The 72,089-nt window shown below is 39.2% G+C and overlaps 7 protein-coding genes and 1 non-coding gene across 9 annotated transcripts in view; 3 read left to right on the top strand and 5 right to left on the bottom strand.

Moving 5' to 3' along the window:
- LOC133640608 (gastrula zinc finger protein XlCGF57.1-like) overlaps positions 1-3,727 on the bottom strand; it is an 11,221-nt gene extending 7,494 nt beyond the window's left edge. Inside the window, exons 1-2 of one of the 2 annotated variants that reach the window (XM_062034124.1) lie at positions 3,327-3,727; positions 673-855 (exon numbers count right to left, since the gene is read on the bottom strand). In XM_062034124.1, coding sequence (XP_061890108.1) covers positions 673-855; positions 3,327-3,450 — 307 coding nt within the window. In that variant the 5' untranslated portion in view covers positions 3,451-3,727. Of the gene's footprint in view, positions 1-672; positions 856-3,326 lie in introns of those variants that run through there. The other variant, XM_062034125.1, reaches the window with a different exon arrangement.
- A 1,661-nt stretch (positions 3,728-5,388) lies between these two features.
- On the bottom strand, positions 5,389-5,461 carry trnak-uuu (transfer RNA lysine (anticodon UUU)). The gene has a single exon. It is a non-coding gene; the product is annotated as a tRNA-Lys (tRNA).
- Positions 5,462-11,605: 6,144 nt separating this feature from the next.
- Positions 11,606-23,191, bottom strand: LOC133640586 (piggyBac transposable element-derived protein 4-like). The gene is made up of 4 exons (XM_062034087.1): positions 22,756-23,191; positions 20,386-20,568; positions 12,090-13,837; positions 11,606-11,970 (listed from the first exon to the last, which is right to left on the bottom strand). The coding sequence occupies exons 1-4, from the start codon at positions 22,874-22,876 to the stop codon at positions 11,827-11,829; spliced, it is 2,196 nt and encodes a 731-aa protein (XP_061890071.1). The 5' UTR covers positions 22,877-23,191; the 3' UTR covers positions 11,606-11,826.
- A 2,910-nt stretch (positions 23,192-26,101) lies between these two features.
- Positions 26,102-29,814, top strand: LOC133640664 (zinc finger protein OZF-like). The gene is made up of 2 exons (XM_062034213.1): positions 26,102-26,522; positions 28,195-29,814. Exons 1-2 carry the CDS (start codon positions 26,399-26,401, stop codon positions 29,559-29,561), a joined length of 1,491 nt encoding a protein of 496 aa, XP_061890197.1. The 5' UTR covers positions 26,102-26,398; the 3' UTR covers positions 29,562-29,814.
- A 4,842-nt stretch (positions 29,815-34,656) lies between these two features.
- Positions 34,657-41,803, bottom strand: LOC133640690 (oocyte zinc finger protein XlCOF6.1-like). Its single transcript, XM_062034252.1, has 2 exons — positions 41,385-41,803; positions 34,657-36,342 (listed from the first exon to the last, which is right to left on the bottom strand). The coding sequence occupies exon 2, from the start codon at positions 36,284-36,286 to the stop codon at positions 34,982-34,984; it is 1,305 nt and encodes a 434-aa protein (XP_061890236.1). The 5' UTR covers positions 36,287-36,342; positions 41,385-41,803; the 3' UTR covers positions 34,657-34,981.
- A 450-nt stretch (positions 41,804-42,253) lies between these two features.
- Positions 42,254-49,498, top strand: LOC133640691 (oocyte zinc finger protein XlCOF6.1-like). The gene is made up of 2 exons (XM_062034254.1): positions 42,254-42,501; positions 48,122-49,498. Exon 2 carries the CDS (start codon positions 48,175-48,177, stop codon positions 49,459-49,461), a length of 1,287 nt encoding a protein of 428 aa, XP_061890238.1. The 5' UTR covers positions 42,254-42,501; positions 48,122-48,174; the 3' UTR covers positions 49,462-49,498.
- Positions 49,499-58,148: 8,650 nt separating this feature from the next.
- Positions 58,149-64,019, top strand: LOC133640700 (oocyte zinc finger protein XlCOF6.1-like). The gene is made up of 2 exons (XM_062034262.1): positions 58,149-58,596; positions 62,456-64,019. Exon 2 carries the CDS (start codon positions 62,506-62,508, stop codon positions 63,757-63,759), a length of 1,254 nt encoding a protein of 417 aa, XP_061890246.1. The 5' UTR covers positions 58,149-58,596; positions 62,456-62,505; the 3' UTR covers positions 63,760-64,019.
- Positions 64,020-70,699: 6,680 nt separating this feature from the next.
- Positions 70,700-72,089, bottom strand: part of LOC133641171 (protein YIPF6-like) — a 7,967-nt gene continuing 6,577 nt past the window's right edge. Inside the window, exon 2 of the mRNA XM_062035100.1 lies at positions 70,700-71,873. Within this exon, the coding sequence (XP_061891084.1) occupies positions 71,526-71,873 (348 nt within the window). The 3' untranslated portion in view covers positions 70,700-71,525. The remainder of the gene's footprint in view (positions 71,874-72,089) is intronic.

Here is a 72,089-nt window from a genome sequence, read left to right as displayed (position 1 = left end):
GTGGCATATTAAATATAAGCCTGGTTGTGTTGTGGCTAATAGAGTATATATATGTCTTGTGTTTATTTACTGTTGTAGTCATTCCCAGCTGAATATCAGGTCACCCCCGGCTCTCACAGCATCTTCCCTATCTGAATAGCTTCAACTCCCCACTAGTCCTTCACTTGCACTTTACTCATCCACAAATCTTTCATCCTCGCTCAAATTAATGGGGAAATTGTCGCTTTCTCGGTCCGAATCTCTCTCACTTCATGCGGCCATCATTGTAAACAATAGGGAACTTTGCGTATATGTTCAACTGACTACGTCACGCTACTTCCGGTAGGTGCAAGCCTTTTTTTTATCAGATACCAAAAGTTGCAATCTTTATCGTCGTTGTTCTATACTAAATCCTTTCAGCAAAAATATGGCAATATCGCGAAATGATCAAGTAGGACACATAGAATAGATCTGCTATCCCCGTTTAAATAAAAAAATTCATTTCAGTAGGCCTTTAAGACATTCTAAGGCCTTAAATTCAAATGATCAGATTTAAGACTTGAAGTCTATGAGCATGAACGGATTAAGTCTACTTGGATGAGAGGCCAAACGTCTTCTAAGACAAAGTGAACAGTCCAGTTGTGATGGACTGAATGCCCTGAGAATAAAATTATATGTGGATGTTGTGCTTACTTGGACTGTGAAGAAGCTGTGAGGACTCAGGTGGTTTGTCTTCATGCTCTTCAGTCTTCACAGAGACAACAGTCAGTGGAAACTTGGTGAGATCAGCCTCCTCCTGCCCTAGAAGACGCTCTTCCTCCTGAGTGAGCCACACTTCCTCCTCTTCCTCTTTAATGTGGGAGGGCTGCTGGATGTCTGTTGGGTAAATAAGTAAATCAAGATTAAGGAAGAAGAGAAATAGTTTTTGACTGACGCTGTTAACACAATGAGATTATTTGTGTTCTTTTGTGTGCTGTGTTAAAAGTGTCTAGCTAAACAATCAATAACACAGGAAAAAGTTCCTTTTGTCAAAATGGGGAGCAACTTGAAAAGCCTTCATACTTCTAACATTAACCTTGTAATGGCATAGTCCGACACCCAACCATAAATTACATATACTTTTCAAATGTTCTTGTAATCAGACAATATTTTCGGTATGTTCGATGGAATTTTTTATTTATTTACTTTTTTAGGTGCAAATTCCATCTGATATATGGTTTGATTGATTGATTGAGAAGTTTATTGACATCTTAAAGAATTGAATCCATGTGATGCTTTAAAAAGGCAAATGGATGGCACAAAAAGCCAAAAGGCTTGTTTCCATTGTGGTCCATTAAATATTCATCACATTTGATACATTCACTAATAAAATATACATAACCTGTAACATGTATATAAAAAATTACCTAATTTTTTTTAAATAAATGTTGTACATATACACAGTATACATGTCAGGTGATTTGAAAAACTATATACAGTGTTTCCCACACATTAATTTATTTGTGGCGGCCCGCCACGAAAGAATTACGTCCGCCACAAATAAAAAATAAAAAAAATAAAAAAAAATTTAAAAAGTATTTTTTTTAATAATTGTTTTTTTTTTTGTCCTGTCCAGCTTTTCAGGCAAATCATATAGTTGATGTAGATGCCCATATAGGCTGTTCAGATTTACTTTACAAAAGAGAAGTGTAGGATACTTCTCTTGTTGCCTTATTTGTATTTGACCACTACTGTTTTCTGTTTATTTGTTACTGACTGTCGCAGGACACCTCTGCCTCTGTTTCACTTTATGTTGCTGGTAAATAATATGGTTGCAGTAGTAGGCTAAAGTTAAATTATTTAGTATGCCCTAATTAAAGGGGCAGAGCTTTAAGAGACATTTTAGCTTTTATATTTTATAAGATATATTTTTTGTAAGAACCACAATTAATAAATATACTTCAGTGAATAACTTATTGTTCAAATCTGTATATAAATATGTACATAAAGTGTTGTAATTATCTTGTAAAATGGATGGATGGATGGACGTTTAAAACAAAACTGTTATTATTTATTAGTAAGTATACATTTTTTGAGCCTTTTTAGAGAAAATCATATCATTGTAGTAAATTATGCAAATTACTCGATGATGTCATGGTGACCACGCCCATAGCCACGCCCCCAACGCCACAGGTATCTTGGCAGTTTATGGGAAACACTGATATATACAAAAAATGGGGGGGGTGGGGGGGGGGGGTGTATACACTATGTACATGAGATCCCAAGAAGTATATGAATAAGAAGACATTCTTATTCATATACAGAACACTTTCAGTAAGTCGGCCTGGTCAGTAAGGAGCGCAAATGTGTGGAACTCAGTACCTGAGGAGGTTAAACTGGTCACCACTTACAATACCTTCACACAAAAATTTAAAATGTGGCTTATCAACGCCTGCAGCTGCCAGCACTAAAAGATGAGCCTGCTTTGATGCTAAGTAATGTTATGTTGTGATGTTGTATTTTATTTTTTATCATATCGTATATGTATTTTTCTCTCTCTTTCTTTTCTTTTAACTTGTAATTGTACCGCCTTTTTTACATCATGGCCAGGGGACTACAGATGAAAACTAGCCTTCTGGCTAATTCTGGCTTTTTTAACCATGTGTAGTCATGTGTTTTATGAAATTGCATTGTCCCCTTTGAAATAAACTCATCCATTTTCTAACGCTTGTCCCTTTCGGGGTCGCGGGGGGTCACTGGAGCCTATCTCAGCTGCATTCGGGCGGAAGGCGGGGTACACCCTGAACAAGTCTCCACCTCATCACAGGGCCAACACAGATAGACAGACAACATTCACACACTAGGGACCATTTAGTGTTGCCAATCAACCTATCCCCAGGTGCATGTCTTTGGAGGTGGGAGGAAGCCGGAGTACCCGGAGGGAACCCACGCAGTCACGGGGAGAACATGCAAACTCCACACAGAAAGATCCCGAGCGCAAGATCGAACCCAGACCTTTCGTATTGTGAGGCAGATGCTCTAACCACTCTTTCACCGTGCTGCCCGAAATAAACTCATCTTGATCTTAACATAATGAACCTTTTTGAGCAACATTTTTTTTTACATATGATGTCAATTAAAAAAAACTAATTCCAAAACTACTTCAAACTGTCATACTATGTTTTTTCAACATATTACATTTTTATCTTCACTTTTTTGTGATTTTGGTGGCTGGGTCAAAATAAAACCAAAACACTGCATCATTCTCACAAGACAATTCGCCTTCCAATCGACAATCTATATAGAAAAAATAAGTGAATAAATAAATATGACGTAAGTAAACATGTGAGAGTAAGAAGTAAACAAACCTGTTCTGTGTAACACAACTCGATGTTTCTTGAAAACAACGTCCAGTAGTTGATGTTGTCGCTCCTTCTCCTCTTTTGTTGGACAAAGTTCCTCTTCGTACTCTGCTATCGTTCTTTCGCACATTTTCACACAATCACAACACTTTACACTCACACTTGATCTCTGCTTAGCGATGTGTTTTGATCACTTCCGCCTCTCTTTGTTAGCAGCTAACAAGCTAAGCTAACTAGTAAGCTATGCTAGCACGGATATCTTCAAGTTAACGTGCACTCAGACTAATGTATCTGGATACAAACAATTAATAACGATATTTACTCTATTACACGAGACAAATGTGTACATGTACGTGCTGAATAACAACACAGTACTGTAATAACCACAATAACGTCTTCCCCGTCGAACGCCATTTTGCTTGTTCTTCGTCCTGTTTAGTTCACGCGCAGTGTTGTCAGATCTCGCGAGAGAAACAAGTACAAACGATATAGTAAAGTAAACATGTCTATTGTACATTTTCAAAATAAATACACTATTTCCGTTCTAGTTCTCAAACATTAAACGAGATATTAAAAAAACACTCTCGTTAAGAAAGAACAAACAAAAGAAACGGGGAAAAATATTGCTCATTACTTATTAATGTGTCTTTGATGGTAGTCTTTTTTATGTCTTGTAGAATGTGGTAGGTTTTCATGACCATTTTGTTTTCTTTTGTCGTTACAGGTTGCATTCACCTGACGTCACGTCCGGCTCATTACCAATACGAGGCTCGAAGCCAGCGATTTTTATTTATTTATTTTTTTTAAATTATTGAACAACAAACATACATTTATAAATCACACAAAAGTCAAGGCCCTTTCAATATCAAATAAAGAAAACATAAGCAATTACAGATAATAAAAAATAGGGGGAAAAAATAGGGAAAAAAAGGGCTACCTAAATCCCTTTAAATGTTTTTAACAAAGATACCAATTCAAGGGCTTTTGTACTCTTAATCATTCTCCAAGATTTGATTGATAATTTTTTAATTTTTTTATTTCTTATTTTATAAACCTTTATTTATAAACTGCAACATTTACAAACAATTGAGAAATAATAATAATCAAAATAAGTACAAAAACCGTACAAAAACAGCGCCAGGGGGTTGTAAACTCAATAAAAGAATGCAAAAAAAATACAAAAAATAAAATAAATTAAAATAAAATAAAATAAAAAAAAAAAAAAAAATATATATATATATATATATATATATATATATATATATATATATATATATATATATATATATATATATATATATATATATATATATATATATATATATATATATATATAACAAAGTGCAAAGCCATAGGCTCACACAAATTCAGTAAATAATTAAAATTTGTAACACAGCATCATAGTTTTCACAGCTTTTTGGTTGTTAGAGGTAGTGAGTGTTTTAATGTACAGTTCTAATTCTTTTTTAAAGGCACAAAAAACAGGTCGGGTATTGAGAAACTTACATTTATGAATATAGAACTTAGCCAATTGTATAATGAGGTTGCAAAGGTAAAATTTGTCATACAGTGTAAATCCAAATAGCACATGTTTAAAACAAAGCACAAATGTGTCATGAATATTGTCCAGGATGAAGCGACAGATGCCTGCCATAGTGATGGAGTGCTTTCACGATTTGATTGATAATTGTAAGGTAGGCCAGCGAGTGTCTGTTGTCATAACGTTCTTACTTATGTTCTTCTTCTTTTTAATTTCCGGCAGACTGGACACGTCTTAGCCATACAGCTGCTCTCCAGTGGTCTTTATTTGCTTGATGTTCCCAGCTTAATATGCTTTTCAGTGAAATGTCCTTGTTTCCAGTTTCTGACAGTTTTGCGTGAATTTTAACCCTCTCCTCATTGTACTTCATTGCAGTCTTTGAGGATATGGGTTTTGATCGATTGAGACTTTTATTAGTAGATTGCACAGTACAATATTCCGTACAATTGACCACTAAATGGTAAGTTTTTCAACACGTTAATCAATTCATGGTAAAATTAGCTTTTGCTGGAAGATAATGAGATTTACCGCCTGAACAGGGACTTGAACCCTGGACCCTCAGATTAAAAGTCTGATGCTCTACCGACTGAGCTATCCAGGCTCTTTAAGGTCATGCTTTCTTCCTCTCCAATCACCAATCCTTAGCACACAGTGCCCCGGCCTCAGTCTTGTATACACCACACTGCCTTTCCTTCCCATTTTAAAACTTTGTACGTGTTTTTTGTTGGATTTTAATGAAAAATAATACCTTCCCTCACTCTTACTGAGTGCATGAAATGTTTCCTCCTCCCTGTACCGCTGGTCCCTATATTGTAGTTCCCAGTGTTCTCCCATCACCCTCTCAGTGTGGATTAAAGACCCCCAGCCCTGCCATTTGGCCCAGTAGTTCAGCGCCAGTTCGCTCCTTCTCACTTCTGAGGAAGTTTGATCCGTTTCTACCAAATGAGTTTGACTAGGAGTCGTTCTGAACGCCTCTGTGCATGCCCCAATTGCTTCAGTCTGTATGATATCTAGCTGTTTAAGGACGGACGGGGCAGCAACCCCATATATAATGCAACCGTAATCAATATTTGATCTAATTCCTGCTTTATAAGCGCTCATTAATGTTTCATTGCTAGCGCCCCAGTCTGTTCCCACAAGACACCTTGGCCATTTTTCACACTTGGCCATTATTTTCTTTATATGCTCCCTCCTGGTCATTTTCTCCTCAAACACTACACCAAGACATTTACAAGTTTTTACCCTTTCATACAGCACCCACCCTTCTGTGGCCAGGTGTGGGTTGGAGAATGGTGGTGGACCTTGGCAGGCAGCTTTGTTCCCCAGGAGAGATTTGCAGCACCACACTATTGGGTGTGGTGCTGCACCAAGAGATGTTCTGGGATAAGGGCCAAAACATTATTCCTCCATCAAAATAGCTCAGCTTCACAATGTTTGAATATTGACTGCTGATATTAATATTCTTCTATTGTTTTGCATATTTCACTTTCCTCAAATAAAATGAACTGGATGAAAATGTCATTAATTGTCGCTACTCAGTGTAATTATATATAATTATGTATATAATAACCTTCCATTCTTCATCTTCATTACTGTTTGATTTAGCTCTGACCTTATTTTATCCAGAAAGAACTTGACCATAAAAAGATGGCTGGACATCAATAAACTGTGATTAAACTTCAATAAAACTAAATATATCATATTTGGACATTGTAAAAGTGTAAAACACAAACTATGACGTGGATAATATTGAAATAAAAAGAGTAAAAGTAGTCACGTTTTTAGGAGTTTTCATAGATGATAAAGTAAGTTGGAAACTACATACATATCTTAGAAAGAACAACATAAAAATAACAGCAATATTAAATAGAACAAAAATACACACTCAGCAGATATTATCTACATTTATTGTACCCAACTTTTGTTGATGCATACATTCCTTGTTGTATAAAGGTCTGGGGACATACACTACCGTTCAAAAGTTTGGGGTCACCCAAACAATTTTGTGGAACAGCCTTCATTTCTAAGAACAAGAATAGACTGTCGAGTTTCAGATGAAAGTTCTCTTTTTCTGGCCATTTTGAGCGTTTAATTGACCCCACAAATGTGATGCTCCAGAAACTCAATCTGCTCAAAGGAAGGTCAGTTTTGTAGCTTCTGTAACGAGCTAAACTGTTTTCAGATGTGTGAACATGATTGCACAAGGGTTTTCTAATCATCAATTAGCCTTCTGAGCCAATGAGCAAACACATTGTACCATTAGAACACTGGAGTGATAGTTGCTGGAAATGGGCCTCTATACACCTATGTAGATATTGCACCAAAAAGCAGACATTTGCAGCTAGAATAGTCATTTACCACATTAGCAATGTATAGAGTGTATTTCTTTAAAGTTAAGACTAGTTTAAAGTTATCTTCATTGAAAAGTACAGTGCTTTTCCTTCAAAAATAAGGACATTTCAATGTGACCCCAAACTTTTGAACGGTAGTGTACATATACAACTATAATCACAAAATAACATTTTTATTACAAAAAGGACTAATAAAGATAATTAACAACATGGATTATCCAGACCCAACAAATCATTCATAAAGTAAACGGTCTTGTATAAAACACAACTGTTAAAATAATGTATAAAGTAAATAATAATATGCTTCCAGAAGTGGTCCAGAAGATGTTTCCGATGTGAACCAGTAAATATGAACTAAGAGGGATTTATGTGTACTCAAAAGCAAAGGTATGAACAAATGTAAAACAAGTATGTATATCATATAAAGGAGGTCATCTACGGAATAATTTACAATTAGAAATAAAAATATGTAACACTTCATTTAAAAAAAACAACTTTATAAAACACATTAATAAGTCTAAAAGTTAATTATAAATATCTATATACCCATGGTGTTTTTGTATGTAACATGTTTTGTACTGTTTACGCTCACCTTTTCAGTCAAATTATTCAGTTCATTTTTAAACAAAAGTACACAATGTTGTATATTAATGCATGTACTTGACTGAACAAAACCATTATAAATAAAAAAATAAATCCAACCTATTAATGGCAGAAGCACATTAACAAGATGATGTAGCACATATTCTGTGTGCTGATGTTTTTGTTTATTTCAAATCCTGCATCTTCATTTGCTGCTGCTGTTCTCACCAGCACACTTGTGTTTCTTACACTGGTACTTATAGGAGAATCTTTCATCACACACATTGCAACTAAACACCTTCTCTCCAGTGTGTCTTCTCATGTGCCGGACAAGGTTCGATCGTTCACAAAAGCTTTTGTCACAGCTTGTACATGAATATGTTTTTTCACCAGTGTGTATCCTCATGTGTACTTTCAAATATTGACTGCGTACAAAACCTTTACTGCAGATTGAACAGATGAAAGGTTTTTCTCCGGTGTGTATTCTCATATGGACTTTCAAATATTGACTTTGTACAAAACCTTTACCACAGATTGAACAGGTAAAAGGTTTTTCTCCAGTGTGTATTCTCATGTGTACTTTTAAATTGGTACTTTCTATAAAACCTTTACCGCAGATTGAACAAGAAAAAGGTTTATCTCTGGTGTGTGTTCTCATGTGTACTTTCAAATAATGTCTTCGTACAAAATCCTTACCACAGACTGAGCAGGAAAAAGGTTTTTCTCCAGTGTGTATTTTCATGTGTTCTTTCAACACATTTTTTTGTGCAAAACCTTTACCACATTCTGAGCAGGAAAAAGGTTTTTCCCCAGTATGTATTCTCATGTGTTCTTTCAAATTACAATGGTGAGCAAACGTTTTGTCACAGTAAAAACATTTAAAACGTGTGTTGTCAGTGTGATATGACATTTCAGCTTTAGAGTCTTCATCATCATCAGTGTCAGGAGAGTGTGACGTTATGTCATCACTATCTGATAGTGGAGCTAAGAGCTTGTCTGCCTGTGATCCTCCACAGTGGTCTCCATCAGCTTCTGTTGTCATGTGTTGAGTTGAGCTGCTGCTTGGAGACTCCACTTCTACCTTCTCCTCATCGACTTCATTCTTCACAGGGACATCAGTCAATGGGAACTCCTCCAACCATTCAAGATGCTCTCCCTCCTGACTGATGCTGTGTTCCTCCGCTTCCTCTTTAAGGTGAGGGGTCAGTGGGTCTTCCTCTTCCTTTTTAAAGTGCAGGATTTGTGGCACCTCCTCTTCCTCTGTAATGTGGGCGGGCTGTGGCTCCTCTTGCTCTATCCCGAAGCTCCACTGCTGTTGCTCCGGGAGAAGACGTTCTTCACAGATGTCTGCAGAACACAAGATGACAAAGACATGTTTTAGATACGTCCAGCATTGCTCAGTCATATTAGGCATTCAGAATGTTTAAAAGTACAGAAGACGTATTTCCTGAGTTTGTAAACAAAAAGGACAAAAGATTTTTGATAATAAAAAAATCTGAATTAAAACATTGTAGTATTGACCATTCGGTGACCACAGATGACGCGCTAGCTGTCCAAAGTCGGGACCCAGGGTGGACCACTGATCTGTGCATCAGTTGGGGATGTCTCTGCGCTGCTGACCTGTCTCCGCTCAAGATGATCTCCTGCTGGCCCCATATGGACTGGACTCTCACTATTATGTTAGATCCACTATGGACTAGATCCACTTGACGTCCATTGCACCGGTCGCCTAGGGGGGCGGGGTCCCCACATCTGCGGTCCCCTCCAAGGTTTCTCATTGTCATCCCATTGGGTTGAGTTTTTTCTTGCCCTGATGTGGGATCTGAGGATGTCGTTGTGGCTTGTGCAGCCCTTTGAGACACTTGTGATTTAGGGCTAAATAAGTAAACATTGATTGATCTACTGATACTATACTTATATTACTGTCCATATTCATATTAATCCTCAGTTTTGTTTACATTCAAGAGCTATATCTTATCTATATCGCGATGGTCTCCTGCTGGCCCCACTATGGACTGGACTCTCAGTTATGTTGGATCCACTAAGGACTGTACTTAGAGGGGGGGTTACCCACATATGCGATTCTCCCCAAGGTTTCTCATAGTCATTCACATCGACGTCCCTTGTGTGGGCTCTGTGCCGAGGATGTCGTTGTGGCTTGTGCAGCCCTTTGAGACTTTTGTGATTTAGGGCTATATAAATAAACATTGATTGATTGATCTTCCGGTTGGCATATCCTCCTTGTAAGAAACTTACAGTGGAACCTCAATTTACAAACTTTTAGATCAAGCCGAATATGGCTCTGTGTGCGAACCATGTCTCTGGAGACAAACGCTTCATTCAGGTGCCTGCCGGCAAAAAAACAGGGCGAAATATTGTCGGGACGTCAGAGCCTTCCACTTCACTTGCTGCACAGGAAGAGTCATGTATCAATACTACAGCATTTCTACGTTTTTTCGCCTTTTGACAAGTTTTGTCCACTGCTAGCTCAACAAGAGTCCCAAAACTCGGACCAGCGTGGAAAGAAGAAGCGGACCGCATCGAAAAGGACGCAGTCAACTTCCTCAGCAGACAGGATCACCTGTACACAGTATCACTACATGCTAGTTTGGCCGCTACCAAAACAACTAGCCCAGGGTAGGATTGCACAATTCAGACAATATCAATTACATAAATATCGCCTTCAGTAGAGCATTTAATGCTGATCCACATGGTGATGTTGGAGAAGAGCAGAACTTGTTTATTAGACTTCATCTTCATTGCTGATCTGGGTTTTAAATTGATATTAACCCTTGTGTAATGTTCATATTGTTGTTACTCAGCCAGTGTTGCATTTTGTGGCTTTTAATGCCTCACAATCAAACACTTTTATGTTAAAATACTGAACAGATGTTTATCTTATCCCAATTACAAGCAGTATAAACAATATATATGGTTAATATTTGCTCTTTACATTTGTTGGGTCACATCATACTTGCCAACCCTCCCGTTTTTAGCGGAAGAATCCCGATATTCAGCGACTCTCCCGACAACCTCCCGACAGAGATTTTCTCCCGACAAACTCCCGGTATCCAGCCGGAGGTGGAGGCCACACCCTCAAAAAAAAAAGTTTGCCGCAGCTGCGATTGGACCTGACCAGCCTCCGGGTACAAGTACTGGAGTACCAATTGCTTGCCAGGGAAGATCTTCCCCAGGAAGCAAGGATTGACCGGTTTTGGGCCATGCTAGGGAGAGATGGAAGATTCCACACTCTCGTGCATTTGATGAAAGCACTTTTGTGCGTGCCACACAGCAATGCATCATCAGAGAGGGTGTTCAGCATGGTTAGAAAAATAGTGACAGAGAATAGAAAGAGGATGGACAATTCAACCCTTAACAAAGCATTGTACTTTCAAGTACAACAATGAGTAGATGAGTGTTGTGTGTGTATATGTGTAAATAAATTAACACTAAAATTGAAGTATTTATTTTATTTATATATATAATAAATATATATATATATATATATATATATATATATATATATATATATATATATAGCTAAAATTCACTGAAAGTCAAGTATTTATATATATATATATATGTATATGAAATACTTGAGTTGGTGAATTCTAGCTATAAATATACTCTCCTCTTAACCACGCCCCTAACCACGCCCCCCGACCAAGGCGCCCCCCCCCCCCCACCTCCCGATATTGGAGGTCTCAAGGTTGGCAAGTATGGGTCACATTTATAACTTATTTAAAACATGATAAAGAAAATCTATTAAAATCAAGATATGAGTGGAAACAAATTTACAAGTGAAGCAAGGATTTTCAAAACAACGGACTTTTATTTCTTTGAACTTGAAATTTAACCCATTCAGGTGCACAACACAAGCTGAAGACATGAACACAGAGTAAACGTATCAGTCAAGACAACACATCAGCCCCATTCAGGTGCACAACACAAGCTGAAGACATGAACACAGAGTAAACATATCAGTCAAGGTAACACATCAGCCCCATTGAACACATGGCCCTGAGCCACTAGCCTATACAACACATGAGGGGCAGAGCTTTACTGTGTGTGTGTTGCAGATATACTTTTTGCACTTGATGCATGTATATTGTGTTTTCCTGTCCAACTTGGGTCTGCACACTTCGCACCGCTTCTTCTTGTTGCTGGTGTTCACAACCTAGAATAATGAAAAGATCAGGAATTTTACTAACACCTCTCTCTCTCTCACACTCACTCACTCACTCACTCAAAAGACATGAGTGCCAGACACGTACTGCAACAGCATCACACACTTACTTCAGGCCCTGCAGATTGTGGTTCTGTAGGTTGGGTGGACAGGGCACCAGCATTCTCCCCCTGAATCCTCCTCACCATGGCTGCAGAGGCTGGGGTTCCGGGGATATGTTTCCTTCTCTCGATTTGTGGTCTCACCAATGCCTTTCCCAGATCCTCAAGAAAGAGCCGTCTTTTCTGGAGCTTCGTTCGTTTCCACTCTGGGTTCAGTGCCATCCAAATGACAAAGGCATTGTACGCTGAGATGTCCAACATGTCAAAGAATATCACCAGTGGCCAGCGTAGAGTCCTCTGTTTGCAGCTGTAGGCCATCACCAGCTTGTCCATGTTGTCTACCCCTCCTGTTGTGGCATTATAATCCATGATGATCTCTGGTTTGTGAGGTTCCTGGTCACAGAGTCTTCCATCCCCGTGCAGTGTACTCATGAGTACCACATTCTTGCCTTTCTTTGGCACATAGGATACCAGGGAGGTGTCAGCCGTGTATACAAACTTAGAAGACTTGACAGGCCTGTTCTTTGAAGTCAGCAGTTGAGGTGGGAGCTCTGAGCTGTTTTTCCTTATTGTTCCCACCATGGTCAGCTTCCTCTTCAGGAGCTCCTGTCCCAGTTTGTGCGAGGTAAAAAAATTGTCGCATGTGATGTTGTGTCCACTGAGTCCCTGAGACATGTCGAGGACAACTCTCATTCCTTGGTTTTTCTCAGGGGCTTCTCCATCAGGTTTTCCTGTGTAGACTTGTAAGTTCCAAGCATATGAGGAAGTGGCATCACAGGCAGCCCAGATCTTTATACCATACTTTGCAGGTTTAGATGGTATATACTGCCGAAAGGGGCAGCGGCCCCTAAATGGCACCAGCTGTTCATCAATGGTGACATTTGGCCCAGGGTTGTACAGCAGGGGGAGGCGGCGCACCCACTTCTCCCACACTGTCCTGATGGCAGCTAGTTTGTCTCTCTGCCGTCGAGCTGGTCTGTCATCTCGGTGGTCAAAGCGGATAATCCTGGAAATGATGTGAAAGTTTTCCAGAGACATTGTTGCACGGAAAATTTCTCTGCCAGTTTGTGCATCCCACAGGGATTCTGCGGATTCCCCTTTGGACCTGAAAACTCCAGCAAGGATGAGAACTCCGAAGTAAGCATGTAATTGGGTTTGGTCCATATCCTTCCACCTCTCTCCAAAAACACGTCTTCCATCTAAATTAGTGCAGTCAAGAATAATTTCCTGGATGGAATCTGGGATGAAAAGCTCAAAAGAAGACTTGATGTCCTGTGTGTGAGTAACTGCCATCAGAGTTGGCCCTGGTTGCATACTTATCACATTGGCAGCCTTGCAGGGTGGCTCTTTTCTTGGGCGAGAAGACCATTCAATTTCAGAATTTTTTGACATCCATATTTCCTCACTTGCTCCATGCTGACTGGCTCGTTCTGGGCCTGGGGCTGGCTGCTGACTGCTTGGTCCTGGGGCTGGCTGCTGACTGCTTGGTCCTGTGGCTGGCTGCTGACTGCTTGGTCCTGGGGCTGGCTGCTGACTGCTTGGTCCTGGGGCTGGCTGTTGACGGCTTGGTCCTGGGGCTGGCTGTTGACGGCTTGGTCCTGGGGATGGCTGCTGACGGCCTGGTCCTGTGGCTCGTCTTTGTTTTGGAACTGGCTGATGCTCAATCTCATCATCTTCTTCAGAGTCACTGTCAGACTCTGAATTTTCAGAAATGTGATCCTCAAATTCCGAAACCTCTTCTTCTGAATCCTCTCCCTCTACATCAGTCAGAGATTAAGAGCCAATTTGTTTTACTGTGTTACTTCAAAGAGCCACATCCTACACATGGACACAGATGAACATCTCACGCACATGCACGTTTGACGTCACTCAAACCGGCTTCGGCTTCTTCTTCTTATGTTAGACTGACCATACGTCCTCTTTCCCCCGGACATGTCCTCTTTTGCGGGGCTGTCCGGGCGGGGTTTCTTAAATGCCTCAAATGTCCGGCATTTTGAGTTAGGGTTGCGTGTATTTTCAGTGTACGTCCAGGGTTAAGAACGGGTTAAAAACAAAACAAATTGTGGAGGCGAGCGCACGCAGCAGAATTCGCGAGGGAGGGGCAGAGCACTACAAAGCACAAAACAGCTGTGCAGGGCGAGAGCTCGTCTGCTGTGTTTTGTTGAAATATAATTCACTCGTTTTGAGGCATTATTTATGTTTACATTGTATACAAGAGGTTATTTGGAATATTTCTACCTCTGCACTTTTTCTAAAACTGTGAATGTTACAGAATATAAGTGTGATTTATTTTGTTATACTGTCAAGCAGTGTTGGCGTTACCGCACTTTGTGTGTCTTTTTACGCATTGAAATCAGAAAGGACGCGCAATTCCTGAAGCCCGCGTGTCACCCGGACGCAGATTTTTTTTTTAAACTACCGCCCGGTTTGCTTGTTTTTTTATTGTCTCGATTATCGCTTTCTGTCAGTGTTTTCTATTGTTTATATTTGCCGGGTCAAATTTCTGTCCCCGTTTATTGCGTTTTTATTTGTCATAAATTTTGATTTGCCGAAAGTTTTATCAATGACAAATACTGCCTCAGTTTGCACTCAGACAAGGGCTGTCAAAATAAAGACTTCATGGTAAACACTAAGGCACTAATAGAGTTGTTACACCTTTCCTGCTTCTGGCTCCCAGACCGTAGTCGAGGAGCGCAGGGGAGACGTTCCTCCTGGGCCGATGTACTTCGGGGGTAACACTCTTCACCTTATAGCTCCGGACTCGAGGGTGAATGACGAGGCCGGCAGTTTGTTGCAACTTTGTGACTTTATTGGTGTCTTGCACACAGCCCTCCACCAAGCTACTAGCACCTGCAGGAACTCACTGTTACCGCTCCCTCCCCTCTCTCGCCCACCCACTGACTGACGTTACTCACCTCACACGCTGGCATATCTTAAAGGGCCACACACACACATACGCTACTCTCATAACAGAGTTAAGAGCCGCATGAAACCAGCCAAAGAGCCGCATGAGGCTCGCGAGCCGCGGGTTGGCCAGGTCTGCTCTACATCATCATCAAAAACTTCTCTCTCTTCCAAAATGAATTCCAGGGCCCTCTGCAAAGAGTACCTTTTGGCCATCTTGATCGGTTGTGATAAGAAACCACACTGGCAAAGCTATATAGTGTCCCGCCTCCAATTTATAGCAGATAAGAGTGTGAGAAAATAAAGATTCCCGCAAGACAGAGGGTCAAATGTGCGAGAAAATGAGAGCAGACAGTGTTGACAAACAATTTTGCAACCTTGTGTGGGAACTGCTTCTTTTGTGCTTCTGCACCTTCGGTGCCCACACAAGGTTGCAACATTGTTTGTTGTGGATCGATGTTGCAAAACAGTTGCAATAGCAGAGTCAATGACAGCACACGACTCCTTGCTGCGTGCCGCCATTGTTGTTCGAAACAAAAAGTCGCTTCGGCGCTACGTCACATCTATGAAATCCCGCCCGGCGATCCGGATTGGTTCATTATTTTTTGCCATCTTGAAGGAGTTCGCAATGCCCTCGAGCCCAGATCCTCGTGTGGAGCTCAACGACCTACAAGGATCTGGCGAGAGTCGGGTTAGGGAAAACCTGCTCCACATTGAATTTAAAGGCCTACTGAAATGAATTTTTTTTATTTAAACGGGGATAGCAAATCTATTCTATGTGTCATACTTGATCATTTCGCGATATTGCCATATTTTTGGTGAAAGGATTTAGTAGAGAACAACGACGATAAAGATCGCAACTTTTGGTATCTGACAAAAAAAGCCTTGCCCCTACCGGAAGTAGCGTGACGTAGTCAGTTGAACCTTTCCGCAAAGTTCCCTATTGTTTACAGTGATGGCGGCCAGAAGTGAGAGCGATTCGGACCGAGAAAGCGACAATTTCCCCATTAATTTGAGCGAGGATGAAAGATTTGTGGATGAGGAAAGTGCAAGTGAAGGACTAGTGAGCAGTGGAAGCGATTCAGATAGGGAAGATGCTGTGAGAGGCAGGTGGGACCTGATATTCAGCTGGGAATGACTACAACAGTAAATAAACACAAGACATATATATACTCTATTAGCCACAACACAACCAGCCCAAGGGACCGTTCACCTAACCCAAGGTTCATAAAGCTTATATATATACCCAAAGTTACGTACATGACACGCACGTACGGGCAAGCGATCAAATGTTTGGAAACGCGCGGGTGGGACCTGATATTCAGCTGGGAATGACTACAACAGTAAATAAACACAAGACATATATATACTCTATTAGCCACAACACAACCAGGCTTATATTTAATATGCCACAAATTAATCCCGCATAAAAACAACTAGGTGTTTCTTATGCTAGCTCCTAGCGCCCGTCCATACAACCCGCCAATACAATTCAAACACCTGCACAACACACACAATCACTCAGCCCAAAGGACCGTTCACCTAACCCAAGGTTCATAAAGCTTATATATTTACCCAAAGTTACGTACGTGACACGCACGTACAGGCAAGCGATCAAATGTTTGGAAGCGCAGCTGCATACTCACGGTACCGCGTCTGCGTCTGTGTATCCAAATCAAAGTAATCCTGGTAAGAGTCTGTGTTGTCCCAGTTCTCTACAGGCGTCTGTGTATCGAAGTCAAAGTCCTCCTGGTAAGAGTTTCTGTTGTCCGAGTTCTTCGATCTTGACTGCATCTTTCGGGAATGTAAACAATGAAACACCGGCTGTGTTGTGTTGCTGACTTCCCTCGCAAAATATCCGCTTCGCACCGACAACTTTCTTCTTTGCTTGCTCAGCTTCTTTCTCCATAATACAATGAACAAACTGCAACAGATTCACCAACACAGATGTCCAGAATACTGTGGAATAATGAGATGAAAACAGAGCTATTTTGTATTGGCTTCAATGGGGGAGCCATACTTCTGTTTCACTGGCTGCGTCACGCGCATACGTCATCATCCAAAGGAGTTTTCAACCGGAAGTTTAGCGAGAAATTTAAAATTGCACTTTATAAGTTAACCCGGCCGTATTGGCATGTGTTGCAATGTTAAGATTCCATCATTGATATATAAACTATCAGACTGCGTGGTCGGTAGTAGTGGCTTTCAGTAGGCCTTTAAAAAGAGTTACAAAAAGAGACAACTGGAATTATATCAAACTGATTTTTGATTTTGATTGGAACGTGTCATTTTGAAAATGCTTAAACGAAAATTAAAAGTATGTTGGAGTTCGGGTGTTGGTGGAGGGAACAGTGATAAAGTCATCTAAATAATTTGTGTTAAAAAGGGGGCAGATAAATATAAGAATAGTATTCTTCCATCTGCTCCTTTCTGATCATGGAAATGTATAAGAAACAAAAAAACAATGAAAAAGTGTCAACTGTATATGGCTTGTTTATATGCATTTTCATGAGAGGAATAAAATGCACCCCCTGCATTCGCGCATGTATGAATCCAGGGAATGCGGAAGTGTAATTGGTCATTGAATGACTACATTTTTGTATTTTGTCACTTATTATACACTGCAAACATCAAATGTATGATTAGGTCAAGCGAGGGTGCCCAATTGATGACACAAGAGCTACCCATGAAACATTAAAAAAGCATGAAAAATGGTTAAACAGAAATACAGATATCATGTAATCACGTTGATACAAATAATGAACAGAGATACAAATAATTGTTCTCATAAAACATCCATCCATCCATCTTCTTCTGCTTATCTGAGGTGTGGTCGCGGGGGCAGCAGCCTAAGCAGGGAAGCCCAGAATTCCCTCTCCTCAGCCACTTCGTCCAGCTCCTCTCAGGGGATCCCGAGGCATTCCCAGGCCAGCCGGGAGAGATAGTCTTCCCAACGTGTCCTGGGTCTTCCCCGTGGCCTCCTACCGGTCTGACGTGCCCGAAACACCTCCCTAGGGAGGCGTTCGGGTGGTATCCTGACCAGATGTCCGAACAACCTCATCTGGCTCCTCTCATTGTGGAGGAGCAGCGGCTTTACTTTGAGATCCTCTCGGATGACAGAGCTTCTCACCCTAACTCTAAGGGAGACCCCCGCCACCCGGCGGAGGATGCTCATTTCAGCCGCTTGTACCCGTGATCTTGTCCTTTCGGTCATAACCCAAAGCTCATGACTATAGGTGAGGATGGGAACGTAGATCTACCGGTAAATTGAGAGCTTTGCCTTCCGGCTCAGCTCCTTCTTCACCACAACGGATCGATACAGCGTCCGCATTACTGAAGACGCCGCACCGATCCGCTCACGATCCACTCTTCCCTCACTCGTGAACAAGACTCCGAGGTACTTGAACTCCTCCGCTTGGGGCAAGATCTCCTCCCCAACCCGGAGATGGCACTCCACCCTTTTCCGGGCGAGAACCATGGACTCTGACTTGGAGGTGCAGATTCCCATCCCAGTTGCTTCACACTCGGCTGCGATCCAGTGAGAGCTGAAGATCTTGGCCAGATGAAGCCATCAGGACCACATCATCTGCAAAAAGCAGAGACCTAATCCTACAGCCACCAAGCCAGATACCCTCAACGCCTTGACTGCGCCTAAATTCTGTCCATAAAAGTTATGAACAGAATCGGTGACAAAGGGCAGCCTTGGTGGAGTCCAACCCTCACTTGAAACGGGTCCGACTTACTGCCGGCAATGCGGACCAAGCTCTGACACTGATCATACAGGGAGCGGACTGCCACAATCACAGTCCGTAACCCCATACTCTCTGAGCACTCCCCACAGGACTTCCCGGGGTACACGGTCGAATGCCTTCTCCAAGTCCACAAAGCACATGTAGACTGGTTGGGCAAACTCCCATGTACCCTCAAGGACCCTGCCGAGAGTATAGAGCTGGTCCACAGTTCCACGACCAGGACGAAAACCACACTGTTCCTCCTGAATCCGAGGTTCGACTATCCGGCGTAGCCTCCTCTCCAGTACACCTGAATAGACCTTACCGGGAAGGCTGAAGAGTGTGATCCCACAATAGTTGGAACACACCCTACGGGGTGTTCATAAAACATAAAACATGTCAAGTTTATTTAGCCTTGTTTTTAGACTAATTAAAAATGTACCTGCTCAGTGGCCTAGTGGTTAGAGTGTCCGCCTTGACATCGGTAGGTTGTGAGTTCAAACCCCTGCCAAGTCATACCAAAGACTATAAAAAAATGGGAGCCATTACCTCCCTGCTTGGCACTCAGCATCAAGGGTTGGAATTGGGGGTTAAATCACCAAAAATGGTTCCCGGGCTGCTGCTCACTGCTCCCCTCACCTTCCAGGGGGTGATCAAGGGTGATGGGTCGAGTGCAGAGAATAATTTCGCCACACCTAGTGTGTGTGTGACAATCATTGGTACTTTAACTTTAAATGACCTGACGGCAAAGTGACGTCATTCCCATCCACTGGCATCGTTAAAGGAATCATTTGATTCAGAGGAATTGATTAGAGGTGGGAATCTTTGGGCAACTCACGATTCGAGTACGATTGAAGTGAAGTGAATTATATTTATATAGCGCTTTTCTCCAGAGACTCAAAGCGCATTACATAGTGAAACCCAGTGTCTACATCTTTATGCTACTTTTATCAATTGCAGGTGGCACTGGGAGCAGGTGGGCAAAGTGTCTTGCCCAAGGACACAACGGCAGAGACTTGGATGGCGGAAGCGGGGATCGAACCTGGAACCCTCAAGTTGCTGGCACGCCACCCCAATTACGTCCGCGATTACGATTCAGGATCTACGATCCGATTAAAAATCGATTTTTGATGCTTCTTTTATTATATTTATATTAATGAAGTTTTACATTTCTTTTCGTTTATCAACTTGCAACATTTAAAAACAGCGCATTTGTAATCAGAGACAGTTGAATTAATTCCCATGAATGGAAATGTGTGCAAAACTGGAACTTGAGTGTCCTAAAATAAAGGAGCTGGTCGGATCTCTCTCGCTGCGGGTCAGCCAAATTTTACAACGGTCTGTGTTACTTTATTTACAATAAATATATCATTGATTATTGACGCTTACTCGTCGATTTTTCAATTGCCCATGTTCGAATTGCGATGCGTCTAAAAATCGATTATTTCCCCCACCTCTTATGTGTACATGAACCGGTTTTCGATTCCCATCCCTAGAGAAAATGCATGTTGATGACACATTCTTCTGATTTAAGACTTGAAGTCTATGAGCATGAACTGATGAAGACTACTTGGATGAGAGGCCAAACGTCTTCTAAGACAAACTGAACAGTCCAGTTGTGATGGACTGAATGCCCTGAGAATAAAATGATATGTGGATGTTGTGCTTACTTGCACTGTGATGAAGCTGTGAGGACTCAGGTGGTTTGTCTTCATGCTCTTCAGTCTTCACAGAGACAATGGTTAGTGGAAACTCTGTTAGATCAGCCTCCTCCTGCTTTCTAAGACACTCTTTCTCCTGAGTGATCCACATTTCCTCCTCTTCCTCTTTAATGTGGGGGGGCTGCTGGGCGTCTGTTGGGTAAATAGGGAAATAATATCGAAATAATAAAAGTAGTTTTTGACTGACATAGTTAACACAACAAAATATTGTTTTGTTCTTCTTTGTGTTGAAAGAGTGTAGCTAAACAACCAATAAAAACACGGGGAAAGACTTCCTTTTGTGCCAGCCCCTAAGATTACTTTAAAAGTGGTACAGTGAGTAAAAAAAACTGACATGAAAATGTGTGTGTTAGTAGCAGACATGGCGCCCTGTTGTCACGTGAGGGGCTTTTTTGACTAATCATTTAGGAGATCCTCTTGCCGTCCTCTGTCTAATTGGCAACAATAACCTTGGAATGGCATATTTCTAACCATACTTTTATTATAATGGAAGTAAAAAAAACAATCATTATTCCAAAACTACTTAAAAACAGTCATACTATGTTTTTGATATAACGTAAAACACTTGTCTTCATGATCATTTTGTTGGCTGGGTCAAAAGGAACTCTTACCAAAACATGTTTTACTATGTGGTAGGGGTGTAACGGTACGTGTATTTGTATTGAACCGTTTCGGTACGGGGGTTTCGGTTCGGTTCGGAGGTGTACCGAACGAGTTTCCACACGGACATATTAAGTAGCGTAACGCACGTTGTGTAAACAATGCACACCGAGGCACAACACGCGGCATGCTAACAACGACCGGGCTACGATAGACTGACCATACGTCCTCTTTTCACCGGACATGTCCTCATGTCCCGGCGGAGTTTCTTAAATGCCCCAAATGTCCGGCATTTTGAGTTAGGGTTGCGTGTATTTTCAATGTACGTTCAGGGTTAAGAAGGGGTTAAAAACAAAACAAATTGTGGAGGTGTGCGCGCAGCGGCATTGGTGAGGGAGGGGCAGAGACAGAGAGAGCGAAAGAGTTATAATAAACGCGCATGTGTCGCCAGGCTCTGCTTTTTATCCATAGATTTATCAGATTTGATTTTTTATTATCTATAGCAGTGGTGTCAAAAGTGTACCCCGGAGGCCATTTGCGGCCCACAGCTAATGTTTTAAAGGCCCACAGCACATTCTAAAAATACTATTAAAATAAACAAAAACATAACAAAAGTGATATAAAAAAGCTTAAAGGTTAAATGTAATTTAGAAAAAGTTGCAATGTTGACTAATAAAACAAAGCTGTTTTTTTTTCTTTCAAACTGCCATTGGTCAAAACATAATATGGAATCAAAATCAATGTTATTATGAATTATTGACCTATCCAAGGTTCCGATTATTTCACATCAAATATTCCACTAAGAAAAATATTTTTGGTGGGAGATTTTGCAAATTTGGTAAATAAATAACCCAAAAATGTATATTTTGTTGTTTTCTTACAGTACCGAAAATGAACCGAACCGTGACCTCTAAACCGAGGTACGTACCGAACCGAAATGTTCATGTACCGTTACACCCCTACTATGTGGTGTTTTTATGGAGTGTCTCCATCAACAATTCCTCTTTAGAGCACAGCTCCCACATTCACTTGGAGACCATCTACGACACGCTGAAGGAAAGTCAGTCACCTTTATGTTCTTTTCATAAATCAACTGTTGTTGTTTGTTTATTGAAAGATGATTGACAATACATGTTTACTTTCACTTATTGATGCATGTAGGTCAGAATCAGGAAGTGAAATTAGCCATGAAACTACGAATTGTATTGATTACAATGCAAAATATATTTGGTGACCGTGTGAGTTACAGTTGGGATCTGAGCCGAGGATGTCGTGGCTTGAGGCACCTGTGGTTAAGGCCTATATAAATAAACGTTGATTGATGAGGTGGTTCGTGCATCTGGTCAGGATGCTACCCGAACGCCTCCCTAGGGAGATGTTTCGGGCACATCCGACCGGTGGGAGGCCACGGGGACATGTTGGGAAGACTATCTCTCCCGGCTGGCCTGGGAACGCCTCGGGATCCCCCGGGAGGAGCTGGACGAAGTGGCTGGGGAGAGGGAAGTCTGGCCTTCCCTGCTTAGGCTGCTGCCCCCGCGACCCGACCTCGGATAAGCGGAAGAAGATGGATGATTGATGTTGATACAAATTGTTACAGAGGAACACCAACCTCTCATAATTATGGTGCGTATGAAACTGTCTTGTTTCTAACAATAAAAAAACAAAAAAGCGTGTTAATGATAAAATACAAAGTTAGCGTAAGAGTAAAATGAAACAAACCTGTATGTAACCCAATTTGATGGTGTTTCCTGTAATAGGTGTCCAGTAGTTGTTGTCGCGCCTTCTCCTCTTTTGTTGGAGAAAGATCCATCTCGTACTCTGCTATCGTTCTTTCGCACATTTCCCTCACAATCACAACACTTTACACTCACACTTGATCTCTGCTTAGCGATGTGTTTTGATCACTTCCGCCTCTCTTTGTTAGCAGCTAACAAGCTAAGCTAACTAGCCAGCTAAGCTAGTAAGAGACGCGCCAGGGCGCTCAGACTAATGTATCCGAATACAAACAAGTATTACTATTAAATGTTCTATTAAACGACATATACTGTACGTGTACATGTACGTAGTGATTAAAAACACTGAACAATAACGTATTTTCCGTTCAACGCTGTTACGACCATTTAACTACCCGACCAGTACCGAGAGATCCAATCGGTCCACGCATGCGCGAAGACTACGTCACTTCCGTTCTACAAATATTTTACGATGGGGGCGTGGTCTATGTTGGCAACGCTAATTCTATTAGTTGTTGTAGTCAAACACGGACTTTGTTTTGGCTTTCTAACTAGTGAGTAGCTTTGTTGTCACTTTATTGTCATTTACGTACGGTTTAAAGTTGTTTCTTCACCGTGTTTGTTGCTTATTTGTGCTGGTTTAGTGAAACTTTATTAGTGAAATGCACAGTACAGTACATATTCCGTACAATTGACCACTAAATGGTAACACCCGAATAAGTTTTTCAACTGGGGTCACGTTAATCAATTCATGGTAAAAAAAAAAATTAATAAATTACCGTTTAACATCCGATTTACAAGCTTACGAGCTTTGTATAATGCTAACAATACTTCCTGGCATTATATTTGAATTGCTGTTTGTGTCGTGTCTTTTGTCTTTTCACTACTTTGTTCAGGGCTAGGATGTTATTACTCCCATCTTGTGGCGAGATGATGTTACTACACTGGATTGACTATCTATTGTACATCAGTTATGGAATTCTCTTTACAATGAGATAAAAGAGTGTAGAAATATATTCCAATTGAAAAAAAATATATATAGACAGAACAATAAGATCATATGGACAGCCGTAAGTGTCTACATTTTGCTTTATATTTATTATTGTACTTATTTTTTGTCTGGTTTTGTATTTGTTTTGTATCATCCTGTGAGGTGTATATTACTTTTTTTGTTCGGTTTGTACTTCATGAAGTTTTACACTTGTTGTTTTATTTGTGTGTTTTTTGTTTGTTTTCATTATATTTGGATGTATTTGTTTGGTTTGTATGCTTGTGAATAGGGGCTGTGAATCTTTGGGTGACCCACGATTCAATTCAATATCGATTCTTGGGGTCACGATTCGATTATAAATCGATTTTTTTGATTCAACGCGATTCTCGATTCAAAAACGATATTTTTCCGATTCAAAACAATCCTCTATTCATTCAATACATAGATTTCAGCAGGATCTACCCCAGTCTGCTGACATGCAAGCAGAGTAGTAGATTTTTGTAAAAAGCTTTTATAATTGTAAAGGACAATAATTTATCAACTGATTGCAATAATGTGAATTTGTTTTAACTATTAAATTAACCAAAAATATGACTTATTTTATCTTTGTGAAAATATTAGACACAGTGTGTTGTCAAGCTTATAATATGCGATGCAAGTGTAAGCCACTGTAACACTATTGTTCATATTTTTTTTTATAAATGTCTAATGATAATGTCAATGGGGGATTTTTAATCACTGCTATGTTGAAATTGTAACTAATATTGATACTGTTGTTGATAATATTCATTTTTGTTTCACTACTTTTGGATTGTTCTGTGTCGTGTTTGTGTCTCCTCTCAATTGCTCTGTTTATTGCAGTTCTGAGTGTTGCTGGGTCGGGTTTGGTTTTGGAATTGGATTGCATTGTTATGGTATTGCTGTGTATTATTTTGTTGGATTGATTAATAAAAAAATATAATAAAAATAAAAATTAATTTTTGAAAAACGAGAATCGATTCTGGATCGTACAAGGTGAGAATTTGCGATTTGAATTCGAATCTATTTTTTCCCACACCCCTAAATCAGTGGTTCTCAAACTTTTTTTGTCATCCCCCACTTTGGACAAGGAGGAGTTTTCAAGCCCCACCTGCCCCCATCGCCCCAACAGAACGCTAATGCCAAGCTTAACATTTTCAAATTTATTGAACATCAAGTAACATCAAGTTGTATACATTCAAACTCAATAACATAAAATAACATCAAGTTCAATTATAAATAAAATAAGTGTGCAGCTGTGGTATAATTATACCACAGCTGCACACTTATTTTATTTATTATTGAACTTGATGCAAGTTAACTTGCATCAAGTTCAATAATAAATAAATAACTGTGCAGCTGTGGTATAACTTACATCAAGTTCAATAATAAATAAAATAACTTGCATCAGGTTCAATAATAAATAAAACAAAAGTGTTATAACTTGCATCAAGTTCAATAATAAATAAAATAAAAGTGTTATAACTTGCATCAAGTTCAATAATAAATCAAATAAAAGTGTTATAACTTGCATCAAGTTCAATAATAAATCAAATAACTTGCATCAAGTTTAATAATAAATAAAATAAAAGTGCCACTTTGCAATATTTGCAAAATAAAAAGGAGGAGCTTAGCAAGACAGGGCAAGTGAACATGAGTTTTACAGTACTCCAGCATTAGTGGCTGCAATGAGCCTGTTTTGCACTGCACAGCTTTTCAAATCGGGGTTGCAGGCTTGACACTGCTTAAGTCATGCTCAATGACGTTCAGCTGAGACCTGTACTTCGTTTTGAGTGAAGCAACAGCTGAAAAGCCTATCTCACACGGATAAGATGTGGCAAAGGGGAGAAGAATGGACACAGCTCTCTGCCCGATGAGTGGATATTGATTAGCCTGCTACCCATCCGCGCGAAAGTTTGTTCCGCTTAGCCCCGCCCCCATTAGTTACTGTTGCTATGTCTGTCAAACTTTCGCTCCTACCTAGAAATTTAAAGCCTACAGGAAAAATAAGTAATTTACATTTATTTATATAGCGGATTTCACAGACAGAATCACAAAGTGATTTACAGTGTGTATAGAAAATGAAAGCATAGTAAAAAAAAAAAATCTAAGAATATAATAATACAAAAAAATAATTAAAGTGACATTTCGTCCTGTTCCTCGCGCCCCACCTGTCATGTCTCTATTCCCCACCAGTGGGGCGCGCCCCACACTTTGAGAAACGCTGCCCTAAATGCACGGCTTACCCCTGCTTAAGATGGCGGACGTGAAGACGCGTTGTTTCTCTCGCGAGATCTGACAACACAGCGTGCGAACAAAACAGGACCAGGATGAAGCAAAATGGCGTTCGATCGATACGACGTCATTGTGATGTTGATAATTTTGTGTACCTATTATGTGCGTACATGTACACATTTATGTCGTTTCGTAGAGTAAACATCGTTGATGATTGTTTGTATCCGGATACATTCAGTCTGAGCGCACTTTGACGCTTCTAGTGTCACCTTTGCTTGCTAGTTAGCTTAGCGTGTTAGCTGCTAACAAAGAGAGGCGGGAGTGATCAAAACGCATCGCTAAGCAGAGATCAAGTGTGAGTGTAAAGTGTTGTGATTGTGTGAAAATGTGCGAAAGGACGATAGCAGAGTACGAGGAGGAACTTTGTCCAACAAAAGAGGAGAAGGAGCGACAACGTCAACTACTGGACGCTGTTTTCAAGAAACATCAAGTTGTGTTACACAGAACAGGTTTGTTTACTTCTTACTCTCACGTGTTTACTAACGTCATATTTGCTTATTAACACTATTCTCGCTTTGGTTTCGGTTGTCTGTTGCCATCAACTGAAGCGGTCCGAGCGTCTGGTTAGCATAGCATGCTAGCTCAGAAAAGGAATCCAGCAAAAAAAGTCAAAAATTGCTGCGCTCTCTCAGCTTTATTAAGGTCACCCGATCATAAAATTTTTTTTAGAGTATGTCATTCGAGGTCTGCACAAGAAGGTGAGGAAAATAAGTAAAAGTTGACTTAGACACCTCTGCATGACATCGCCACACACACACACTAGGTGTGGCGAAATGATTCTCTGCATTTGACCCATCACCTTTGATCACCCCCTGTAAGGTGAGGGGAGCAGTGGGCAGCAGTGGTGGCCGCGCCCGGGAATCATTTTTTAGTGATTTAACCCCCAAATCCAACCCTTGATGCTGAGTGCCAAGCAGGGAGGTAATGGGTCCCATTTTTATAGTCTTTGGTATGACTCGGCCGGGGTTTGAACTCACAACCCCGACATAATGTTTACGGTCTTCAAATATTTAAAAAGTGCTAAAAACAACTTTATATAAAGTCTGTTGTTCTTAAAGCCAATGTTTTTCCCCCTAATATCAGTAAAATAAATTAATTACATTTTAAATTGTTGTTAGATTGATATATATCTTCTGAAAGGCCAAGTAGCCGAGGACAGATCGATTTTCGTCGATTTAATGAGTATAAATCGATCAATCATTACACCCCGAGTGTAAAAATTAGTAACAATATCAAAGTGATGTACGCTACCGGACAACATTTTGGACACACCTTCTTATTCACAACACAACTGATGGTCCCAACCCCATTGATAGAGCCAGAAATCCCACTAATCAACCCTGTTAAGGCACACCTGTGAAGTGAAAACCATTTCAGGTGACTACCTCTTGAAACTCATCCAGAGAATGCCAAGAGTGTGCAAAGCAGTAATCAGAGCGAAGGGTGGCTATTTTGAAGAAACTAGAATATAAAACACGTTTTCAGTTATTTCACCTTTTTTTTTGTTAAGTACATAACTCCACATGTGTTCATTCATAGTTTGGATGCCTTCAGTGACAATCTACAATGTAAATAGTCATGGAAATAAAGAAAACACATTGAATGAGGAGAAGGTGTGTCCAAACTTTTGGCCTGTACTGTATATCTATAAAAGCTATAGAGGGCTTTGGATTTTTTTACTAAGTATTCCATCATGCATTACCAGCTGCCATATTGGTAGGCTTTGTTCACAGAGAGTCATCGTTCACGATAGCACTACACGCAATATTTCTGAACTATTCAGTGGAAAATAATATTGATAGAGAAATACCGCGAGTCATTAGATAAGAAGTCCCTTCTTCATCACAAGGAGAAAAGACTCTCAGGCTATGAGAAACAAAATTCTCTGGTCTGATGACACAAAGATTGAAGTCTTTGGTGTGAATGTTTGGAGGAAACCAAACCTTGTCCAAGCTAGGGATGTAACTATTACAGCGATTAATAGTAAACCCTGGTAAAATTCCAGGCAGTTAATATTACTTTTTCAAATGTTAACTATCAAAAAACCGTGTTTGATTACGCACCTTTACAAAACTCTCTTTTTTTTCCTAATGCGTGTGTTTATCTTCTTGTGTCCTGCAGACATCGTTGAAGAACATCTCCCTGAGCAGCAGGAGTGGACTTATCATAAGGAACAGGAGGAGCCACAGCCCCCTCACATTAAAGAGGAAGATGAGGAGCCAAAGCTTTCTCACATTAAAGAGGAAGAGGAGGAACACCGCATCAGTCAGGAGGGAGAGCATCTTGAAGGGTTAGACGCATTCCCAGTGATTGGTGTCCCTGTAAAGGGTGAAGATGATGAGGTCAAAGGTGAGAGTGAGGAGAAGAGAGAGGCGGAGCCTCCAAGCAGCAGCTCAACTCAACACATGACAACAGAAGCTGATGGAGACCACTGTGGAGGATCACAAGCAGACAAGCTCTTAGCTCCACTATCAGATAGTGAGGACACAACGTCACACTCTCCTGACACTGATGATGAAGACTCTAAAGATGATAAGACATGTCACACTGACAACACACACTTCACATGTTCTCACTGCGACAAAACGTTTAATCGTCGTAGTCATCTGAAGAGACACATGAGAATACACTCAGGAGAAAAACCGTTTGCATGTTCAATCTGTGCTAAAAGATTTATACAAAATACTGATTTGGAAAAACACATGAGAACACACACCGGAGAAAAACCATTCATGTGCTCGATTTGTAGTAAAAGCTTCTCCCAGAAAGCGTATTTGGTTACACACACAAGAACACACACTGGTGAAAAACCTTTCATCTGTTCAGTCTGCAGTAAAGGTTTTCTCCAAAACCAAGATTTGAAAAGACACATGAGAACACACACTGGCGAAAAGCCGTTTGTCTGTTCATACTGTGGCAAAGGTTTTCTGCAAAATGAAGATTTGAAAAGACACATGAGAAAACACACGGGAGACAAACCATTCCTGTGCTCAGTTTGTAGTAAAAGATTCTCCCAGAAAGCAAATTTGATAATACACACAAGAACACACACTGGTGAAAAACCTTTTATCTGTTCAGTCTGTAGTAAAGGTTTTCTCCAAAATCAAGATTTGAAAAAACACATGAGAATCCACACTGGTGAAAAAACCGAGTGCTCAGTTTGCAGTAAAAAATTCTCTCAGAAGCAACATTTGAAAGCGCACATGAGGAGACACACCGGAGAAAAACCCTTTTCCTGTTCAATCTGCGTCAAAGAGTTTGCACAGAGGCAATGTCTGAAAAGGCACATGGCAACACACACCGGTGAAAAGCCCTTTTCTTGTTCGAGTTGCAACAAAAGATTTTGTGAAAAAACAAGACTTGTGGTACACATGAGAACGCACACTAGGGAGAAAACACTGAGTTGCAGTGCGTGTGGTGAAAGATTCTCTTCTAAGTACCAGTGTAAGAAACACGAGTGTGCTGGTGAGAACAGCCGCAGCAAATGAAGATGCAGGATTTGAAATAAATGTGTTTTTATTCCAGTTAATGACATGCATTATTATAAGCTGTGTTTCTTCCTACTACTTTTCAAACATGTTGGTTTGGGAAATAGTAAATATGTGACGTATACGCTGCAACTGTATGCATGTTGAAAAGTAACTACCGTATTTTCCGGACCATAGGGCGCACCGGATTATATGGTACACTGCAGACGAATGGTCTATTTATTATCTTTTTTCATACATAAGGCGCATTAAAAGAGTCATATTTTTTTTTCTAAAAGTAAAACACTTCCTTATGGTCTACATAACATGTAATGGTGGTTCTTTGGTCAAAATGTTGCATAGTTGATGTTTTACCGATCATCTTCAAGCCGCTTTATGACAGTCGCTTCAGGATGCGCCGTTTTGTGGGCGGTCTTATTTACGTGGCTCACCTTCGGCAGCGTCTTCTCCCCGTCATCTTTGTTGTAGCGGTGTAGCGTGCAAAGATGCGAGTGGAAAAAGTGTCAAAAGATGGAGCTAACTGTTTTAATGACATTCGGACTTTACTTCAATCAATAACGGAGCAGCATCTCCTCATCCGGAAATGTGTCCCGTGAAAAACCGTCCGACTGGAACTCTAATAACTAAAGTTCCTTGGGTGAATAATGTAAACTCACTACACCGGTATGTTTTAGTGCTTTCATGGCGAGTTTACTGACAGATATAAGTAAGAACTTTACACTACTTTATATTAGAAATGGCAACAGCGGAGGATCAATGTCCCATAACAAGAAGATAGAGAAAAAGAACTATGGCGTCGGCGCCGATGCGCGCGCAATTTCTCAGGATTTATGCAGATCCCAAATACAGATCAGCAGGTACCAGAAGGTAAGAAAAGTTGCTTTTGCATAATATTGCGAAACAAAACGTCAGATAATATCCATCCATTTTCTACCGCTTATTCCCTTCGGGGTCGCGGGGGGCGCTGGAGCCTATCTCAGCGACAATCGGGCTGAAGGCGGGGTACACCCTGGACAAGTCGCCACCTCATCGCAGGGCCAACACAGATAGACATGTTTTTTGTTCCGCAAATAGTTTTCATTTTACACCAACATAGACGCTGGAAAAGTGTGTTATTGTTTGTGCTACGGCGCCATCTTTTGGACGACTTTGCTCTCTGTGCTGACAATGTACTTTGTGTTTCATGCCGGAAATATATTTGTCTAGCGTTTCTGCTCGAAATGATTGTTTATACGTCACTCCAAGCAATGCTTGTAGTTTTTACAATACAACTAAAACAATTCACACTTACTAAACTGCCTATTTGTACGTGCTATCGCAATGTAACCAAGCTAGCGTGGTTAGCATTAGGGAATATGCTAACACGTTTGCAAGTGTTTGTGTTAGTATTGTTAACTTACCATGGCATTCTTTTTGTATTGTTTCAGTTTTGTAAATTCACCAAAACGTCACCGTGGACTTATTGAGTCTGTTTTGCTGATTGGAGAGCTTTGTAAATGTTTATGTAACTGTTTATTTACATACCATAATTCTTTCCAAACGGTGCCTGTGACACCGTTTGGAAATAATTATGGTATGTAAATAAACAGTTACATAAACATTTACAAAATCTTTCGGTACGTCTAATATACAGTAGGTAAACACATTTATTAATTTTAAATTTTGGTGGGTCCAGCTTTAATACCACTCTATGGCCCGGAAATTACAGCAATAAAGATCTATTACTATTATTATAATTATTATCCACCAATGATAATCCTACATAAATCAGATAATCTCTACTTTACACTATGAAGTAAAAGGAAACTTGACAGATGGATAATATGTCTTACCTTATACACACACACCATAATAATACTCGTATGTTGAAGCACAGTACAATCCATCAAGCGGTGCGGCTCCATAGTTTACCAAAGTCGTACTAAAACAGTTTGATAGATTTTTGAGCGCTGTGTGTAATGTTCTATATTTTCAATGCAACATTTAAAATGTTGGTGTTGTTTAGGCTTGCAGGCTACACTTATCTCTTATGTTTGACTGCCATCTACTGGTCACGTTTATCATTACACCATGTACCAAATAAAATTGCTTCGAGGTTGGTAGGCAAAACCAGAATTATTCCGTACATTAGGCACACTGTCGAGTTTTCAGGGGAAAAACGGATTGTAAGTACGTGCGTTTTATAGTCCGGAAAATATGGTAATACCAAACTGCAGCATTAGTAAGAATCCTTTCAAACGTACCTCCAGAAATATCAATGGATAAAGGGAAAAGAGAGTAAAGGTTGCAAAAAAAATAGACGCTAAAAGACTTCAGACTAATAGAGGAGTGAAACGTGACAGTGTATTCATTTGACTGGTGTTTAATAAAATAATCCCTGCTGAACTGTGAATTGATTGAGAATGTGATGTATGACCGACAAAGTCAGGGAATCTAACCCACAACCACCACAGTGCTTTAGATGTCAAAGAATTGGACATACAACACAACAATGTCAATGGAAACAAAGAAGTGCAAAGTGTGAAGGAGATCTTGAATGTGGTAAATGTGCTAAAGATGCTAAGCTAAAGTAGTAGTACTAGTACTACATATCAAACACGGTCTATTCCCCCTGTCTCCAAAAGACTTAAAGTTATCAGCAAAAACCTGGAGATAAAAATAAATTTTTGGTCCTAACAAGCTGGCTTCTCCAACCTTTATCAGAAGAAGAGGCAGGCAGGCTTCCAGAAGATGTTACAAGAGTGAACCTATAACTATGACCTAAGAGGGATTCATGTGTATTTAAAACAAAGGTACGAACAAATGTACAAAAAAAAAATAAGCATATGATATAAAGGAATTCATCTATAAAATCATTTAGAATCAAACTTAAAATATGTAACACTCTTCAAACATTTAAAAAACTTAAAAAAAACTATTATAAATATAAGTGAAAAACTGTTTCATATTGAATCATGAATATTTATATACTCGTAAAATAATCTCGGTATACAACATATGTTTTGTTCACGTTACTGTTTTAAGTCAAATAAATGTTTATATATACACCACCGTTCAAAAGTTTGGGGTCACATTGAAATGTCCTTATTTTTGAAGGAAAAGCACTGTACTTTTCAATGAAGATAACTTTAAACTAGTCTTAACTTTGAAGAAATACACTCTATACATTGCTAATGTGGTAAATGACTATTCTAGCTGCAAATGTCGGGTTTTTGGTGCAATATCTACATAGGTGTATAGAGGCCCATTTCCAGCAACTATCACTCCAGTGTTCTAATGGTACAATGTGTTTGCTCATTGGCTCAGAAGGCTAATTGATGATTAGAAAACCCTTGTGCAATCATGTTCACACATCTGAAAACAGTTTAGCTCGTCACAGAAGCTACAAAACTGACCTTCCTTTGAGCAGATTGAGTTTCTGGAGCATCACATTTGTGGGGTCAATTAAACGCTCAAAATGGCCAGAAAAAGAGACATTTCATCTGAAACTCGACAGTCTATTCTTGTTCTTAGAAATGAAGGCTATTCCACAAAATTGTTTGGGTGACCCCAAACTTTTAAACGGTAGTGTGTGTATATATATATATATATATATATATATATATATATATATATATATATATATATATATATATATATATATATATATATATATATATATATATATATATATATATACACTATATTGCCAAAAGTATTTGGCCACCTACCTTGACTCACATATGAACTTGAAGTGCCATCCCATTCCTAACCCATAAGGTTCAATATGATGTCGGTCCACCTTTTGCAGCTATTACAGCTTCAACTCTTCTGGGAAGGCTGTCCACAAGGTTGCGGAGTGTGTTTATACTAGGAATTTGCCATCATTCTTCCAAAAGCGCATTGGTGAGGTCACACGCCGATGTTGGTGGAAAAGGCCTGGCTCTCAGTCTCCGTTCTAATTCATCCCAAAGGTGTTCTATCGGGTTGAGGTCAGGACTCTGTGCAGGCCAGTCAAGTTCATCCACACCAGACTCTGTCATCCATGTCTTTATGGACCTTGCTTTGTGCACTGGTGCAAAGTCATGTTGGAAGAGGCAGGGGCCCGCTCCAAACTGTTCCCACAAGGTCGGGAGCATGGAATTGTCCAAAATGTTTTGGTATTGTAGTAGAATTTCTGACCTTTGACCTATAGTTCATGTCTGTCAAAAATGTATGCTCATTTTGATTTCTCTTCCTCTTCTGTGGGACAAAAGTGAATTTTAAGTCATGCCAACCTGTCTACAGAATGTGTTGACTGTCTAAAGGATTCGAGTTGTTATGGAACAGATAGGGAAAACAACAAGACATTGACGCACTCGATAAGGAACAATGACGCACAAAAGACGTATAAAAAATGGCAGAAGACCTGAACTCGAGAGTGATTTTGGCTTGTGTGTGTCTTGTTTACTCCGGAGTAACATGTGGTCTGTCTGCACGGCCAACTTAATTCAACCTGCACTTCTGATAATGGGTAAATAAATTTGTTGTACTAAACTACTTTTGTTGCCTGTTTAAGCTTCGGACAATCCACTACAGTATCCTGGAGCATTCAAAGTTCCTTTCACTGGAACTAAGGAGCCAAGCCCAACTCCCGAAAAACAACCCCACACCATAATTCCTCCTGCACCAAATTTCACACTCGGCACAATGCAGTCCGAATTGTACAACGGTTGACTTTGTAATATTTAGGAAGGAGGACATTTTTCATGACTGGATTTGTTGCACAGGTGGCATCCTTTGATAGCTCCACGCTGGAAATCACTGAGAGCGGCCCAATCTTTCACAAATGTTTGTAGAAATAGTCTCCATGCCTAAGTGCTTGATTTTATACACCTGTGGCCGGGCCAAGTGATTAGGACACCTGATTCTCATCATTTGGATGGGTGGCCAAATACTTTTGGCAATATAGTGTACGTACACAATGTTGCATATCAATGTATGTACTGACTGAAACAAAAATCGATTTTAATCAAAGAAAAAATAATAATCTACTGTATAAACGGTGTAGAATATTACCAGGATCGGGTTACACACACAATGATGTCACATGTTAAATCAGAATTAGAATCAGCTTTATTGGCCAAGTATGTTTAACACACAAGGATTTTTACTTACTGAACTGTGTTCTCTTGTTCAGTGTAAAAAATAAATATCAATGATTAATTACACATAAAAACAAGTGCCTAAATAACTAACATGTGCAAGGTTAATACAAGTGCAGTGGTGAACGGAGCAAAAGCAAAAAGATGACGAAGTGAGCATGAGCTAGTACATTCACAGTGGCAGATTAGTTGCAGGGTTACCTCACAGTTCGATAGCCTGGGGGATGAAACTGTTGTTGTGGCGTGGTATTTGGTGATGTTGTTAGAAAGTCAAAGTTAAAGTGTTAAGAGTTGATTTCAAATCTTGCTGCTGCTGTTACACAAGTGTTTCTTCAACTGGTACTTATAAGAGAATCTTTCATCACACTCACTGCAATGCAACACTTTTTCACCGGTGTGTATTCTCATATGGACTACAAGTGTCGATCGGTAACAAAAGCGTTTGTTGCACTTTGAACAGGAATAAGGTTTTTCACCGGTGTGTATTCTCATGTGCCTGACAAGTTTTGTTTGGTCACAAAAACGTTTGCTGCAGCTGGAACAGGAATATGGCTTTACATCAATGTGCGTTCTCATGTGTATTTTTAAATATTGAATTTGTGTAAAACCTTTACCACAAACTGAACAGGAGAAAGATTTGTCTGCGGTGTGTGTTCTCATGTGTCTTTTCAAACACTGACTTCGGTTGAAATGTTTACCACAGACTGAACAGTTGAAAGGTTTTTCTCCGGTGTGCGTTCTCATGTGTGTTTTATACGAACCATTTTGGACAAAACTTTTATCACAGACTGAACAGGAAAAAGGTTTTTCACCAGTGTGTATTCTCATGTGCACTAAAAGTGCGGACTGGTGACAAAAGCTTCTGTCGCAGCTTGGACAGGGATATGTTATCTTAGCGGTGTGTGTTCCCATGTGCCTTGTCAAACATTGACTTCGTATGAATCCTTTGCTGCAGACTGAACAGGTGAAAGGTTTTTCTCCGGTGTGCAGTCTTGTGTGCCTTTTCAAATTCTGCATATGACGGAATCTTTTGCTGCAAACCGAACACATGAACGGTTTTTCCCCGGTGTGTATTCTCATGTGTGTTGTCAGATTATGGCGGTGGTTAAAAGTTTTGTCGCAGTGAGAGCACGTGAAGTGTGTGTTGTCAGTGTGACATGTCTTATCATCTTTAGAGTCTTCATCATCAGTGTCAGGAGAGTGTGACGTTGTGTCCTCACTATCTGATAGTGGAGCTAAGAGCTTGTCTGCTTGTGATCCTCCACAGTGGTCTCCATCAGCTTCTGTTGTCATGTGTTGAGTTGAGCTGCTGCTTGGAGGCTCCGCCTCTCTCCTCTCCTCACTTTCACCTTTGACCTCATCATCTTCACTCTTCACAGGGACACCAGTCACTGGGAACTCCTCCAGTCCTTGAAGATGCTCTCCCTCTTCACTGATGCTGTGTTCCTCCTCTTCCTCTTTAATTTTGGAGTGCTGTCGATCGTCATCTTCTTTTTTAATGTGAAGGGGCTGTGGCGCCTCCTCTTCCTCTTTAATGTGAGGGGGCTTTGCTTCTTCCTCTTCCTCTTTTATGTGGCGGGGCTGTGTCTCCTCTTGCTCCATATTTTTTCTTAGGTCCACTCCTGCTGCTCAAGGGAGAAAAGGTTCTTCTCAGAGGTCTGCAGAACACAAGAAGACAAACACATGCTCTAGGGAAGTCCAGCTTCAAACTTGTTTTCATTAAGGGGCCACATCCCAGTTATGGCTGTCTATAGAGGGCCGTTTGTAACAGCGAGTATTATATAAGAAGAAGAAGCTCTGTCTTGTCATTGCGCAAGTACAACAAAATGTTTTTTTATTTATTTATAAATTTACTTATGCATATAATTATATATTTTCACATAAACTGTAAAACAAAACAAAACCCTGTATATCATACAGTACAAAAATTGCAACTCAGTCACCAGAATTTTACTGTAAAATATACAGTGTTTTTCAAAACATTTTATAGTAAATGGAAAAACAGTACCAAAGTTTTTACAGGTAGAAAAAATGTCAGCTTAGTCGCCCAAATGTTACTGTCAAATGTAAGGGGACAATGACAATGAAAGCAGCTCCATCCCACAATCTCGAGTTTCATGTCTAATCTCTCTCTGACAAACTCAATTTACACTTTCAGGGATGACAGAATAGCGTGTGTAAATAAACCGATGTACAAAGTGTGGCATTGCACCGGTCACCCAGGGGCAGGATCCCCACATCTGCAGTCCCCTGAAAGGTTTCTCATTGTTATCCCATGGGGTTGAGTTTTTTCTTGCCCTGATGTGGGATCTGATGTCCTTGTGGCTTGTGCAGCCCTTTGAGACACTCGTGATTTAGGGCTATATAAGTAAACTTTGATTGATTGACGTAACGAGGTTGGTAGAAGGTGGGGATCGAAACAGGAACCCTCAGGTTGCTGGCACGGCCACTCTGCCAACCGGGCCACGCCGTCCCAAATATAATTTATAACAAAATAAATAATGCCTTTATACAGTGCCCTTATTTGTATTTTTAACAAACAAACAAAAAAAAAGCTTAGTGGCTCATTACGCAAGATACAGCTCAGACTAAAGGAAATAACGTCCCTGGAAACTAATTATTAGGGCTGCAACAACTAATCGATTAAATCGATTAAAATCAATTATCAAAATAGTTGGCGATTAATTTATTCATCGATTCGTTGGAACTATGCTATACGCATGCGCGGAGGCTTTTTTTTGTTTTGTTTGTTTGTTTTTTTGGTAATTTTGTTGTTGTTGGTTTTTTTTGTTTTATAAACCTTTATTTATAAACTGCAACATTTACAAACAGCTGAGAAACAATAATCAAAATAAGTACAAAAACAGTACAAAAGTACAAAACAGCGCCAGGGCGGCACTGAGGCTACGTCTCATGAGGTGGCGTAAGCTAGCCAATGATGGTCATGTGCAGCTTTGATTGATTGATTGAGACTTTTATTAGTAGGTTGCACAGTGAAGTACATATTCCGTACAATTGACCACTAAATGGTAACACCCGAATAAGTTTTTCAACTTGTTTAAGTCGGGGTCCACTTAAATTGATTCATGATACAGATATATACTATCATATATACTATCATCATAATACAGTCATCACACAAGATAATCACATTGAATTATTTACATTATTTACAATCAGGGGTGTGGAGGGGGGGGGGGTATGGACATCAAGTAGTGGACATAGAGAGAGAGAGAGAGAGAGAGAGAGAGAGAGAGAGAGAGAGAGAGAGAGAGAGAGAGAGAGAGAGAGAGAGAGAGAGAGAGATCAGAAGGCATAAGAAAAAGAAAAAGTATCTGCATTTGATTGTTTACATTTGATTATTAGCAATCCGGGGAGGGTGTTAGTTTAGGGTTGTAGCTGCCTGGAGGTGAACTTTTATTGCGGTTTTGAAGGAGGATAGAGATGCCTTTTCTTTTATACCTGTTGGGAGCGCATTCCACATTGATGTGACATAGAAAGAGAATGAGTTAAGACCTTTGTTAGTTCGGAATCTGGGTTTAACGTGGTTAGTGGAGCTCCCCCTGGTGTTGTGGTTATGGCGGTCATTTACGTTAAGGAAGTAGTTTGACATGTACTTCGGTATCAGGGAGGTGTAGCGGATTTTATAGACTAGGCTCAGTGCAAGTTGTTTAACTCTGTCCTCCACCCTGAGCCAGCCCACTTTAGAGAAGTGGGTAGGAGTGAGGTGGTATCTGGGGTGGAGGTCCAGAAGTAACCTGACTAGCTTGTTCTGAGATGTTTGGAGTTTAGATTTGAGGGTTTTGGAGGTGCTAGGGTACCAGGAGGTGCATGCGTAATCGAAAAAGGGTTGAACGAGAGTTCCCGCCAGAATCCTCAAGGTGCTTTTGTTGACCAGAGAGGAAATACCTTGGTTGCCATTTTATCACAGGAAAGGTTAGCCTCTAGAATGGAACCTAGGTAGGTGACCTCATCTTTCCTGGTGATGACACTGTCACCTACTTTTATGGTGAAGTCATTGACTCACGTGACGACGCCGTCTCCTTTGCTGGAAACATTCGAAAAATGGCGCAGGAAAACACTACCGATAGTTTAGCGGAGAAACATCTTGAGGTTATTGCTTCAATGGAGAAAAGTGTACGACCTAAGTCGTCAAAAGTGTGGGAACACTTCACTTTAAAGACTTCAAAGAAGACCGTTTCCTGCAAAATGGCACGGAAGTACAACATTGCTTCTGGAGCGCCTGAAGAAGAAACATGTTGGAGCCATGGATGAAGGGAAGAACTCACAGTACGTAACTTTTTAAGTCCATAGTGGCAACAAGCATTCATGAGTTCAGCTTTTTTGTGAGTAACTTTAAAGGCCTACTGAAAGCCACTACTACCAACCACGCAGTCTGATAGTTTGTATATCAATGATGAAATCTTAACATTGCAACACATGCCAATACGGCCGGGTTAACTTATAAAGTGCAATTTTAAAATTCCCGCCACACTTACGGTTGAAAAACTCCTTTGGATATGATTTATGCGCGTGACGTCACGAAAGCAACGGAAGTGGTTGGACCCCATCGGACCCGATAGAAAAGCCTCTTGTTTTCTTTGACAAAATTCCACAGTATTCTGAATCTTTTGCAATTTGTTTAATGAACAATGGAGACTGCAAAGAAGAAAGTTGTAGGTGGGATCGATCGGTGTCTTAGCGGCTAAGTACAATACTGTTAATATCCGTGATATTTGCATTAGTGTACTATCTTTAAGGGTTTGGGGAACGCGCATGCGCGAGTGAATTGGCGGAGAACTTGAGTGTGTGTGTGATCGTGACTTTTGGCTAACAGCAGCTCGTGTATGTGTGTGCGTTACTTTTTGAACTACAACCAGTTACCGCTTGTGAATAAAGCGATTGAGCAATTTGTTTAATGGACAATGGAGACTGCAAATAAGAAAGTTGTAGGTGCGATCGGTGGAGCAGCGGACTACAGCAACACCAACACCAGGAGGTTGTGTTGTGTTTTGAGCAGGATAGCAGACGCACTACGGTGAGTCTAGCTTTGGCTTCCAAACATTTGATCGCTTGCCCGTACGTGCGTGTCGATATATGCATGTCACGTACGTAACTTTGGGGAAATATATGTTTCTTGCCGACTCTGATGGCGGCCGGGGTGTCGTCAAAAGCGTACAACGCCCGCCGCCGCATCTAAGTTAGCTACGCAGCTAGGTTAGCTTCTGTTTTTTTAGCTTCGCCAAGCGGAATATTATTAATCGTGTATTTACATGTTCATGGTTTAATAGTATTATTGATCTTCTGTCTATCCATCTAGTCAGGGTTTTTTTAAATTTAGTTTCTATCTGCATTTAGACTGCTGCTATCAAGTTGGCTACGTAGCTAGGTTAGCTTCTATTTTTTTTAGCTTCGCAAAGCTGAATTATTAATCGTGTATTTACATGTTCAGTCACTGTGAATGTCCATTTCGCGTTCTCGACTCTCATTTTCAAGAGGATATAGTATCTCAAATGGTTTAAAATACAAATCTGTGATCCACAATAGAAAAAGGAGAGAGTGTGGAATCCAATGAGCCAGCTTGTACCTAAGTTACGGTCAGAGCGAAAAAAGATACGTCCATCACTGCCTTTCAAGTCATTCACTGTAACGTTCCTCATCTATGAATCTTTCATCCTCGCTCAAATTAATGGTGTAATCATCACTTTCTCGGTCCGAATCTCTCTCACTCCATTGTAAACAACGGGAATTGTGAGCAGCACTACCGCTTGTGACGTCACGCTACTTCCGGTACAGGCAAGGCTTTTTTTATCAGCGAGCAAAAGTTGCGAACTTTATCGTCGATTTTCTCTACTAAATCCTTTCAGCAAAAATATGGCAATATCGCGAAATGATCAAGTATGACACATAGAATGGATCTGCTATTCCCGTTTAAATAAAAACAATTCATTTCAGTAGGCCTTTAAAGTTATGCCTTTGTTGCAACGCGGGGCTGATAATGTGTCTCCGGCACATTTGACTCCGTTTTGAGAGAAAACGCACGGTTACCAATTTCGAAATAAACGTAACGGACAGAAATATCTCAGGTTGGTTTCATAATGGATCAATGTAGCCGGGCCGATAAAGCTATATAAATATATTTAGATTTGAGTGACGCTTTAGTATAACTAAACGTTATGAAGGTGCTGGAATATTTCATGCTATTATTCAGAGGCAGCCTAAAATGAATCCTTTATTATTCACAACAGAAACGTGTACAATATCTGATTCAGTTCTGATCTGATGAGTTACATTTCTGTGTTATTATTGGTGTATGCTGCACCCCCAATGTCCACAACATGGTGCCAGTATGCTGGGTTTTTTCAATAAAATACTGGATAGGATAGAAATGTAGTTTGTCTCTTTAATCCGATTATTAATTGATTAATCGAAGTAATAATCGACAGATTAATCAATTATCAAATTAATCGTTAGTTGCAGCCCTACTAATTATACATCTATATTATATATATATATATATATATATATATATATATATATATATATATATATATATATATATATATATATATATATATATATATAATATATATAATTCTTGGTAATGCTCTTCCACTCAGTAGCGTAATTCTAGGTGTTACTTCATGTTAATAATGAAATATGACGTTAGTAAACATGTGAGAGTAAGAAGTAAACAAACCTGTTCTGTGTAACACAACTTGATGTTTCTTGAAAAGAGCGTCCAGTAGTTGATGTTGTTCGAAAAGGTTATTACCCAACTACTCTGCTGGCGTTATTCAACAGCCGCTGATTTACCAACACTCTCAGCATTTGTACTTTGCACATTTTCACACAGTCACACTTTATACGTGATTTCTGCTGAGCGTCCCTTTTGTTAGCAGCTCGTAAGCTAAGCTAACTAGCAAGCTAAACTAGCATGAGAAGCTACAACGTTCACTCAGTTAAGTTTATTCTGACACGAAGAACTGATAACGTGCGGGAATAAGTATAAAAAAATATAAATGAAGTCCTCCTTCTTCTTTAGGCAATGAATAAAATCAACGAACCCTTAAGACCGCAAAGCTCGACTGTAAACACAGACGTAGTTTATGCGCATGCGCGGTCGGTTCGCGCAAGAGCTAAGTCGACGTCACTTCCTTTCTAGAAATATTTTACGACGCTGCGTCTGAATGTTTTATAAATAATTTTATTATTTAGACAATAATACAAATAACTTACCTATCAGTAAAAGAGAACAAGAATATACAAATGAACAAGGGGTGGATTTATAAAAAAAATCGGGACACATTTTTAACAACCGTCATTGACACACGGGGGCGCCACTGACTTTTTTTTATTTAGATTTTTTTAAACATAAACCTATACCTGCGGACTAACACAAGTAGAATTGTTAATTGTCAATTTTGAATTGATGTATTTGATGTAAATAAAGTGGCAAAATAGATAACATCGTTCGGGTGTCTGTGCGGATCTTTACGGTTTCTAAATACTGCTGAAGTGACGTCAGCGTGTCTTGCATTGTCTGCCGTCTGCGCATGCGCATACCAATCGTATCTTTCGGCTACAAGAACAGCGAAGTCTTTAACGGCGTTAATTCCTTCATTTTCACGTTGTACTCATTAGTCTATTTTATGATAAAATGCACTTTCTTTATAAATTCTTCGTCCCACTGAGATATGAATCTTCTCAGGCTAGCTTAGCTTGCTAGTTAGCTTAGCTCGCTAGTTAGCTTTGCTTGCTAGCTGCTGACAAAGAGAGGCGGAAGTTCTCAACGCATCACTAAGCAGAGCTCAAATGTGAGTAAAATGTTGTGATTGTGTGAAAATGTTTTAAGTACAAATGCTGAGAGTTTGGGTGAATAACACACGAACGGCGGCTGTTGAATAATTATTTGTAGTGTTAGAACGAGGAGGAACTTTCTCCAACTACTGAACGCTGTTTTCAAAAAACATTAAGTTTGTTTGTTTACGTCTCGCTTTCACATGTTTACTAACTTTATATTCTACCATTAACATGATAAGTACATGTTATAATAGTTTAAAATAATGTTGGATAGGCTCCAGCACCCGCGGAGAGGGACAAGCGGTAGAAAATCAGAATACCTTTATTGTCATTGCATGGAAACAACGAAATTGAACAGCAATCCAGCTCAGAGCTTTTAAAAAAACCTACATAAAATACTCTTAGGACAACAAACAATAATAACACACTTAAAAACATAATAAACATTTTAAAAACATATTGCACAGCAGATCTCTATCAGAGTTAAGCAAGTTAATAAAGTAGTGAGTGTTCAGGTAAGTGCAGAGTTTAGAGCTTTAGGATAGAAACTGTTTTTCAGTCTATTTTTGATGGTCTTATAGCGCCTCCCTGAGGGCAAGAGTTCAAGCCAGCGGTGACCTGGGTGGGATGAGTCCCCGAGGATGTTGTTTGCTCTCCTGCTGCAGTGTTGGGTGTTGTCACGATGCATATCTGAAAATATTTGACACTCAGGGCAGGGGCGTCACTAGGTTATAAGAAGACAGGGTGTTTAGCCCCCAGGAGATGGACATGATGAGTGAAACATTTCACATTCAATACGGTACTGACCTGGGAGACCATATTGGTGCTGTTGGTTGTTTACGAGGCAATAAATGTTACTTGTTAAATAATAAAATCCACAATAAAATGAATGCGACTATTACATCATCTTTGGGTGAGCTACGTCATTTGTGTGCTGCCAGCAGAAGTGGATATGTCATCACAACACCCAGTTTCGGTGAGAAAAGTGTTTTTTCCGGCGGCCAAATTTTTTGGTGCATCACTGGTCAATAGTCCACAAATAATCAGGATCAGGATGGTTTATTATTGTCCATTCTTTAACATGTACAAGACACATAAGAACTGAAATTACATTTTCGGCACAGTCCCACTAAGAGCAGACATACGTTACAGGGAGACAAGACAGGACCGCCAATGGATCAGCCACTTACGGCGCTCCTTAAAAAAGGTGGGAAAAAGGTGATATTGGGAAAGGGGGCAAGAGTAAAAAATATCAGTCAAGGGCTGGACCCTCGGGAGGAGGTTCAGACTGAGTCCAAGGGGAAAAAAACTAATTTGCCATAGCACACATAAACATGTTACATATAATCACAACAACTCGCAACAGGGGGAGGGGGGTTGGGGCTCTGGAGGCTGGCCTGCTGCTTTAAAGCGCTACTCAGCCGCCCATCACTCCGAAGGGGGAATCAAGCGGTGGTGAAGGCGTGGGGTGGGGGTGGGGAGTGTGTCTTTGGGTGTAGTGGTGTTTTGTCCATAGGCCCGGGGCCGTTCTGCATGCAATGCAAGCAAAGTTCGACTTCCAGGTGTCGTTGAGGAGGGAGGGAAGTCAAAAGCGTCCATCTTTGAGAGTCCTCGGGGGATGTTTACAGAACAGCCTGCTCCTGTTGTTGCATCAAGGCCATTCGAGGGAGTCAAATCGTAGATTAGGATTTTTGTTTTTCCGCGAGCAGACATTACAATGGCTTGTCTGTTCTATTCGTCCATGTTGCCTCTCATATCCAATTTTCAACACTCTTGGCATTCTCTCGATGAGCTTCAAGAGGTAGTCACCTGAAATGGTTTTCACTTCACAGGTGTGCTTGAAGCTCATGGAGAGAATGGCAAGAGTGTGCAATGCAGTATTTAGAGCAAAGGGTGGCTATTTTGAAGAAACCAGAATATAAATATGTTTTCAGTTATTTCACCTTTTTTTGTTGTTAAGTACATAACTCCACATGTGTTCGCTCATAGTTTTGATGCCTTCAGTGACAATCTACAATGTAAATAGTCATTAAAATAAAGAAAACGCATTGAATGAGGAGAAGGTGTGTCCAAACTTTTGGCCTGTACTGTATATACTTTGATTCCAAAGAAAAAGCAATTGTTAAAGGACCGGAATTGACGTGTACGCTGTAGCGTATTTGCTTACGTGTTACATACATTTCGTAAGTGAGTTGAAAAATAAAGCTTCCAACTTCACACAAGTGGGTCACAGAACAATAATACCTAAACATATAATAATTAGACCAACATTTTTTGCTGCGCAAACAATTGGGACTAGCTTGGGGAGATTTTGAGAAGAGCAGTGGTTAGGAATCATAACTCAGAAGTTCTAGTAGTTAAACAAATTGAACACGTTTGGGGAGATTTGGACATGGTTGGAGGGTTGGTTATGAATAATAACACCTAAATACCATAAATGTTAATAACTTAAAATATATACACTACCGTTCAAAAGTTTGGGGTCACATTGAAATGTCCTTATTTTTGAAGGAAAAGCACTGTACTTTTCAATGAAGATAACTTTAAACTAGTCTTAACTTTAAAGAAATACACTCTATACATTGCTAATGTGGTAAATGACTATTCTAGCTGCAAATGTCTGGTTTTTGGTGCAATATCTACATAGGTGTATAGAGGCCCATTTCCAGCAACTATCACTCCAGTGTTCCAATGGTACAATGTGTTTGCTCATTGGCTCAGAAGGCTAATTGATGATTAGAAAACCCTTGTGCAATCATGTTCACACATCTGAAAACAGTTTAGCTCGTTACAGAAGCTACAAAACTGACCTTCCTTTGAGCAGATTGAGTTTCTGGAGCATCACATTTGTGGGGTCAATTAAACGCTCAAAATGGCCAGAAAAAGAGAACTTTCATCTGAAACTCGACAATCTATTCTTGTTCTTAGAAATTAAGGCTATTCCACAAAATTGTTTGGGTGACCCCAAACTTTTGAACGGTAGTGTAATAGTGAGACCTAAATTATTTGCTGCACAAATAAATTGGGACTGGTTTGGGGAGATTTTGAGAAGGTGGGAGAATCTTAATTTGTTAATACCTTTTAAAATGATAACCGAGTTAAACATTTTGCAGCACAACAAGCACAAATGATTGGGACAAGTTTGTGGAGATGTGGACAAGGTGGGTGAGGGGGGAAAGGACAAGGTGGGTGAGGGGGGAAACTTCACACAGGGGAATCACCAACATTATTAACTGGAAAAACTACAATAGTTAGTAAAAAAGTTTTGAAGCACAAACGAATGGGACAAGTTTGAGGTCATTTTGACACAGTTGTTAAGTTAAAGTACCAATGATTGTCACACACACACTAGGTGTGGTGAAATGTGTCCTCTGCATTTGATCCATCCCCTTGTTTACCCCCTGGGAGGTGAGGGGAGCAGTGGGCAGCAGCGGTGCCGCGCCCAGGAATCATTTTTGGTGATTTAACCCCCAATTCCAACCCTTGATGCTGAGTGCCAAGCACGGAGGTAATGGGTCCCATTTTTATAGTCTTTGGTATGACTCGGCCGGGGTTTGAACTCACAACCTACCGATCTCAGGGCGGACACTCTAACCACTAGGCCACTGAGTAGGTCTTTGTGGGGGTTAAGTATGATTAATCACACTCTAATAACAAAAAGTATAAACCGTTAAACGAGAGCTGCACTTTTTTTTGGAATTTTACCCATCGTTCACAATCATGAAAAGACAAGAACATGTCCCTTTTCCTCTAAGGAAATATCGATCATCATAGTTCCGTTCTAAGAAGGCACAGCTTGGAGGTGCAATCTGCACAATTGCATGGCTCAGTAGCTCAGACAGAAATGTGTTTGTATAAGTTTGGATTGTTCTAAACGGGGAAAGACATGAATGTTTCTTGTTTTCATGTCAGCATTAAAGCTGGCTAGCTGGCTCCACTCAGTCCAGGAGTTGATCAAAGTACATTTATCAACCTCGGTTTTTCGATCATTCTAATTTGAAAGGTTAATACGAACCCTCTGGAGTTATGCCGTGGTCATCATTATTACCATGTATCGTTACGCGCCTACAATTCAGTCTTGTTGTCCCAGTGAACAATTACAACACTGTAGTTCTGATTGGATCCCCTCTGCGATTTACCCCCACACCTTCCAACACAGGGGTGTCAAACGTATGGCCCGAGGGCCGGATCAGGCCCGCGAACAGGTTTTATCCGGCCCGCGGGATGTGTTTGCTAAGTATAAAAATTAACCTGAAATTTTTTGAATGAATGGAACAGCTGTTCTAAATGTGTCCACTGGATGACGCAATAGCAATTATTTGTATCTTTGTAGATGATGCTACATACACTACCGTTCAAAAGTTTGGGGTCACCCAAACAATTTTGTGGAATAGCCTTCATTTCTAAAAACAAGAATAGACTGTCGCGTTTCACATGAAAGTTCTCTTTTTCTGGCCATTTTGAGCGTTTAATTGACCCCACAAATGTGATGCTCCAGAAACTCAATCTGCTCAAAGGAAGGTCCGTTTTGTAGCTTCTGTAACGAGCTAAACTGTTTTCAGATGTGTGAACATGATTGCACAAGGGTTTTCTAATCATCAATTAGTCTTCTGAGCCAATGAGCAAACACATTGTACCATTAGAACACTGGAGTGATAGTTGCTGGAAATGGGCCTCTATACACCTATGTAGATATTTCACCAAAAACCAGACATTTGCAGCTAGAATAGTCATTTACCACATTAGCAATGTATAGAGTGTACTTCTTTAAAGTTAAGACTAGTTTAAAGTTATCTTCATTGAAAAATAAGGACATTTTAATGTGACCCCAAACTTTTGAACGGTAGTGTATGTGCAAAATAAACCACATGATGTTAGTGCACCAGTCGAGGAAAATGATCAAACTACATAAATAACATTCTGTAATTTAATTTTGGTATGATTTTTTTGTATCTTGATAGACTGAAAATGAACACCAATGAGTTGACTGATGAACATTATCACATAATTTATTCAGAAAATATAAATAACGACAAATAAAGATAGAATACTATTAACCGCAACATGTAAGTGTAAAAAAAACAACATTATGATTTGTGCAATTTCAGAATGTGCTTGTTCTATTTTTAAACAAAGAAAGCAATATAAAGTTGTCTTTATTTTTAGGTTATCGTGCCGTGATTTTACCAATCCGGCCCACTTGGGAGTAGATTTTTCTCCATGTGGCCCCCACTAAAATTAGTTTGACGTGCAATTGTGATTGGATAGATTTGTAACCCGCCTAAGGACTAAATTAAATATGATTGGATTTTGTCTCTGTCAGTATTTTTTTTCTCGTTTTATTCGTCAACTAAATTTTCAATTCATTTCATCATTGTTTTTAGTTAGTTTTTTTTAGTTGTTGTCCTGTTTTTGTCAGGGGAAATGTTTATTTAACAAAATTAACACTTCTTGTGGGTCATTCTGGTTCTTTTTTGTTTAGAATATCCTTCATATTTGCTGTTTCCTGATTGCTCTTGTTATTTTGCTTATGTACAGTATGATTATGACATCTTGAATGTCAACCTCAGAGACATTATCAGAACATATGCTGGACTTACCTAATGCTTGTGTTTGTCTTCTTGTATCCTGCAGACGTCTGTGACGAACATCATCTCCCTGAGCAGCAGGAGTGGACCTAAGAAAAAATGGAGCAAGAGGAGCCACAGCCTCTCCCCATCAAAGAGGAAGAAGAGGAGCCGCGGCAAATTAAAGAGGAAGAAGAGGAGCCACAGCCCCTCCACATTAAAGAGGAAGAGGTGGAACACAGCATCGGTCATTTAGGAGAGCAGCTTGAATGGTTGGAGGAGTTCCCAATGATTGGTGTCCCTGTGAAGAGTGAAGATGATGAGGTCAAAGGTGAAAGTGAGGAGAGGAGAGAGGCGGAGCCTCCAAGCAGCAGCTCAACTCAACACATGACAACAGAAGCTGATGGAGACCACTGTGGAGGATCACAAGCAGACAAGCTCTTAGCTCCACTATCAGATAGTGAGGACACAACGTCACACTCTCCTGACACTGATGATGAAGACTCTAAAGATGATAAGACATGTCACACTGACAACACACGCTTTAAATGCTCTCTCTGCGACAAAACCTTCAATCACCGTTATAATCAGAAAATACACATGAGGACACACACAGGAGAGAAACCGTTCATGTGCGCATTTTGCAGTAAACGATTCTCTCAGAAGCAACATTTGAAAGTACACACAAGACTACACACTGGAGAAAAACCTTTTTCATGTTCAATTTGCGGCGAGGATTTTATACAGAATGAATATTTGAAAGTACACATGAGAAGCTCCCACTCTGGAGACACATTTACAAAAGCATTCACCTGTTCGGTTTGTGGTAAAAGTCTAGTCAATAATCAAAGTTTGAAAATACACATGAGAAGAATACACACCGGTGAAAAGCCGTATTCCTGTTCCAGCTGCCACAAAAGCTTTTGTGACCAGTCAGCGCTCGCAGTGCACATGAGAACACACACCGGAGAGAAAAAATGCATTTGTTCAATCTGTGGTAAAGGTTTAGTAAATAATCAGTGTTTAAAAATACACATGAGAAGAATACACACTGGCGAAAAACCTTATTCCTGTTCGAGCTGCAACAAAAGCTTCTGCGACCGGTCAGCACTTGTCGTACACATGAGGACGCACACCGGGGAAAAACCATGTGTCTGCGCAGTCTGTGGCAAAAGCTTAGTGGATAGTAAATGTATGAAAGTGCACATGCGAACGCACACTGGTGAGAAACCATATACCTGTTCTGTCTGCAGCAAATGCTTTTCTGACCGATCGACGCTTGCGAGACACGTAAGAAGACACACCGGTGAGAAAGTGTTGAGTTGCAGTGTGTGCGGTCAAAGTTTTTCTTATAAGTACCAGTTGGAGAAACACAAATGTGCTGGTGAGAACAGCAGCAGCACATGAAGCTGCAGGATTTGAAATAATCTGTCAAAAGTTTGTTAGCATTGACATCGTCACATGTTACATGTGACGATGTTGTCATTAAAATGTATTTGTTATTCTCCGGTGTAAATGTGTACATTTCGCTCCCGTCACATTTATAACCCACTTTCTGAGCAAAGCTGGTTGTTTGTGAAGGTGTTCCCATATTGCAAATGAAACCACGCCTCCACCCTACCCCCAAAGTAGCAGAATATTTTGTTTTGAAAATGTACACTGTTTCAATATATTTATTAAAGACAATTTTTTTTTTTTTTTTTATAAAGTTGAACATAAACAGTAAATGTAGAGTTCAGACGCAAAAACAGATTGTTTTGAGCAAACCTCTGTTTTTGTGGAGCTTTTCCTGAAACAGCCCTCATGTTGTTGGGTTGCAATGAAATAGTTTCTAACAACCAAAATGATAGTCTCAATTTGAAAAATGCACATTTATTACACACATTTAATTTCGATCATTTTGTAGCAGAAACAAGACAAGTCCACGCGTTTCTTTGGAAAATCAGATGCCAACCTGTACTTAAAAAATAGTTAAAACACATATTTTTTCAGAGGAATGCTTATTCTATCACCGTAATGTATTACTTTTATCTAAACAAACAGCATTGTTTGGTGATTCCTTGACAGGGAGCTTCGGGGTTGACATTGACAGCTACATCACAAGACAACAACAGCAGAGTAAACACAGCAGTCATTGAAGAGAGTACTACTGGCTACACATGTATCCTGTACATCAGTAGTCTCCAACGCGGTGCCCGCGTGCACCAGGTCGCCCGTAAGGACCATATGAGTCGCCCGCTGGCCTGTTCTAAAAATAGTTCAAATAGCAGCACTTACCAGTGAGCTGCCTCTATTTTTTAAATTGTATTTATTTACTAGCAAGCTGGTCTCGCTTTGCCCGACATTTTTAATTCTAAGAGAGACAAAACTCAAATAGAATTTGAAAATCCAAGAAAATTTTTTAAAGACTTGGTCTTCACTTGTTTAAATAAATGCATTATTTTTTTTACTTTGCTTCTTATAACTTTCAGAAAGACAATTTTAGAGAAAAAATACAACCTTAAAAATGATTTTAGGATTTTTAAACACATATACCTTTTTACCTTTTAAATTCCTTCCTCTTCTTTCCTGACAATTTAAATCAATGTTCAAGTAAATTTATTTTTTTTATTGTAAAGAATAATAAATACATTTTAATTTAATTCTTCATTTTAGCTTCTGTTTTTTCGACGAAGAATATTTGTGAAATATTTCTTCAAACTTATTATGATTAAAATTCAAAAAAATGATTCTGGCAAATCTAGAAAATCTGTAGAATCAAATTTAAATCTTATTTCAAAGTCTTTTGAATTTCTTTTAAAAGTTTTGTTCTGGAAAATCTAGAAGAAATAATGATTTGTCTTTGTTAGAAATATAGCTTGGTCCAATTTGTTATATATTCTAACAAAGTGCAGATTGGATTTTAACCTATTTAAAACATGTCATCAGAATTCTAAAATTAATCTTAATCAGGAAAAATTACTAATGATGTTCCATGAATTATTTTTTTAATTTTTTCAAAAAGATTCGAATTAGCTAGTTTTTCTCTTCTTTTTTTTCGGTTGAATTTTGAATTTTAAAGAGTCGAAATTGAAGATAAACTATGTTTCAAAATTTAATTGTCATTTTTTTTCGTGTTTTCTCCTCTTTTAAACCGTTCAATTAAGTGTAAATATTATTAATTATTAATAATAACATAGAGTTAAAGGTAAATTGAGCAAATTGGCTATTTCTGGCAATTTATTTAAGTGTGTATCAAACTGGTAGCTCTTCGCATTAATCAGTACCCAAGAAGTAGCTCTTGCTTTCAAAAAGGTTGGTGACCCCTGCTGTACATTATGTACAAAGGCAATAGACGCCATTTTTCCCACGGAACTGTGTCCACATTTCTTGCGCTCACGGACAGCTCAGATTTATCAGCGTCACTTTTTGTGCCCTGGAGATGGTTTTCTTCTGCAGGAACTAGGAAACTAGTTAGGATAGAGGGAAAGATGAACGCAGCAATGTAGAGAGACATCCTGTATGAAAACCAACACTTCCAATCCAACCTGATGGAGCTTGAGAGGTGCTGCAAAGAGGAATGGGCCAAACCGCCCAAAGATAGGTGTGCCAAGCTTGTGGCATCGTATTCAAAAATACTCGAGGCTGGAATTGCTGCCAAAGGTGCATCAACAAAGTATAGAATAGAATATATCTTTATTGTCATTGTACATTGTACAAGGAAATTATAAGAAAAAAACTAATTTAGTGCAAATTCATAATAACACATAAGAACATAGATAAAATATATAAAAATACCAAGCACACAGCTCACATGCACAGTCATTATTGTCTTGTGTTCAGCGACACTATTGCTCTCGGGTAAGAAGTGTTCTTAAATCTGTTTCTCCGGCATTTTATTGTATCGAGCAAAGGCTGTGAATACTTATGTGCATGTTATTTTTTCTCTTTTAATTAATTAGCAAAAATGTTTAAAAAATAACTTTCCACGTTGTCATTATGGGGTATTATTGTCTGTAGAATTGTGAGGACGCAAATAGATTTTTTTTTTCCATTTTGGCTCTAACATAAAATGTGGAGAGACATGTTGTGAATACTGTATTTATAGTATTTCAAGTTGTATTGTTAAATTTAGTGTTGAATAATAAACCATTTTTAATTGGTTGAATACATAAAAATCTGTGTATTAGTTTGAAAACAAGTCTGACCGTAACCGCGAGTATTTATTAATCATCACATGTCTAATTGATGTCCGAAGTTAAAAGTTCACACAGTTAGTAATACTTTAAAAATACTGGAGGTGCAGATAATATTTAAAGGCAGCTAAATACATGAGTAGTTTGGAGTCAGAATTTTGTTAAGCGGATGTCCCAGAATGCAACGGGACACTTCAATTCAGAATCAGCTTTATTGGCCAAGTATGTTTAACACACAAGGAATTTGACTTGGTAGTCTATTCTGTTTTGGTTCAATGCAAAAAATAAAGAAAAACGCAACAACTATACGAGAGCGTGCAGTACCAATGACTGCCACCGGTGTTGTGTGTTCATTTTTGGCTAATTTGGGTCCCAAATCATTTATTGATATTTTAAGTGCGGCCAATCAGTGACTGTCTGTGAGCGCGTTCATGTTTGGGGAACTTTTGAATCACTGTGCCTCATGTAAAGCGCAGCACTTCTCTTAAAGCGACAGTACACTTGTTCATAATAATATGAACAAGTGTATACACTCACAAGAAACCGAATAGCTTTGTCTTTGACCTTTTTTTTTTTACTTAAAGAAAGCAAATTAACATATTATATGAGAATGTTATGTTATGATTATCTTTAACCGAATCACAGCAGTGCTCAAATTAAAAAACAGCATTCCCTCTCATGTGATATTGCTTAATTAACATTAATGATGTGCACTTTAACAACTAGGCTTACAACTATACCGAATATATAAAGGGGTGGAAAAGTGACTATTACCTGCAGGGCAAATATTAGCTAACCAGAAGGCAATAACAATGTAAACAAAAAACACCTGCTTAAAAGATCTAATACAAATGTCCCTGAGGAATGTAAGGTGGGAGTACTACTAATTACCTATCGTTACATTATTATTTTCCATAACAATTTAGCCCCCTCCACAATATCAACCCGACGTTAAAACAGAACTAGCTATTTATTGATTAGCAATTGCCGAATCATGTAACATTAGCTTAATGCTAAAAAGCCAGGTTACTATCACATTCTGTAACAGACAAATAATTTCATGTAGACTAACGTTACCTACCTGCTACCTCTGTCTTTTTCTCGTTTCTCCTCCTCTTCTTTTCTATTTTTTCTTCCCTGGGCACCTGACAGTTTTGGCCGTTTTGACATCTTGTGTTGATTTTTTGATGTGGTGACGTCCAAAAAGAGTCATGATACGGGAAGGGAGGGGGCGCACCGTGCGGGAGGATAGGGTCGGGGGGGGGGGGGGGGGGGGCGTAATGTTGTAACAAATAATATTTCTATTAAATTGGCTTTACTTTGCATTTTAATTAACGTGGGATTATTTTTTGTATTTAGAAATAATAGTACCAACTTTTTTTTTTTCTCCAACATTTGTGGCACTGGCGTGGCGCCCCCTGATGGACGGCGCCCTTAGCATTTGCCTGTACGGCCTATGCCACGGGCTGGCCCTGCTCTTAAGGGAATGATATTTACAAATTAAAGACGATCTCAAATTTTTGGGGGATCTAAAGAAAATATATCTTATCAGATGGAAAGTTGCATAGACTATATTTTACAGACTTTTCAGAATGTTTTGTGGGCGGCCTTATTTTACGTGCCTCCACTTTGACTGCGCCTTCTCCCAACTAGCAATGGTATAGTTTTTTTAGTGCTTCCATAGCGAGACTACTGACAGATAAGTTAGAACTGTACGCTACTTTGTATCAGAAATGGCAACAGCGGAGGATGCTGTTAGAATAATTGTATCTAGGTTATCACAAAACTTTGTGTTACATTGAGTTCCCGGCGAGCAGACAAAAGCTGTCTTTGATCTACCAAGAAGAAGGCTTGTAAAACTACACTGTGTAGGATGGGAAGCAACATGAAGGTATTCTGTTTCTATCATGTATTGTAATCAACAGAAAGATTTTGTCTTGACCCAAGAACTACAAAAGCGTAGAGGACGCAGGACCAGACTCCCCTCCAGGCGACCTTTTCTGTGAACTGTTTTACGACCTTTTCTTTGAACTGTTCTGTAACCAAAGGCAATGGTTGTTTACGACCCCCCCCCCCCCCCCCCAGAAACAGCTGTTGCCACGTAATCAGGGAGAGTCCAAATAAAAGAGGCGGCGTACAATCTTTCGCCAGAGCGTGGAACACTGTACAAGGGTACAGATGTACACGTTTCTCCTCACTGAGCCAAATTGAATTCTGTCTCTGTTCGATTCTTTGCTTCTTGTCTTGTTTAATAAATGCCATCAGTGTTTGAACCTGACAGATGCATGTGCATGTACGAGCCAGTCTGTCCCACAATAAGAGGATAGAGTAAAAGCAGGAGCTTAGTGACTGGAAAATTGGACTACAATGTCGAAGTCCCGCAAAGATGTAGCATATTTGGAGATACCCGCTGACGTCACAGGACAGAGCAGACTCCAAACGGCTCGTTTGAAGGGAGTATGAGGGAAGGCAAGATTATTTTATAAATATCTCTGTGTGATGTAACATTATCGGGGAATGGGGATGGACTTTTATTTTTGTTGGAATAATTACGTGTAAGTTATCACAAAAGTTTCCGTTTTCGGAAACTTCCGGCGAGCAGACAGATGCTGTCTTTGTTGTACCAAGCCAAAGGCTTGTAAAATTCCATTGTGCACGATGGGAAGAGACGGGAGGGGTTATCTATTGTGATCCAAAGACCTGCCCAAGCTCGATCCAGGACCAGTCCAAGCCCGAGGCATCTTTTTCTTTTGTGTTAAAGTGACCGAAAACAATGGCTGTTTACATACCCCCCATGCCTTTAGAAACAGCTGTTATGTAAACAGGGAAAGTCCAAATAAAAAGAGGTGCCGTACAATCTTTCACCAGAGGTTACAGGTCGACACGTTTCTCCTCAATTGAGCCAAATTGAATCCTGTCTCTTTTTATTTCCCTGCTACTTGTCTGTTTTAATAGATGTCATCGATGTTTGAACCTGACAATTTTGAAAGTGGTTTTTCCTCCCTCCTGTAGTTTCCAGTAATTTCCGTACAGCGGTCAGACGCATATTAGAATAAACGCGGGATGATGACGATGGATGAGTGGTACAGTATATCTCCACTTTGACACCATGTAAACAGACATTAGGTCAGATTTGTTTAATTTAAGCAGAGATTCTAAACTGTGGTACGAGTACCAATAGTGGTACACCAACGAGTCATATGGTTAAAGTACAGTGTTTTATTTTCCTATATCCCAACACAGTGTTACTGTTCAAACTGTGTGTAATGTTACAGTGGCCAGAAATATGAAATATATTTTTTAAATAAAACTTCTGCCTTGATTTTAATGAATACTTAGGCCTAATGTGCTACTGTATTTTAATGTCGGTCATTCTGGTCGTACTTGGAGAGCCAAGTTTTTTGCCCCGAGGTTGTACTTGGTGAAAAACAGTTTGAGAACCACTGGACTGAAGTATAAGTAAATCAAATAAAAAGCAGTAAGGCAGAAATGTATCTGATTTAAAAAATTAAAAAAATGGTACCTAATTTTAGACTTAGTCAGACTTTAATGATCCACGAGGGAAATTGTTCCACACAGTAGCTCAGGGACAAAGGTTGGAAAGGGTAAGGATGAAAAGGATAATGCACAAAGGGCACAAAAAGAGGGCGAAAACAAAAAGTTATAAAGTAGACTGAAAATGTACATATATATATATATATATATATATATATATATATATATATATATATATATATATATATATATATATATATATATATATATATATATATATATATATATATATATATATATATATATATATATATAAAAACTTGGGCTTTTGTCCACAATGTCCAACAGTCAGAAGGTCGTGCCTTCAGAAAATGAGGGTCAGGCGATTCATAATGGTCCATTTCGGCTGTAAATAACAAATAAAATAAATAATAATGTCAGTGTCTCAGAGACAAAATGAACCAATATTTATTGATGAAAAACAATTTGACTACAAAAGACATATGTGTAAGTCATTGATATGACGTGGAAAAGGGGGAGGATTAAATAAGCATTGCTTCTTTCTATTCCTTTTTGGACATGTTGTGAAGGAAATGTAAAAGAAATGTGATTCATCATTTTGAAACAGTATATACAGTATATTCAAATAAATTCAATCCGTATCTGAAAAATATTAAGTATTAGAAAACAAACATTGAAAATGAAATCAAAAGAATGCCAAACTAATGTCAATTTTATGGCAGCAAAAAGATTTGTCAAAAAAAAAGTTTACCCAGATGTTTTTATTATCCTGCTTACTCTCATTCCACACCTGCAAGGATTATTCAAAATTTAAATTCATCCATCCATCCATTTTCTACCGCTTGTCCCTTTTGGGTTCGCGGGGTGTGCTGAAGCCTATCTCAGCTACACATGGGCAGAAGGCGGGATACACCCTGGACAAGTCGCCACCTCATCACAGGGCAAATTCCTTTGCCGAAATAAGTCATGATGTTAAAAGATAGCAACATGCTTAAAGAATATAACAATGGAGGACACAAAATGATAGATTTTCATTCTTTAAATGTGACTCTGAAGTTGAATTGGTTGAAATCCTGGATGGAAAAATTGCGACTCTTTTGGTTCTGCCCAGAAAATGTATATTTGTTCAACTTCCTGCCACCTTATCAGACATTCACAAGCAGATTTGAACTTAGTGGAAGATGTTGTCCACGCAACTTCTCACCTCACCGCATTGCAATATGGAATAAGATTTATTTAGAAATATAATATTATAAAGACTGGATGCATGGACAAATATTGGATATTATTAATAAACAAGGGAACTGACTTCACTATGAGCAACATTTCACTTCAATCCAGCAATTTTTAAACGTAAACAATTGCACAGAACACGATTAGAAGATTTTTTATTTTTGCTTAGAAACATCTCTGTACTTTTCATCACTTCCACAACTGTTTATACACAATGTTTCATGAAAAATACACCAACTATTTGATCGGATCATGTCAATCTCCATCCAGCCAAACAAAACAATAACAATATACTTTCTACGTTTGATAGACACATTTTAAAATATTTATAGCTTCCATCACTGAAAGTCACTTTGAGACCACAGACAATATTTATCCATGTACAACACATATTTATTTGATTAAATAAAATTGTATTTGCTGCGCTTCTCCCAAACTAAAAAAGGAACTTTTGTGTCTTGTAAAAAATAAATGTAAATATATGACAACTTCCAAGCATAATTGCGTTTAAATTGTATTTAAAATCCGATAAAATGATGAAAACCAAATAATGCACAAATTATATTGTAATTGTGTGAATTTATTTTGTAAAAAAACGCTTTTTTAAACAATAATTATGTTTGTTCAATAGTATTTTTTATTTATTTTGTATTTTGCTTTTATGTGTACTTTTCCGTTGCTGCCATATTTGTAGTGATTGCACTGACTTTTGCAAATGATTGCCACGTTTGTGTGTAAATAAAGTATGAAAAAGACTCCGGTTTTGGGACCCTGTTGAAAACATATCAACAACAACAACGCATGTGCATTCAAAGTATTTAGACAGCGAAAATAATTGTAAAGCAGAACAATTTTAATGAAATAACAGCTTCAAATTTGAATTTGGAACGATGTGGATGGATACAAGTTAATTTAATTTCTGGAGTGTAGTGTTGCCATATATGTTTGTTTGTAAATAAAGTTTGAAAAATACTCCAGTTTTGGGACTCTGTTGAGGATATAACAACAACAACAACGCATGTGCAATTTCTAGAGTGTAGTCGCTTATTTGAAGCTTTCTTTTATAAAGCGTTGGTTACATAAAAAAACGATACTCTTATTTTGGAGAAACTGCCTTTAACGAAGGAACGGAAGTTGCTTACTTAGCGCATGCGCACATAGATCGGACAGGAGAACTTAACAGGATCGTAGAAGAGCAGTGTGGTCTTTAAATATCCATTAATTCCTTATTTTCTACGTTTTTAATTACACGTCTACCCAATTAAAAACTACACTTTATTAGTTCTTCCCGTCAGCATAAACTCCACTCGTCTACGTCAACTTCGACGCTTCTCAGGCTAGCTTAGCTTGCTAGTTAGCTTAGCGTGCTAACTAGCGGCTAGTTAGCTTAGCGTGCTAACTAGCTTAGCATGCTGGCTGCTAACAAAGACATATGGACGTCAGCAGAGATCGGCGATAGGAGTTGGTTGTGCTGAAATGGGTGCAAAGTGTTGCGATTGTGTGAACAGTCAACGATAGCGGAGTAGTAGAGGAGGAACTTTCTGGAAGAAAAAGAAAAGGAGAAGGAGCGACAACATCAACAGCTGGACGCCGTTTTCAAGAAACTTACACAGAGCAGGTTTGTTTACTTCTTACTCTCACATGTTCACTAACACTTGGAATAACTTCACCGAATGAAGGAGCATTGTCGAGAAATGCAAGTTAGATATTTGGTTAATGGAAATTAAAAAAGGGACAAGCGGTAGGTCGAGTCGCCAGAAGAAAGCCATCACTCCAAATGACTTTGTTCCAGAAGTTTTGAGGCTTGTCTCTGTGCTGTTTGGCGTAATGTAAGCGGGATACTTTGTGACATTTGCGCAGAAATGGCTTTTTTCTGGCGACTCGACCATGCAGCCCATTTTTCTTCAAGTGCCTCCTTATTGTGCATCTTGAAACAGCCACACCACAATTTTTCAGAGAGTCCTGTATTTCAGCTGAAGTTATTTGTGGGTTTTTCTTTGTATCTCGAACAATTTTCCTGGCAGTTGTGGCTGAAATCTTTGCTGGACTACCTGAATCCTTCATTTTCCACTTCTTAATCAGCATTTCAACACTGCTGATTGGCATTCTCAATTCCTTGGATATCTTTTTATACCTCTTTCCTGTTGTATGCAGTTCAATTACCTTATCTTGCAGATCCTTTGACAATTATTTTGCCTTCCCCATGACTCGGAATCCAGAAACATGTGTGCAGCACTGGATGAAAGATGCAATGGTCTGTCAGAAGCCCAGAAACTCGCTGACCTTTTATACACACACATTAATTACAAACAAACATGTCACAGGTGAGGATTGGAACTTTGATTAGCCATTCAAACCTGTGTGTGTCAACTTTTGTGCAGGTTATCAGATCAAAGTCACTGGGGTATGTAAACTTTTGATCAGGGTCATTTGGGTACTTTCTTTTGTCATTGTGATTTAAAAAGAGTAAACACAGTTGTTTGCCAATAAATAGTTTCACACAACCAATAAGCATGAGTGGAAAAAAGGTTTTTGTGTTAGTTATCATTCATATTCTCTGAAGAAGGGTATGTAAACTTATGAGCACGACTATATATATATATATATATATATATATATATATATATATATATATATATATATATATATATATATATATATATATATATATATATATATATATATATATATATATATATATATATATATATATGTATGTGTATATGTATATATATATGTATGTATATATGTATGTGTATATGTATATATATATGTATATGTATATATATGTATATATATATGTATATGTGTGTGTATATATATATGTATATATATGTGTATATATATGTATATGTGTGTGTATATATATATATGTATATATATATGTGTATATATATATGTATATATATATGTATATGTGTGTATATATATATGTATATATATATGTGTATATATATATGTATATATATGTATATATATATATGTATATGTGTGTATATATATGTGTATATATATGTATATATGTATATACTTGTATATATGTATATGTATATATATATGTATGTATATATATATATATATATATAAATATGTATATATATATATATATATATATATATATATATATATATATATATATATATATATATATATATATATATATGTATATTCATATATATATGTAAGTATCTATATATATATGTATGTATATATGCGTATATATATATTTTTTCATACATATTATATATATATTATATATTATTATTATTTTCCGCCATTTTGTGGGCGGTCTTATTTACCTGCCTCCACTTCGACAGCGTCTTCTCCCCGTCATCTTTGTTGTAGCGGTGTAGCGTGCAAGGACGGGAGTGGAAGAAGTGTCAAAAGATGGAGCTAACTGTTTTAATGACATTCAGACATTCAATAACGGAGCAGCATCTCTTCACCCGGAAACAACAACACCCGTGAAAAACCGTCCGACCGGAACTCTAATATCTAAAGTTCCTTGGGTGAATAAGGTAAACTCACTACACCGGTATATTTTAGTGCTTCCATGGCGAGTTTACTGACAGATATAAGTAAGAACTTTACACTAATTTATATTAAAAATGGCAACAATGGAGGATGATTGTCACATAACAAGACGACAGAAAAAAGAAGAAGCTTATCAACTACGGCGTCGTCACGGACTGCAAAGGTGGACACATGCAATTTTTCAGGATTTATGCAGATCCCAAATACAGATCAGCAGGGACCAGAAGGTAAGAAAAGTTGCTTTTGCATAATATTGTGATACAAAACGCCACATATGTCTTACCTCATACACACACCATAATAATACTCCTATGTTGAAGCACATCAAGCGGTGTGGCTTCATAGCTTACCAAAGTCGTACCAAAACATTTTGATAGATTTTTGAGCGCCGTGTGTAATGTTCTATATTTTCAATGGAACATATAAAATGTTGATGTTGTTTACTTGAGTCATATTGCCATCATAGTGCAGTCTATACGCATCTCTTATGTTTGACTGCCATTTACTGGTCACACTTTTCATTACACCATGTACCAAATAAAATCGCTTCAAGGTGGGTAAGCTCAACCAAACTCATTCCTTGTTATAAGGCGCACCGGGTTATAAGGCGAACTGTCGAGTTTTATGGAAAAAAATAATTTTAAGTGCACCCTATAGTCCGGAAAATATGGTGTACAGTTACAAGGTTTACATCACATGCTTACATTTTCACATTCTAACATGTCCGATTGGATATTAGTCCAATCAGCCAGGACCTTGAAGGTAGAAAAGCGCTATACAAGTATAACCCATTTATCACTTATTTATAACAACTGGATCAAGATGAGATTTTTTCAGAATAGGTTTGATGTCAGCCTCTTTCAATGACTTTAAAATACATATTGATCAAATTGAATTCAGCTGTGGAAAAATGGTTTTCCTTTTTATGTAAGGTTTTACTGCTAGTGTTTATTCATGACTTGTAGTATGCTTTGTTGTTCCCTGATTTGCGGTATGGTTTAGAGATATCCGATAATATCAGACTGCCAATATTATCGGCCGATAAATGCTTTAAAATGTAATATCGGAAATTATCAGTATCGGTTTCAAAAAGTAAAATGTATGACTTTTTAAAACGCCGCTGTGTACACGGACATAGGGAGAAGTACAGAGCGCCAATAAACCTTAAAGGCACTGCCTTTGCGTGCCGGCCCAGTCACATAATATCTACGGCTTTTCACACACACACACAAGTGAATGCAAGGCATACTTGGTCAACAGCCATACAGGTCACACTGAGGGTAACCGTATAAACAACTTTAACACTGTTACAAATACGCGCCACACTGTGAACCCACACCAAACAAGAATGACAAACACATTTCGGGAGAACATCCACACCGTAACACAACAGAACAAATACCCAGAACCCCTTGCAGCACTAACTCTTCCGGGACGCTACAATATACACCCCACCTCCTCAACCCCGCCCACCTCAACCTCCTCATGCTCTCCCTGGGAGAGCATGTCCCAAATTCCAAGCTGCTGTTTTGAGGCATGTTAAAAAAAATAATGCACTTTGTGACTTCAATAATAAATATGGCAGTGCCATGTTGGCATTTTTTTCCATAACTTGAGTTGATTTATTTTGGAAAACCTTGTTACATTGTTTAATGCATCCAGCGGGGCATCACAACAAAATTAGGCATAATAATGTGTTAATTCCACGACTGTATATATCGGTATCGGTTGATATCGGAATCGGTAATTAAGAGTTAAACAATATCGGAATATCGGATATCGGCAAAAAAGCCATTATCGGACATCTCTATTATGGTTATGACATCTTGATTGTAAACGTGGTAACTAATGAGGTCCTCAGAAACATTATCAGAATATATGCTGGCGTGACTGAACAAAGCTGGACTTTTTCTAAACCATGTTTGTCTTCTTGGGTCCCGTAGACGTCTGTGAAGAATATCTTCTCCCTGAGTAGCAGGAGTGGACCTCCAGGATGGCGCAGGAAGATCTGCAGCCCCCTCACATTAAAGTGGAAGAGGAGGAGCCACAGACACCTCACTTTAAAGAGGAAGACGAGGAACACCGCATCAGTCAAGAGGGGGAGAATCTTAAATGGCTGGAGGAGGTTGATGTCACCAAGATGCCAGTGACTGTTGTCCCTGTGAAGAGTGAAGGTGATGAGGTCAAAGGTGAAAGTGAGGAGCAGAGAGAGGCGGAGCCTCCAAGCAGCAGCTCAACTCAACACATGACAACAGAAGCTGATGGAGACCACTGTGGAGGATCACAAGCAGACAAGCTCTTAGCTCCACTATCAGATAGTGAGGACACAACGTCACACTCTCCTGACACTGATGATGAAGACTCTAAAGATGATAAGACATGTCACACTGACAACAAACACCTGACGTGTTCTCACTGCGACAAAACCTTTCATCACCGTTGTAATCTGAAAAGACACATGAGGATACACACCGGAGAAAAACCCTTCTCCTGCTCAATCTGCCACCAAAGCTATTGCGACCAGTCGACGCTTGTAAGACACATGACGACACACACCGGGGAGAAACGTTTCGTTTGTTCAGTGTGTGGTAAACGATTTGCGAGGAAATGTAGGCTGCAATCGCACATGAGAATACACACTGGTGAAAAACCTTTTACCTGCTCAGTCTGCGGTAAAGGTATTTCAGAAAAAGACAAGTTAAAAATACACATGCGAATACACACCTGTGAAAAACCTTTCATCTGCTCAGTGTGTGGTAAAGGTTTTGCACGGAAATACAAATTGAAATCCCACATGAAAATACACACGGGTGAAAAACCTTTTCCTTGTTCGGTGTGTGGTAAAGGTTTTTCAGAAAACGACAAGTTAAAAATACACATGAGAATACACACTCGTGAAAAGCCTTTTATCTGTTTAATGTGTAGTAAAGGTTTCGCACGGAAAGACACGTTGAAAATACACATGAGAACGCACACCGGTGAAAAACCATATTCCTGTCCGTGCTGCAACATAAGCATTTGTGACCGCGAAGCGCTCGTCGCACACATCAGGAGACACACTGGAGAAAAACCTTTCACGTGTTCAGTCTGCGGTAAGGATTTTATTGAAAATAAACGTTTGAAACGACACATGAGAACACACACCGGCGAGAAAGTGTTCAGTTGCAGTGTGTGTGATGAGAAATTCTCTTATAAGTACCAGTTGCAGAAACACAAGTGTGCTGGTGAGAACAGCAGCAGCAAATGAAGATGCAGGATTCGGAATAAACTGTCAAAACTTTGATAACTTCGACTTTTTAACAACATCAGCACATATAACATGCGTGACATCATTGTTGTGGAACACAATCTTGTTAATATTTATAGATTATATATTTTAGATCAGGGGTCACCAACCTTTTTGAAACCAAGAGCTACTTCTTGGGTACTGATTCATGCGAAGGGCTACCAGTTTGATACACACTTAAATAAATTGCCAGAAATAGCCAATTCGCTCAATTTACCTTTAACTCTGTTATTAATAATTATTGATATTTACACTTAATTGAACGGTTTAAAAGAGGAGAAAACACGAAACAAATGACAATTAAATTTTGAAACATAATTTAGCTTCAATTTCGACTCTTTAAAATTCAAAATTCTACCGAAAAAAAAGAAGAGAAAAACTAGCTAATTCGAATCTTTTTGAAAAAATTAAAAAAATAATTTATGGAACATCATTAGTAATTTTTCCTGATTAAGATTAATTTTAGAATTTTGATGACATGTTTTAAATAGGTTAAAATCCAATCTACACTTCGTTAGAATATATAACAAATTGGACCAAGCTATATTTCTAACAAAGACAAATCATTATTTCTTCTAGATTTTCCAGAACAAAAATTTTAAAAGAAATTCAAAAGACTTTGAAATAAGATTCAAATTTTATTGTACAGATTTTCTAGATTTGCCAGAATTTTTTTTTTTAAATTTTAATCATAATAAGTTTGAATAAATATTTCACAAATATTCTTCGTCGAAAAAACAGAAGCTAAAATTAAGAATTAAATTAAAATGTATTTATTATTCTTTACAATAAAAAAAATACATTTACTTGAACATTGATTTAAATTGTCAGGAAAGAAGAGGAAGGAATTTAAAAGGTAAAAAGGTATATGTGTTTAAAAATCCTAAAATCATTTTTTAGATTGTATTTTTTCTCTAAAATTGTCTTTCTGAAAGTTATAAGAAGCAAAGTAAAAAAAATAATGAATTTATTGAAACGAGTGAAGACCAAGTCTTTAAAATATTTTCTTGGAGTTTCAAATTCTATTTGAGTTTTGTCTCTCTTAGAATTAAAAATGTCGGGCAAAGCGAGACCAGCTTGCTAGTAAATAAATAAAATTTAAAAAATAGAGGCAGCTCACTGGTAAGTGCTGCTATTTTTAGAACAGGCCAGCGGGCTACTCATCTGGTCCTTATGGGCTACCTGGTGCCCGCGGGCACCGCGTTGGTGACCCCTGTTTTAGATTAAAGAATGTGCGTCAATATACAACATTGTGTATATATATTTGGAAATATATATATATATATCTGAAAAGTTTTATTTTCACTTATACAAAAGCCAAAACTAGTGAAGTTGGCACGTTGTGTAATTCGGAAATAAAAACAGAATACAATGATTTGCAAAACCTTTTCAACTTATATTCAATTGAATAGACTGCAAAGACAAGAAATGTATTGTTCGAACTGAGAAATTTAATTTTGTTTGCAAATAATCATTAACTTAGAATTAAAAGTTTACACAGGGGCATGTTCACCACTGTGTTACATGGACTTTCCTTTTAACAACACTCAGTAAAGGTTTGGGAACTGAGGAGACACATTTTTGAAGCTTCTCAGGTGGAATTCTTTCCCATTCTTGCTTGATGTACAGCTTAAGTTGTTCAACAGTCCGGGGCCTCAGTTTTCATATTTTAGGCTTCATAATGCACCACACATTTTCAATGGTCTGGACTACAGGCAGGCCAGTCTAGTACCTGCACTCTTTTACTATGAAGCCACGCTGTTGTAACACGTGGCTTGGCATTGTCTTGCTGAAATAAGCAGGGGCGTCCATGATAACGTTGCTTGGATGGCAACATATGTTGCTTCAAAACCTGTATGTACCTTTCAGCATTAATGGCGCCTTCACAGATGTGTAAGTTACCCATGCCTTGGGCACTAATACACCCCCATACCATCACACATGCTGGCTTTTACACTTTGCACCTATAACAGTCTAGATCAGGGGTCCCCAAACTTTTTGACTCGGGGGCCGCATTGGGTTAAAAACTTGTGGCCGGGGGCCAGGCTGTATATATATATATATTAAATATATATACATTGTCTTTATAATTTGTTTTGTCATTTAACATCAATTAACATTGATGTTCATCAACATTTAACATTGTCACGTTATCGATGGGAAAATTCATTTTTAGACAACATGATTTGCCTGAGCGGCTAGGAGACACCAAGATTAACAAGCGGTAGAAAATGGATTAGAAAAGAAAGATTTAAAAACAATAAATAAAAAATTTAATTTGGGACTTCCTGTGGGCCAGATTTTGGATGCTGGGGGGCCGGATCCGGCCCGCGGGCCGTAGTTTGGGGACCCCTGGTCTAGATGGTTCTTTTCCTCTTTGTTCCGGAGGACACAACGTCCACAGTTTCCTAAAATAATTTGAAATGTGGACTCGTCAGACCACAGAACACTTTTCCACTTTGCATCAGTCCATCTTAGATGAACTCGGGTCCAGCGAAGCCGGCGGCGTTTCTGGGTGTTGTTGATAAATGGCTTTGGCTTTGCATAGTAGAGTTTTAACTTGCACTTACAGATGTAGCGACCAACTGTAGTTACTGACAGTGGTTTTCTGAAGTGTTCCTGAGCCCATGTGGTGATATCCTTTACACACCGATGTCTGTTTTTGATGCAGTACCGCCTGAGGGATCGAAGGTCCGTATTATCATCGCTTACGTGCAGATTTCTCCAGATTCTCTGAACCCTTTGATGATATTACGGAGCGTAGATGGTGAAATCCCTAAATGTCTTGCAATAGCTGGTTGAGAAAGGTTTTTCTTAAACTGTTCAACAATTGGCTCACGCATTTGTTGACAAAGTGGTGACCCTCGCCCCATCCTTGTTTGTGAATGACTGAGCATTTCATGGAAGCTGCTTTTATACCCAATCATGGCACCCACCTGTTCCCAGTTAGCCTGTTCACCTGTGGGATGTTCCAAATAAGTGTTTGATGAGCATTCCTCAACTTTCTCAGTCTTTTTTGCCACTTGTGCCAGCTTTTTTGAAACATGCTGAAGGCATCAAATTCCATATGAGCCAATATTTGTAAAAAATAACAAAGTTTACCAGTTGGAACATTAAATATCTTGTCTTTGCAGTCTATTCAATTGAATATAAGTTGAAAAGGATTTGCAAATCATTGTATTCTGTTTTTATTTACCATTTACACAACGTGCCAACTTCACTGCTTTTGGGTTTTCTAAATAGTACCAATCATATACAGGTGTAACACACAATAAACATTTTGCCTGTGATGGTGTGATTGGTTCTGAGACTTTTCTAGAAGCATAATATTATTTTACTTTACGTGTTTTTAACAGGTGTGTACTCTACAAGATTGTTTACTCTTAAAATGTGCAAGTTTATGAATAATTTCAGTCTTGACGATCAATCCTATCAATGATTCCTTTTCTCTTTTGTAAAATTGATATTGATTTTGTGATTGTTTTGTATGTCCCCAGACATTTATGCAATAGGCAATGTGCGCTTCAACAAAAACTGGGTACATTACATGTAGTTAATATCTGTTGAGTATGTATTTTGCTCTACTTAATATTGTAGTATTTTCTGATATTTTGGTTGACACAAACCAAAATGTGATAACTTGGACACATGACCGATATCATTGTGTTAAATAAATCACCTTGGGCCCAACATTGAACCTTGTGGGACCCCACATGAAACACTCGTTAGCTCAGGTGTTTCATCATTTGTTTACCCATATTGTGTGTTGTCTAAATCATGTTTTACAACATTGTGTGTGCGGTACCACTCATTTCATATCTTTCCAGGTAATGGTCAATAGGTGTGAAATTTCGCACAATATGCCCGCCATTTTGTAGTTTTATGCCATCCACCATTTGGTTTTGTAGTCCATAATCCTGCCTTCCTTCATACTTCCTCCATACGAGCCTTTTGGAATTTGCTCTGTCCTGTGACGTTTTCTGCCCTGTGATGTCTTCCATATAAGGTAGAAATTTACCCTAAGATCTTTGCGCGAGTCCCCCATTGGGCCCTTCATTCTCCCAATCCTCTTGTTGTGGGGCAGACTGGCTCGTACATGCACATGCATCCTTCGCTGTTCCCATTTCTAATACAAAGTAGCGTATAGTTCAAACTTTAATCTGTCAGTAGCCTCGTTATTGTTATGGTTTAACAGAGGGAGATGACGGCAAAGACACCAGGGGGCGGTATAGCTCTATGTAGTTTATTATATATATACACCATATATATAATAATTAGGGATGTCCGATAATGGCTTTTTGCCGATATGCCGATATTGTCCAACTCTTTAATTACCGATACCGATATCAACCGATACCGATATCAACCGATATATACAGTCGTGGAATTAACACATTATTATTCCTAATTTGCACAACCAGGTATGGTGAAGATAAGGTACTTTTTCAAAAAATGAATCAAATAAAATAAGATAAATAAATTAAAAACATTTTCTTGAATAAAAAAGAAAGTAAAAAAACAATATAAAAACAGTTACATAGAAACTAGTAATTAATGAAAATGTGTAAAATTAACTGTTAAAGGTTAGTATTATTAGTGGACCAGCAGCACGCACAATCATGTGTGCTTACGGACTGTATCCCTTGCAGACTGTATTGATATATATTGATATATAATGTATGAAGCAGAATATTAATAACAGAAAGAAACAACCCTTTTGTGTGAATGAGTGTAAATGGGGGAGGGAGTTTTTTTTGGGTTGGTGCACTAATTGTAAGTGTATCTTGTGTTTTTTATGTGGATTTAACAAAAAAAACAACGATACTGATAATAAAAAAAACCGATACCGATAATTTCCGATATTACATTTTAACGCATTTATCGGCCGATAATATCGGCAGACCGATATTATCGGACATCTCTAATAATAATCAAACAATAATAATAGTAACTACGGAAATGGAGTGTGAACTAATATCCAGAAGGGGTGTATGGTGGAAGACTATGTGTATGAATAACTAGCTGTTGAGTCTTACCAAATGTTGAAATGAGAAGGAACAAGGCAGGAAGGCAGTCCATGGGGCAGGCAGAAGGTCCAGGGTGAGAGAGAGGCATCAGAGTCTGTGTCCAGGCGAGGGTCGAGGATCGAGGAAGGCAGTCCAGAAACCACAGGGGAAACAACGGGAGGTAACAAAGGGGGAGACTCGGGAAGGCACTGCGGGAGAACGACAAGGACGTCAGAACACGGAGGGAAAAACGCAGAGAGAGAGAGAGCATAAGGCTTACGGTATCCAAAGAGGTAAACTAAGTTCCCGCATGGGTCCGCTGGTCCTTTATACAGCTCCCTCTCATCAGGTCCAGGTGCGCTGATTGCTAATCGCCCACAGCCTTGCCGGCATGTGGGCGTGACGTAAAGATGAGGGCGCATTGGAATGCGCCCTGGCCGTGACGGCTATGCAAGCGCTTAAATCTACAACAAAGATGGCGGGAAGAAGACGCTGTCGAAGTGGAGGCACGTAAATAAGGGCGCCCGGAAAACGGCCCCCAAAGAGACGGTCAGAAAGCGGCTTGAAGATGCAACCTTAGTGAAACACTAAGCATCGTTGCTAAGTGCTAGCCAAGAAATACAAATTATGAACATAATAAAACAACCACTTACTGTACAAGGTCTGCTCTCAGTGGGATGCTGACTGATAGAATGTTCATATCTTCCAGTTTAGATGATGAATTAATCATAATCAGGGGCGCCGCTAGGGATTTTGGGCCCCATGAAAAGAATCTTTACAGGGCCCCCAACACAGCGGCAACATTATAATTTCATCATCATTAGGGGCCTCTCTGGGCCCCCCTCCATCATGGGCCCCTAGAATCCGTCTCCTTTACCCCCCCTTTTCGGCGCCCCTGATCATAATCCTCACAACGGGTTAAAAAAAACTGGGTTTTGTTTCTTTATCGCATCTCCGGAGTTGGATGTCAAAGTTGACCAACTTCTCAATTTATGTCCTGTGGAGAATGCATATATTTTTAAGAGTTCTTTCTTCATTCATAGTCATGTTTAAAGCAGCTAATATTTCCCCATGTGTACTCTTGTTGCTTGTATCTTATGTCCGCAAGTGAACTCTGTGCTTTACCTTGAAGGGTTGGAATGTGGGAGTATAGCATACCGTATTTCCTTGAATTGGCGCCGGGAATATGGTATTCGCATGCCTCGAATTACAGCCGGGTCAAACTCGTTTCGCAAAATAATTAGCGCATGCTTGGCACTTCCGCCGGGTCAAATATGAGTCATTAAATGACTCGCGCCTCCTGGTGGTAGAGGGCGCTAATGATCCTTCTTGCGACTGCTGGTACTGCAGAAGAGTGCTGCAGAAGAAGACAACCGGCAGCAAGAGTGCGCAGCCATTGTTTGCTTGGACTTTTACCATGGAGGATTACATATCTAAAATAAAACAGTTTTCTAAACTGGACTTTCAATCGAAGCAGGAGGTAATACTTAAAAGAAAGATCTCCATCGAGACAGAGAGACTTTTAAAACTGAAGAAAGATAAGGAAGACTTCTATATCGATGCTCTTCTTCAAAATGAGCTGGCATGGACTCATTTATACCTAAAGGTAAGACAATAATAACATTTTTTTTAATTAAATGTGCTTTTCATGATAAGGTAAGCGCCGGAGTGAGAAGAGGTTTTAAAATAATTAGCGCATGCTTGGCCATCCCGCAGGCTTCTGGTAAGCGCCGGAGTGACAGGAGGTTTTAAATTAATTAGCGCCCCTGCGGCTATTCAAGGAAATGCGGTACTCCCTTTTTACAAAAAGTAAAGGACTATTAGGAACGGGGAAAGAACAAGTTTATTCCCTGTGAACAGTATTTCTTGGGATCCTCATGGTAACTATCTTTGTCAACTCGTTTACGTCGCGATCACAGACACGTAGAAGGGAATAAATACACCTCAACACTACATTTGTAGGATTATATTTTTAATTAAGACATTTTTGAACAAAAGAATTTCTTTGTATGAAGGAGCAAAAGTTTTTAAAAAAAATAGCTGTAATTCCCTTCACCGTCTGATAAATTGTAGAGGGTGCACAAAACAAAAAACGATTCACATCCCAATTGCGATTCTTATTCATCCTGATTTTTTTTTTAAATGGATACAGGATTTTCAAAAATCGATTTAAAAAGAAACTATATAAAAATATTGTTTTTATAGGAAACTTTTTAAAAAAGACATTTAGTAGGCCATCTCCATGCAAACAGAAGCTTTTCTAACCCGTTTTGAAAAAGTTTCATTTTAATTATTATACCAAATAATACATTGCGGTTTGAATCAAGAATCGATTCTGAATCAAACGGAATCGGATCGAATCCTCAGGTACCCAAAGATTCAAACCCCTACTAAATAGTCTCAACAAGCAACATCCCATGGTTGCTTACCACGTCTGTAAATGCAGTGTGGGACCGTGCTTCAGATTGTGACTGAAGTTCCCAGAATGTTAGCTGGTGTGATGTTAAGTTTACAAATGTGGGATCTTTCGCCCGCTCGACAGGATCCGACACTTGTGTCTCAGCAAGGAGAAATAAAACCGATGTTTGCACGCTAGAGCAACAGTACATGTTTAGTGAATCATCCACCTTTCCTCCTTCATTCTGACACCGTGGAGCAACAAACCCCAGAGAAGCTCCTCGACTGTGTTCCCTCAAAGCGACGCGACTCTGCGCCGTTCTTCTACTGCGACGGCGAGAAGGTCAGGATCATCCAGCCGATCACAAAGTAGAAGAGGAACACCGGGTACACCACCAGCCCCTTGCGGTTGGGCGGCTGGCTCCCGGCGAGGAAGGCCGTGGAGGCGAAGGTGGACCAGGCGAAGGACGCGGCGACCACCGCGAGCCGCACGGCGAAGCTGACGGTGCCCGTGCTGCCGAGCAGAACCAGCCGACACACGACCATGGCGACGGTCAGCGGCAGGATGCAGTAACCCAGCACGCACAGGCTCTGGAAGAAGGAGATGGTCCCGCCCAGCAGCTTGGAATTGAGCGTGATGATGATGGCGCCGAACCAGACGATGACGAAGACCTGCAAGAGAGTCGGGGACCATTTCAGCAACGTTTTCATACGGCGACACGGAGTTGGCATGTTTTAATCCCAGCGCTGCACGGCCGTGAAAACCAGTAGGGATGAAGTTTGAAAATAATCTAAGCGATTCTTATTCATCCCAATTCTAAATCGATTCATAAATTCCAAAAATCAATTATAAATTAATACATTTTTAAAAAAGTTCTATTTTTTCGG

This window comes from Entelurus aequoreus, linkage group LG23 (genome assembly GCF_033978785.1).
Source record: "Entelurus aequoreus isolate RoL-2023_Sb linkage group LG23, RoL_Eaeq_v1.1, whole genome shotgun sequence".
In the NCBI taxonomy this organism is placed as follows: domain Eukaryota; kingdom Metazoa; phylum Chordata; class Actinopteri; order Syngnathiformes; family Syngnathidae; genus Entelurus; species Entelurus aequoreus.
The sequence above is the reverse complement of the archived record's forward strand: the minus strand, read 5'-3'. Positions and strand labels throughout refer to the sequence as shown.

Excerpts from the sequence above, each read along its gene's own strand:
- LOC133640586 (XM_062034087.1), bottom strand. The coding sequence starts at position 22,876 with ATGTGCGAAAGAACGATAGCAGAGTACGAGATGGATCTTTCTCCAACA. Across the intron at positions 20,569-22,755 it reads TCAAATTGGGTTACATACAG|ACGCCCAGCAGCCCCCCCAC; the intron begins GTTTGTTTCATT and ends TTTACCCAACAG. Across the intron at positions 13,838-20,385 it reads ACAGCTTCATCACAGTGCAA|AGGGAGAGGATTCAGAAGAA; the intron begins GTAAGCACAACA and ends TGACTGATGTAG.
- LOC133640664 (XM_062034213.1), top strand. The coding sequence starts at position 26,399 with ATGTGCGAAAGGACGATAGCAGAGTACGAGGAGGAACTTTGTCCAACA. Across the intron at positions 26,523-28,194 it reads AGTTGTGTTACACAGAACAG|ACATCGTTGAAGAACATCTC; the intron begins GTTTGTTTACTT and ends TGTGTCCTGCAG.
- LOC133640690 (XM_062034252.1), bottom strand. The coding sequence starts at position 36,286 with ATGGAGCAAGAGGAGACACAGCCCCGCCACATAAAAGAGGAAGAGGAA.
- LOC133640691 (XM_062034254.1), top strand. The coding sequence starts at position 48,175 with ATGGAGCAAGAGGAGCCACAGCCTCTCCCCATCAAAGAGGAAGAAGAG.
- LOC133640700 (XM_062034262.1), top strand. The coding sequence starts at position 62,506 with ATGGCGCAGGAAGATCTGCAGCCCCCTCACATTAAAGTGGAAGAGGAG.